Source organism: Rutidosis leptorrhynchoides, chromosome 3 (assembly GCF_046630445.1).
Source record: "Rutidosis leptorrhynchoides isolate AG116_Rl617_1_P2 chromosome 3, CSIRO_AGI_Rlap_v1, whole genome shotgun sequence".
NCBI classification, from domain to species: Eukaryota; Viridiplantae; Streptophyta; class Magnoliopsida; order Asterales; family Asteraceae; genus Rutidosis; species Rutidosis leptorrhynchoides.
Window position 1 is genome coordinate 91,740,865 of NC_092335.1, and position 72,089 is coordinate 91,812,953.

Here is a 72,089-nt window from a genome sequence, read left to right on the forward strand (position 1 = left end):
TATCCTTAGTCTTAACACAATTACAAGTTCTATTTACAATGAAAGCTACAAACTTTACTTCAATCAAACAAGTATGAACATAATCTAAATCAAATAAAGTGATGGAACCCTAAGCTAGAGAGCTTGGATCCTTTTCACACAAGTTATAAGATTACAAAGCTAGAAAGCTTGAACCTTTACAAGATTAATGAGACCATAAGCTATAAAGCTAAGATCTTTAACAAAATAATGAAAGTAATGAGACCATAAGCTAAAAAGCTAAGATCTTTAACATAATAATGAGACTCTAAGCTAAAAATCTTGGATCTTTAGTGTTCTTGAAGATCTTGAAGCATAAAGCTTGGATCTTTAAGATACATGAAGATTACAAACACAAGTTTGAATCTTTATAACAAAATAACAAGATTAAAGCTAAAAGATTTAGATCTACAAAGTAGGTGAAGATTCAAAGCTAGAAAGCTTGAATCTTCCATGTTCTTGAAGGATTCAAATCCATGTTTGAATCTACAAGATGTACTCAAGATCAAAAGCTAAAAAGCTAGACCCATGATGATGATGATGATGATGATGATTTCGTGAGAGAGAGAGGAAGAAGAAGAAGAAGAAAAATCAAATGCTTACACTTTTTAGAGAGAGAAAGAACTAGAGAAAGAATTAGAGAGTAAGTGTCTGTAAATTACAAATGAAAGCAAGTGTAAAATGGATTGAATAAGGCTTGTATTTATAGGTGGTGAGGTGAGGGAGGGGGTGGGTTGGCCGTGGGTTTAGTGGGGGACAAGGGGGATAACTTTTTGCTTTTTGGTTAATGGTTGTCTAAAATTGGTGCTTATGTTAGGATCTCATGCAACATTAAGGATAATACTTGACAAAAATGCTAGTATGTTCCCTCTAATAAATGGGCATTTATCTTACATATTAATGGGTCACTAGTTACTTATAATTGGGCTAATTAAATAGTCCACTAACTAGTGTAGGGTGGGCTAAGGTCCAACAAGGTAGAAAGTCCAACAAGACTAACTAGTGTGCTCTAGTAAATTACTAAGCGTAATTAAGCATCCAAAAACCCAAGTAATTGTTATTATAAAATAACAATTAGTATTTCGTAGTCATAATATTCCAATTACGATATAAGTTAAACGTGTACGCAGTACGCAGTTCGTTAAAAACGTCAAGTGACACTAACGGTCATAAAGGCTTTCGGGGTTCAACTTAAGTATCCTACGTACTTAATGATACGTTTTAACATATAAACGAAACTAATCAACATGTAGGGAGTCCCCAGAGTATAATATAGCTCAGTACGCACAAATACGCAATTTCGTGAAAACACAAAGCACAAAAGCAAGTCGAAAAAGTCGGGTCGTTACAAGAGAAGACAGCTAAAGACAAACTGGTTGCTAATAGAGAGAAGGTATTTACATAAAAATACTGACATTCTTTTTTGGTGTTGTTGCTTATAACAGTTTGTGGTAGATAAGTTCAATGTAGGATAAAAACATGGAAAAGAATGTACATGATGAGGTAGCAAAACTTATCTTTTCCCGCAATGAAATCCCATCGCTCATATTCTTGCAAGTTCTACGCAGTGTACATTATAAGATATATAAGTAAATTAGTGTTGTAAGTTATTTCCTTAACTCATATATTCAGTAAACTTATAGCTTAATCCTTTAGTTATTATTGTTGTAGGTATAAACAGATCGGAGATCGGGTAGTAAAAGATAGCGGGTCAAGAAAGGATATAACAAGGAATGGACGTGGATCTTATTTGTTATAGGTGATGCTAATACTCTTTGAATCACAATTGTTATTTGATATTAATGAATGTTTACGCCCTTTTGAGCCAAAAGTTAGTTATGTCTTTTTTTGTTGAAACGTATATATGGATTTGAAAATAAATTCTTTTATGTTATGCAGGGATCCATCGTAGTTAAAAATTGTAGAAGATTACCATAATTCAAGTACTAACGTTGTTGATATTATTACGTTGTTGATATTATCATGTAACTTGAGGATATTGCAATGGGCTTCTTGACTACAATCTGGATAGAGATTTTTTTACTTGCTGTAACTTTCTCTTTTTTATTTTTTTCGTAACCAGGCTAAAGAAATCAAAGCAAATCTTATGAACCTCATCCTTTTAAGTGAGTACATTCTTGCTTTTTTGGTCTATTTTTCAATACGGTTGTGGGGATTAATACGGTTGAAATATGTTATATTGATTTCTTATGGTTGTATTTATTTCTTATGGTTGTAGGGATTAATACGACTTTAGCTGCCGAAAGATACGGGACTATGTACATGCTACCTAGATGCCACAAGGTACAGGTCAAATTCGTGTGAGATTGGGTTGACCCGAAAGTAGTTCTTTCCGGATTTTCTGTTAGATATGATGGGCATAAGTCATATTTTGTTCCATTATAATATATTTTTATAGTTACTCATAAAATTTTATGCGTTAAAAATATACGTACACTGAATCTACCCGTTTGTAAGTAAATGGGTCAAAATAACCTCTTTGACACCTGATCTTCATTTTATAATAACTGGGTTCTTTGTTTTAACAAACTTCATGTGATAAACTGATAAAACTGGAGAAAGAAAAGGGTATCATTATGCGTTTAGTATTAGGTCACGGGTAAGCATCATCAATATATCTACGTAATCGTTATGTACTAAAATGTGAGGCTTTATACTTTAAAGTCGTTGATGATGTTGACCTTTGACTTTATATTAAAATTGTTTAGTATAAAATTATGGACAAAAGCTAACTTTGTATTTTAACTTTCTTATATTAACACACATAATTGTGAGATCAATATTCTTATACGTCCAGGATATCAAGTCAACATATTGGTCAGACACAATTGCCTTCTCTTGGTAAGTTATAATTAATTATGCTTTTACATTAGATGATATAACTTTGTATTTTAACTTTCTTATATTAACACACATAATTGTGAGATCAATATTCTTATACGTCCAGGATATCAAGTCAACATATTGGTCAGACACAATTGCCTTCTCTTGGTAAGTTATAATTAATTATGCTTTTACATTAGATGATATAACTTCAATACTACATAGTGATAATTAGCTTTTACATATAGTTTTTGGAACATAATCACACTTGATATTCTCATGTTTATAGCAATGTTGGAGTTTTTTTTACATTATTTTAGAAATAACTCTAACTCGAAGTTATTTGAAGTAGAGGTATTGTAACAATAAGGAGTTAGTTCATAAATTAATCAATCACGCATGTGTTTATACATATTTTTATGTTGGCCAAATATATAGTGCTAAGGGATTGTATTCAAATGAATATAATAATGGTAGCAATATGGGCGGGTCAGGTGACTGGTAACTTTTTTAAATATATATCAAGTGAATCTATCTAAATTGGCTTCACCGACTATTCAGGAGATGTAAATCAGCCTTATAGTTTGATTAATTTTTCCATTTGCAAATTAGTTCACAACATTCATTATTATTATTATTAATTAAAAAATTTTACATTTATCTCTTATCTAAACAAATGGAAAGATATACGGAGTAGTATTTATGTGTTGCACATAACTCCATCTAAAACTCAAACTCCATCACCTCCATACTAAAAGGAACACAAACAATTTACAAAGGAATTGATTAGAGTTGCGTCTACGGTTTTATTTGTTATGATTTACTCAACAACTATACAACATTAAATAATGATTTGGTAGTTACTGAAAACCACACAAATAATATAAAAATTCACATTAAGTAGTTTCTAATTTATACTTGCTTACTTCCATAAACTAGCCCCGCGAATTCGCGGGCATTAAACTAGTAACAATTATACAAAACACAATATGAATGATAACGTGCAAATAAAATATGTAATGATTATGGGTTTAACTTACCATCGAATGTAAATGTTTTGATCTCCACGAGGGATGCAGATACTGGGGTGCTTTTCTCAAATGCTTCTACCATATCAACAATTTCTCTGATAATAACGTCGTGTATTTGTAATTTGTTTGTATGTTGTAAATGAAACTGTTGGAGGTTTTATTGAAATTTCGTGTAGGGTAAAATAATCGATAGCCGGATAAATCACTGAATCGTGGTATCACTTTCTGAAAGTAATTATTCGACCCTTATTGCCTGGGTTACACGAATATCACTTTGGGATAAGACAGAGATTAGTTCTTGTTATTGGCAGTAAACAAGAACTCTTTTGCATAAGAGTATTAAGGTGTTTTTCGTATATATCATTCTCATAAATGATAGTCCTTATTTATAGGCACCCAAAAACAAGTATTATTCCACGATGGAGATGTTTCACTAACTAATTTCGTTTTCAAATCTTAAACAAATCCTTTACATAAAGTTGTTTGTTTTATTTCCAACAACCAAATCAAAGAAATCGTTTTCAAATCTAAACAAATCCTTTACATAAAGTTGTTTGTTTTATTTCCAACAACCAAATCAAGGAAATCGTTTTCAAATCTAAAACAAATCCTTTACATAAAGTTGTTTGTTTTATTTCCAACAACCAAATCTAGAAAATCGTTTTCAAATCTAAAACAAATCCTTTACATAAAGTTGTTTGTTTTATTTCCACGATGGAGATGTTTCACCTAGTGCAGGAATAATACTTCCGTAATCACTCAAATTTGTGATAATGGAAAACCACTTTCGGGTTCGGGCAATCTATCACTTAATGGGTGTACACTCCGTACCTCCTAACCCATTTACAAGTGTAGATTAAATCCCTCAATTACACTAAATTTCCAACAATCCTCCCCAATTTAGTGCAATTCGTTTCATGAGAATTAAACAAATTAAAACAAAAACTTATGCATAAATGAAAATATCTTGAAGATTGAATTTTCATCTTAGTACATTACACATTCCAAATATTCGAGAATCAGGGTGTTCTAAGAATTGAACCCTTCAACCTATTTGAATAACTGAAAATAATATACACATAAGTTTTCAAATACTCTAAAGCTATCCTGAAACTTTACAAGCCATGTGTCCATATCCTTTCATGAATGTATCCAAAGCTAAAAGTCCAAGCTTTGTTGAAGCGGCAAAACTTCACATTCACATAGGTAGTTCACTTCAGTCATGCACCTGCTCTTGCACTTTTTCAAATGAACTGTTAAGAAGCTAGACTTCAACCTCACCTTCAGCAGGTCCGAGTACATATCTTACCTTGGGATGATATAAAATTTATGTACTCCAAATTTCTAAATATAAGCCTTCCGCATTGAATTCAACTTCTAATTATCATTGGAAGGGAATTGGGTATCTTATAATTAGAAATTTATGTGGACTTTAAACCCATCCCTACAGCTGACTTGTCAACCAAGTCTCTTGCCAATCCCTTCGTCAAGTGATCAGCTAAATTCTGTTGTGACCTCACGAACACTATAGAAATCACCCCATTCATAATGAGTTCACGAATCATGCTATGTCTGACACCTAAGTGTCTAGATTTTCCATTGTACATCTGGCTATAAGCCTTTACCAATGTCGCAGCACTATCACAATGGATAGACATGGGTGCTATAGGTTTAGGCCATAATGGTATCTCATGGATCAAGTTTGTAAGCCATTCTGCTTCTTTACCAGCAGCAGCTAAAGCAACAAACTCAGATTCCATCGTTGAGTTGGTAATACATGTCTGCTTCTTAGAAGCCCATGAAATAGCACCTCCCCCAAGCAAGAACACCCAACCACTCATTGAAGAATGATCTTCAATATTGGTTATCCAACTCGCATCAGAATATCCTTCTATTACAAAAGGAAATCCACTGTAAGATAAACCATATGCCATAGTTTTCTTTAAATACTTCAGTACCCGCCTAATTGCTTGCCAGTGATGAGTACTAGGATTACTAGTATATCTACTCAGTTTTCCCACAGCAAAAGCAATATCCGGCCTTGTACAAGTCATGGCGTACATCAAACAGCCAATCACCTGAGAATACTCAAGTTGTGATACAGCTTCACCTTGATTAGGCATAAGCTTCTCACTTGGATCAACAGGGGTACTCACAGGAGTACATTCAAAGCAATTGAACTTTTTCAATACCTTCTCAATATAATGAGATTGACAAATCGAAATTCCTTTGCTTTCACGTTTGATCCTAATGTCAAGGATAACGTCAGTATCCCCCATATCTTTCATGGAGAATTTTGATGACAAAAATTCTTTTGTTAAATCAACCTGACTTTGGTCAATCCCAAAGATTAACATGTCATCAACATATAGACAAATTATAACTCCTTTACAAGAATCATCAAATTTACTATATACACATTTATCTGCTTGGTTTAATTTAAAACCACTAGATAAAACCACTTCATCAAACTTCTGATGCCATTGCTTAGGTGCTTGTTTCAAACCATATAAGGACTTCACAAGTTTGCACACCTTGCCTTCATTTCCTGGCATGACAAAGCCCTGAGGTTGGTTCATATAAACCTCCTCATCCAAATCACCATTCAAGAATGCTGTCTTCACATCCATCTGGTGAATAACCAGATTGTGAATTGTAGCCAAAGCAATCAGCAGTCTAATGGTAGTGTTACGTGCCACAGGAGCATAAGTATCAAAATAGTCAATTCCAGACTTTTGTCTAAAGCCTTGAATGACTAACCTTGCCTTGAACTTTTCAATAGTTCCATCCACCTCCATCTTCTTTTTGAAGATCCATTTGCAACCCAAAGGTTTGCAACCAGGAGGTAGATCAGCTAACACCCAAGTGTTATTGCCCATGATGGAATCCATCTCATCATTAATTGCCTCTTTCCAGAATGCAACATCCTGAGACCTCATTGCTTCATCATATGTTTTAGGATCATCATCAACATTGAAACAATACGAATATTGGGTAGAAACATCATCCCTGGAACCTTCAATTAAGTATAACTGAAAATCAGGTCCAAATGATTTAGGTTTCCCTTTTCTTTTGCTTTTTCGAATCTCAAGTGACTGATCAACAGCCTTTTCAAAGACTTCATCATTACAATCCTTATTTATTCCATTGTTACTTGGAATCATATCCTTTGGTCTAGGTATAGATGAAAATTGATTTTCATCAAAGATTGCATCCCTTGAATCAATCACAGAATTGATTGAGACAAACTCATTAGGCTCTATTACATAGAACCTATATGCCTTGGAATGTTCAACATATCCAACAAATATGCAATCTATACCTCTTTTACCTAAACTTTTCTTCTTGGGATCAGGCAGTCTTACGACCGCCCTACAACCCCATACCCGAAGATAATTCAAGTTAGGTTTCCTTTTATTCCAAAGTTCATAAGGTGTAATCATGTTTCTTTTGTTAGGAACTCTATTAAGCAAATAACAAGCTGTTAACATAGCTTCCCCCCAAAATCCTTCACTTAAACCCGAATAGGATAACATGGAATTAACCATTTCCTTGAGGACCCTATTCTTCCTTTCAGATATACCATTTTGTTGTGGAGTATAAGGAGCTGTGGTTTCATGGATAATACCAACGGATTGGAAATACGATTGGTAAATGTATTCACCTCCCCTATCTGTTCTAAGTCTTTTAATCAAAGCCTTTTGTTGTAATTCTACTTTAGTTTTAAATATTTTAAATTTATCTAATGCTTCATCCTTAGTATGTAACAAATAAACATAGCAAAACCTAGAAGCATCATCAATAAAAGTTACAAAATATTTCTTGTTCCCTAAAGTAGGAGTAGCATGCAAATCACATAAATCACTATGTATTAATTCTAAAATCTCAGTATCACGATGTATATTTTGAAAAGGTTTCTTAGTGATCTTTGTCAACATACACGTTTTACATTTTTCATTGTTCATATCAAAGGCCGGTATTAATCCATCTTTAGACATATCTTGCATTCTTTTAAAGTGTACATGTCCTAGTCTAGCATGCCAAAGAATAGAATTATTTATGCTAGTAGTAGACATACAAGCAATATCAACACTTACATGTTCAATGTTTAGTCTAAACATTCCATTACTCAAATAACCAAATCCAACAAATAAACCATTTTTAGATAGAACAAACTTGTCAGATTCAATAACTTGCTTGTAACCACAATTATTCAACATACTACTTGAAACCAAATTTTTTCTAATTTGTGGTACATGCAAAACATTAAACAAAGAAACAATCTTTCCAGAACTAAAACTTAAATCCACACGACCACGTCCATGAATAGAGGCTGTTGACTCATTTCCCATATGAAGAATTGATCCATCAGTCACCGACTCGTAAGTCTTGAACCAACATCTATCCTTACATACATGAATAGTAGCTCCAGAGTCAACCCACCACGCAACATCATCATCCTGCACAAAACAAATCTCAGATATATACGAAACATAATAATTCTCAATTGAATTATTAAATATATTCTGACCTTTTGGGGCTTGGTTGTTCGAACCATTGCCCGAACCATTTGTGCTAGATCCCTTAGCATTGTTAGTGCCAAAAATAACCTTGCAATCCCTCTTCAAGTGTTCAGATTTACCACACTTCCAACAAGTCAATTTAGACTTCTTATTAGGATCAACTTTGTTATTACCTTGATGTTTACGTTTTCCCTTTTTGTCATTATTATTAGTGAACTTTTTATGTTCCACCATATTGACAACAGACGTACCAGCAACTTCGTTGCTCTTTGGCTTGTCATTATCCTGCAACCTGAGGGATTCCTCAATACGCAGATGACTACCCAACTCAACAAGAGTTAACTCCTCCTTCTTATGTTTCAAAGAATGTTTAAATTCTTTCCAAGATGGAGGTAGTTTATCAATTATGCTTGAGACTTGAATAGACTCATCCATGTTCATCTTATGTTGTGTGAATTGACCAAGTATACGAATGAGCTCATTGTATTGTTCCAAGACCGGTCTAGAATCGACCATCTTGTAATTATTAAAATTACTCACAAGGAACTTTTTACTAGAAGCATCCTCAGACATATAATTGGTTTCTAAACAGTCCCATAGTTCTTTAGCAGATTCAACATTTAGGTAAATATCAAAAAGGGAATCAGCCATACCATTGAGGATTAAACCTCTAGCGATGTAGTCATCGTTCTCCCACTTGCACCTTTTCCGAATTTGTTCAACAGTAGCATCATCACCATGATCTTCAGGAATTGGTGTGCTGAGTACGTACACCACACTCATACTGCTCAGAAAGAAGTGCATCTTCTTTTGCCATCTCCTAAAATCAATTCCCTCAAACTTATCAAGTTTGGAGAAATTCGTCGTCATGTGTTTCATCGTAGCCGCCATCGATTATAACAAATAATTACTTTCGATTGTTGGAGGTTTTATTGAAATTTCGTGTAGGGTAAAATAATCGATAGCCGGATAAATCACTGAATCGTGGTATCACTTTCCGAAAGTAATTATTCGACCCTTATTGCCTGGGTTACACGAATATCACTTTGGGATAAGACAGAGATTAGTTCTTGTTATTGGCAGTAAACAAGAACTCTTTTGCATAAGAGTATTAAGGTGTTTTTCGTATATATCATTCTCATAAATGATAGTCCTTATTTATAGGCACCCAAAAACAAGTATTATTCCACGATGGAGATGTTTCACTAACTAATTTCGTTTTCAAATCTAAAACAAATCCTTTACATAAAGTTGTTTGTTTTATTTCCAACAACCAAATCAAGGAAATCGTTTTCAAATCTAAACAAATCCTTTACATAAAGTTGTTTGTTTTATTTCCAACAACCAAATCAAGGAAATCGTTTTCAAATCTAAAACAAATCCTTTACATAAAGTTGTTTGTTTTATTTCCAACAACCAAATCTAGGAAATCGTTTTCAAATCTAAAACAAATCCTTTACATAAAGTTGTTTGTTTTATTTCCACGATGGAGATGTCTCACCTAGTGCAGGAATAATACTTCCGTAATCACTCAAATTTGTGATAATGGAAAACCACTTTCGGGTCCGGGCAATCTATCACTTAATGGGTGTACACTCCGTACCTCCTAACCCATTTACAAGTGTAGATTAAATCCCTCAATTACACTAAATTTCCAACAGAAACCACATTGGAGAAGAATCTCAAATTGAAGATCAAGATGAAATTTGAGATGGAGATATGAGAGTGAAGAGATGGAGTGTTGCAGTATCAAAAATACTCTTTGATATCAGTTGACGTGCAAAAAGTTTTGGGTTTCGAAGCATACTCTGTTCAATTTAATAAATAGCTGAACTTTTGGATTGCTGCATAACAAAAGCTAATTTTTTAAAAAATTTCTTAATTTTTATTTAATATAATTAAATTTTTTTAACGACATCATCAAGATGTCTTAAAAAAATTTCTTTATTGTTTTGAATTTTTTTTAAGCTTAGTAATTGCTACTTAATGATATCATGTGATTAGTCTTTTATAAGAATGTATTAGATTAGATTAGATTATACTGTAGATAAATACTGTAATGTTCATGAACTTGAACAAAAAATAAATCTGTTTTACATCAATAAATCATCAAAAACAAGTTCATCTAAAAGATCATCAGTAATCATCTCTTCAAGTTCTATACCTACAAATTCTGCATCAGCTTGCAGATTCATCCAACCATCCCCTTTCAATAAATCCCGGCTCACTACATCATCTAACGACGCTTGTACTTCTTGTTTCGAGATCAAGTACTTTGTTACAATATCCCACACCTTTTCTAAAACACGATTTCCAACAGGCATTGGTCGGACCTTTGAACGATAAGTCAACGGATGAGGACAATATGTGAAAGTATTATTATGAAGCTCCAATAACGCCTCGTTAACTAAATCGAACAAAAGAAGATGATGATCGTTTATGATCTTTTCAACAACGTCCTCATCTTTCATCGAATCCAAGTCATCAAGATTTTTAGTTTGTAGGAAACTAGTTTCGACTTCTTCGAATAATACAGGGTCGATTGGTTGGAACGTTGAATACCATTCCCCTAGGAGATCGTTCTTAATAAAACCAGAACGCTCCAACACTTCTTTTACGAATTGGAATTCGGCGTTGTCCTTAAGTGACTCGATTTTCAAGTGCATAAATCCAGTTTCCATCATTTGAGAATCAATTGAAATCATGTCTAGACCTTTTTGATTGTAAGGTCTTTTGTCATGTGTTGATAGCTTATCCATGTTAAACGATATATGCTGCCGATTTTCGCTAGAAAAATCTGCAAGAATGAATGTAAGAATTAAGATAATAGATCCTGATTTTAGAATTAAGATAATAGTACCATTAATATTACTACTTCCGTCCCAAAAAAAAGTGTCACGTAAAAAGATTTTTGTAAGATTCAAGATAAGTATGGTAAATGTCAGTTTCGCCCTTATATTTTATTTGAAGTAAGTTTGACTGAATTTATTTAAAATACGAGTAATTGAGAGTAAGAAATCTAGGTAAATTTAAGAGTTTAGTGATATTTAATAGTTAATTTTTGCAAATGAACAGTTGTTTTAGGACAGATATTATAAATAGTAACGAGTATGTAACAACCACAATGAATAAATATTAATGAAACAAGAAATTGGTCATACCTTTTAATGGAGAGTTGGATAAGTTGACTACAGAAGATGATTCAACTACTGAATCTTGAACAAAACATTCATCCTTAGAATCACTTGTTAATGGCACATGGTCTTTTTCTTGATGATCCAGATTAATGTTGTTGTCATCTATGTTTTTGTTCATTCCCTGCTCGTTATTAACACCAGAATCATTGATTACCCTTGGCTTATCTTTTTCTTGATGATCGAAAGTCGTTTGGTCAGCTACAACCTTTTTGTGAGCATCATGGTGTTTGTCAATCGATGTGTTTTTGGACACTTTTCGATCCATTTCTTCGTTCTGTTTTTTTCGTTCATCAGAAGCCTGTTTAAACATTCCAAGAATATCACTAAAGTCCTTTTCTTTCTCAGTTTCAATCACAACACGAGGCTCATTATCGATTTTTTCTTGACTATTTGACTTTTCTTGACCCACTCCTACATCTTCATCTACAACCTCATCTTTGGTTACTGAATCGGTTTCTTTTTTGTGGTCAATTTCTTCTTGATCATTGCTAAATTTTTTACCCTTATCGACGGCCTCATCTTTTTTAACCCGATTAGTTTCTTTTTGGCGGTCAAACTCTTCATCAATAACAGAATTAACTGCACTACCACCTTCAGTCACAGAAGTTGGGAAATTTCTTCTCTCTGCATATACAAAATGATCCGAAAACTTTTCTTCATCGAATATCGCATTCGATAAACCTACATTCATGTCCATATTCGGTTTAACCGGGAACTCATTATTATCCTTAAAATCACAAGGACAAATATTCGGTAACGACCGAATCCTTTTATGTGTCATTCTACTACTCGAACCATGACAATTTTCCCCTGCTACAAACAGCTTTGGTTTATGATCATTCGCATGTAACTTTTCATCTCTAGTCGACGTTTGGCTTAATAACTTACGATACTTGCTCATTGCTTCACTAGTGGACGACGTTTTTTTTAAACTATGTGTTTTTTCAGTACACCCCGATTGATCAACTCTGCTACTACTAGCAGTAGTTCTGCTTTTAAGCCTTTCGGGGCTAATCTTTTTCGGATCTTTAGAAGATCTACGTCCGTAAGGTATTTTGTGAAAAACCGCGTCCATTAGAATCCTACGCTTTTCCTTTCGGTTGTCTTTGACTGCAAAACCAAATCTTTGTTTAAGACTTTTGGAATTATTCGTCGTTTGTTTTTTGTCCTTTTGTGAAGATGTAGACGAGCTTCTAAAAGACGATGGCTTTGTTAGCATTGGTTTTAAAATACCAGGATCCAACTGGTTCAGTGGTAGAATGAATTTCTCCTTGGTTGTATGCAAATCTTTACAATCTTTTATCTTTTTCTTAAACTCTTCTAGCTCGAAATCTTTCGTTTTTGATGATCCAACGATCGGGAACGAATAAGACTTTGTTAATCCGATTTTGGAATGTAAGTTATGTGTATCATGACCATCTGATACTTGGGAAGTTGCAGGTAGTTCATCTTCCTCTTCTTCGTTATCTTGTTCATCGAAATTGTTTTCGTTTGTAAGTCCTTTTTGTTTCAAGTAACTTACAGTTAACATGGCTGCACATATATCACATTTTCTTTTTTTCTTAATAGTTGATGGGCTTTCACAGTTAATTTTTTTCCCACTTTCGATTGCGCCTTTTATTTTATTTCTTGAGTTTGTTCTCCGTAATGATGAACGTGTCGGGGAAGATGCGCGTCGCCAACGATTTACCCCACGTCGTTTGGCCATTTCATTCGCGATTAAAGATCTTATTCGAAACTTTTTTGAGGCTTTGGATGATATTGCATTAGATTCGGTACTTGTTTGTTCAATCTGGTAAACAAATATAACATACTCCATTAGTTTTGAGTTGGTTACATGAAAGTAAACAGAAATTAACATGTTACTTGAACTTACTTTGGATTTGTTGCTATTAGGATCAGACTGAATCTCTTGTGATTTACGTTTGTCCGATTTGGGTTCGCTACTCCCCTCATCTGCAAAAATTTTGAAAAGTCGGTTCCTTATTCGTACCCATGGTTTCATAAACCTTTGGAAATCTGCATGTATTACGTTTTATACGAATCATATTCTTTCAATCTGATATGTTTTGAACATGTTAAGGCATATCAAATAGTACAAGCCTCACTTAATTTTGGTCATAGTTATACATATTTTGATATTATAATATTGAATGAATCAATTTTCTGTTTCTGCTATCATATTTGGAAATTGATTTTGAACCGGTTTAGATTATTATAAGATTAAAACAAAATGAAAATGAACTTACCAATAATTTGTTTTCCAGAACCTTGCTTTTTGTTGGGCAGAACTTTTCTAACATTTTTCCATCGCTGGCGTTGATTGAGAGCATGGAATACTCTATTCATGGATCGTGGATCTTTACCATTTTGTAATGAATTAGATTGCTCCTGACGTCGGGTGTTCTTTTTCATTTTAAGCTGTTCAACTCCTAATCCATGTTACGTTCAACAATCAAAAATATATTCACATCGCTCATATGAATGATTAAGTAGGAATAAACCATTTCATTACTTAAGAAAAATTGATAATGCATGTATAACGGTACTTAAAGAAAATGATATAACATAAATCTAATACTAATACTAAAATACACAAATTTGATAAGACAATTTGCTAGAAAACTGAATCGTTAATTAATGTAAGGTTTGATGAAACTTCTGAAAGGAACATTGAAAATATTGGTGGATGTAAAACAATGAAATATATGAAGAACAAGAGCATTAGCAAAACAAATGTACCTTGGGAAGAGATGCGAAATGCGTGTACAAAATGCAGGCAGAATTCAAGCACAGGAAGATAAATATTTGTTGTTGAAATATGAAATTTGTTTGTTCATGTTTTTTTTTTTCTGTCCCGTTTACCCGCCTAATCAGTTGCAAATGTCTCATAATAGCCATCCACTTGTTAAATTCTGGTAATATCACTAGCTAGTTACACAAGTTTGTAATTTTATTTTAATCATTCTGTCTAAAACAGAGAACACCCTGTATCCTACGTGGAATGTTTCTTCTTGACAAATAATCCAAAAATTACATATCACCCTCTGGATAATTCTACTTGTCACGTAGATATCCAAAGTTCGAAACCAATTTTTCATTCCTAATTGGAGCATTGGCCTACATTTTAATAAATGCAAAATATATGTTGTCTAACTGGATTAACCCTATTAAATCAAAGATAATTGTTAATCTTCGATACTAAGAATCGTGCAATGGAGTTTTAACATTTTCTTGGGTGTTCAATGTAGTGGTCATGGTTCCTCCTCCAACCCTCAGAAAAGGGATGAGAGTGTTTTATTATCCTTCCAATCTGTCCAAATATGGGCGGAAGGTATTGTTAACAAAATATTAATATACTATCCTTTCTAATCATCTTCTCTCCTCTTTTCCGCTTAAAATAAAAACTCGAGAATCACTATTAATTTTTAATCCGTCTATTTCCTTTCCTTTTCATTAAAAAAAATCTCGAGAATGTAGCAATTCTTAAGCTAGTTTTGGTACTGTGTGTAAAATCAGAGTTGGGGATAATGGATTCGCCCAAAACAGTTTTCTTCAAGTTTTTGTTATTTTCCACTAGTAGTAAATGTGACATTTTTTTCAAGTTTTTTGTTATTTTTTCACTACAGTTTTCCTTGTTGATCATCTTGAAATACACATTAAAAAAAAAAAAAAAAAAACTACTCAAAAACAGAATCTAAATATTCGCCCTCTCCGAAAAAAACCTAATCCGCTTGACAGTAAATTGTACTTGTCCAATCGCGGTTTGCTGTGTAACATTTATATTGCATCGAGTTGCATCACAATATTACAAGCACCACACAATATATTAAGTCTGCTTTTAATAAGAAAATGACTTTACATACATCATTTATAGAGTTTAAATTGTAGTATCGTTATAATGACCATCAAATCCTGAAAAAGAACACCTTAACAAAAGAATATACCAAACACCATAGTATATACAAGAAGATAGATGACAGAGTTATACCAACACTCAAAGACATAACATCTAGTAGATCCATTGACTGTAAATAGCCTTATTTCTCACAAATACATCTATAATCAACCTGTAGTGTTTAATCAAAAAGAAACAAAAGAAAAGGATCCCAGTATACCTCTAAGATCCTTACATCGTTTACGTTAGTCGTTTGTTCCAGGTTTATCGGTCTAAGCATCATTCCATCAAAGGGCCACACTGCAAAAACACCAGTAAACCCACAGTTGGTGTCAAGTAGACGCAAAACAACAAACTTTCAACAAAGCTTGAATTCCATTATAAATCAATAAAAGCATGAAAGGATAAATATTCAATTGCAAACCAATAATTAACATCTAATATAAATATAAAGCTGCAAGTGCATCCCTAGAAAATCAGACATTTCATACTAAATTGCAGTCTAACAATCATATCAGTATCAAGCGTGTTATATTAAACTTCCAAAGTGCAAATTCAATCAAAAATCAAAATTTAACAACTCATCATCATAACAAATTGTTACAACTTATACCTTGTAAATAAACACCTATTAGTGTTGAGACCATTGTATGCTTTTAATATCAATCCCTTCCTTAACCATTTCATAAAGCGGACTCATTTCCCTTAACTTCTCAACCTGATTAACCGTTAACTCAACCGCTTTATCAATCTCTGCTTCAGTAGTAAACCTCCCAATCCCAAACCTAATCGACGTATGCGCCATATCTTCATCCACACCTAACGCCCTCAACACGTACGAAGGCTCCAAACTAATACTCGTACACGCACTCCCACTCGATACCGCAACTTCCTTCAATCCCATTAACAAACTCTCCCCTTCCACATACGCAAACGACAAATTCAAATTCCCCGCGTAACGCCTTTCTTCACTCCCATTAACCACCACACCATCAATCCTACTCCGAATTCCATTCAACAACCTGTCTTTCAATTTCGTAATCCTAATTTCATCATACTTCATTTCCTTCATTGCAACCTCACACGCGGCCCCCATTCCGACCACCAGCGGAGTCGGAACCGTTCCGCTTCGAATTCCTCTCTCCTGACCACCACCGTTCATCTGCGGTTCTACTCGAATTCGGGGCCTACGTCTCATATACAACGCGCCTACGCCTTTCGGTCCGTACACTTTATGTCCACTCAACGACATTAAGCTAACATTCCACTTATCAACATCAATCTCAATTTTACCTAACGCTTGTGCAGCATCAGTATGAAACGGAATGTTAAACTCCTTACAAATTTCACCAATTTCCTCCATCGGTTGAATCACGCCGATTTCGTTATTAACCGCCATAACCGAAATCAATCCGGTGTCCGTACGAATCGCCGATCGGAGCTCGTTCAAATCAACTAAACCGTCTGATTTCACTGGTAAGTAGGTAACATCATACCCTCGTTGCTGCAAATAACGACATGAATCCAATACACATTTATGTTCAGTTTGAGTAGTGATGACGTGTTTCTTTTTCTCTTTATAAAAATTCATTACACCTTTCACGGAGATGTTGTTGCATTCAGTTGCGCCGGAGGTGAAGACGATTTCTTTAGGAGACGCGTTGATTAGACGCGCGACTTGAGCGCGTGAGAGTTCCACAGCTTCGTCGGACTCCCAACCGTAAAGATGTGTGCGTGAGTGAGGGTTACCGTACTGTGAAAGGAAGTAAGGGAGCATGGCGTCGAGTACTCTAGGGTCGACAGGTGATGTTGCTTGCATATCTAGGTATAGCGGTCTGCCGGAGATTTTTACTCCTTTAATTGAGATTCCGTCAGATGGATCGTAGGGTTCTGCCACCGCCGCGGCGGCGGTGGATAAAGGGCGGATGGAGGTTAGGACTTTGGGGGATAACGAGCGGCGTACGGCAACTGCGACAATTTTGGAGGCCATGTTATGGTTCTGCGAATGAAAATGAGGAAATCGTGGAAGAAGCTAGGGTTACATACCTCAATGGCGGTCACCGACTCACCATACTGCACGTGGCACTTTCAGAACCGTTCATCTTTGAAGTTTGGAGATTAATAAATAAAAAATAGTGTCATTGGTCCCTAAATTTACATATAATTGGGTGGATGACCTTAAAGTTTAAAATTGATGTGGATGATCTCCAAATTTCAATTCGTTTCAATTTAGACTCCGGATTCAAATGGTGTTAGTTTGTTGTCGTTTATTTCACTCATGTGAGGGTATTTCTGTCCATGTACAATCCCCATTGGGTAATGTTTCATTTCCACTCATCTTATGAGAATCACACTACGAACAATTTTTAGTCCACTTATAACTGAAGCATCAATCAATATTACTTCATTTGATCTCAACTGTGCCTTCCCTTCCAACCTTCTTATGAGAACCACCACCACCACTAAACAGTAAACACCCCACATTTAACCGAAGCATCAAGATTACATGAATCAATCTCAACTGTGCCAAATTGCAAAACAACATAATCAACATTCATGGCGCCACCACAATCCAGAACATGCCTAGCCGCTGTTTGAACATTCTGACTTACCCCACAAGCTTCAGTCACTAATAGTGTAACCGTGAATTATATAAACCCTCAGCGAAATATATTATTTGGAGAAAATAACTACTCCGTAATAGTGTAAGCGTGGGTTATATAAACCCTCAGCGAAATATACTACGAGTATATATTTTCCTTAACAAAACACGTGACAAACTAACTTCCAAGAGTGGATCAAATATAAAAGCGTGTATGATCAGAGTTGCATTGTTTTGTTAGGATCCAAATTCAGTTAAGGTTGTAAAAGTTACTTATTCAATCTTGACACCAATTTTCAATCTCATAATTGGTATCGCTATCTTAAAAAATCAAGCTTCTTTTGAGGCTTGCTAAGCCTATAAAATATTTATAAGTAAGCTTTCAATGATTTGAAATCATTCAAATATGAAAAAAATGTCGAACCAATGCTGTACACAAATTCTTATTTTCCAGAAAAGAAATACTGAGGTGTTAAGCATAAAGTAACAATTTCCTTTGCAAAGATATGCAAATACAAGTAACAACCTCAATGAGAATGCAGTCTAGATAAGTACAATAGTAAACCAAGTAAAATAGATTCAAGATCGTTATTATCAAATGCCCTCCTCAAGGTTTATCAGGGCATCAATGGTGTTCCTTAACTTCAAAGAGGCCATCAGGTCCTGAAAAAGGAACACTAAGCGTTAACAACCTCAATATCTCAAACAGTTGGATAATGAGTAACATATCCCAATTAATTTCTTGAATAATCAAGATCCAATATCTATTATCTACCCACCACCTACAAACTTAGATACAAAAGCGTGATTAAACAAATTTCACAAAATATTGTAAAAGCAAATGGTTCTAATCTTTGAAGCAATTACTCTATCACGTGAAGTGTACGTTGATCAGTACTATAAACAGCACGTCATACTTGAATAGCATTCAACTCTACTATAAATATATAATCAAACATGAAAGTATATGTGGAGAATGTAACAAAATGATAAAGACTCCAAAATTGATGCTAGAACATTAGATGTTCGATCAAAGATTCTATCCCCTTGAGTTACAGCACGGCAGCTTGCAAAAGATGGATTATTTTGCAACAAAGGAAAAAAAAAAGACTGTTAACAAACATAATCTTTGGTAAATTAGGTATGTATGCCTCAAGTCCAGAATTGTAGTCTACCTCAGTACTCTACCTGGCAAACGGGACGAGATGGTCGGGTTAGGTCAAGGATCAAATGGGTTTGGGTCAAAACGGGTCATAGGTCGAAATGGGTCAGAATATAAATTGGTCGAACGGGTTGGGTCGAGACCCGAGTCGGTTGGGTCAGGCTAGTAAAATTTTGAGTTTGACCGACTTTGACCAACAACTCCGATGTTGACCCATTAACCGGCGTTGACCAATCAATTAAACAGATATTGGAAAATCGGATTGGACTGTTCTTGAAAGGGAGTAATCGAGGATTGATCGGGGTTTTCTGCAACAGTGGGTTCAACTTAGAAAGGATAGGCGCATCCCTACATATCCACAAAACGGAAGCAAAGTTTTCTCCAGCATATAGATTGTTCTATCAAAGTTCTATGTTAATAAGAACCATGTATGCACCAAATGGAAATATTGACTACCCAACTTAATATAACACGCAAGAAAAGGTAATGGCGTAATATTATATATTAGATTAGATGCTAAAAGGTGAACCTCCTATCGAACAATCCTTAAACTACATCTTCATAACGAAGAACCATGGCATGTCAAGTGTTGTGACTGATGTTGTCAAATTCAGATGCCACTTAAATAAATATATGTGCCACTGAACTGATTATACATCCCATCAACGATTAAATAAGTTACTTTTAGTGTTTTAGTTTTCATTATACATAAAACAGGTTCTATACATGCAAATATAACATTTGCTAGTTTCATGAAGCTCAAAAAATACAAGCAACATCAACTTACATGCACAACCAATACATAGTAACCAGAAACATGAAACCAATCAAGCGATAAACACCAATACGATTACCACCTAACCTCTAAAACACAAAATGGTCACTAAAACTTCGACTAGGTTAATAAGTCCTATGGTGATGATAACATGAGATTCAAAGACGTCAACTTGACTTAGAAAAAACATTACTAAATAATTAAACAACGGATTTTAATAGTATAGTGAAGCAAAACATCCATTAGGTGGGATAAGGGTAACAAAAAGCATACCCCATGGAAACTCCTTGTTGCGAATATGCATGTATGGATAAGCCTGCACAAGCATACATACACAACATAAGATATCAACAAAGCCTGTAGTGAATTTTCAACGATATAACTTGATTACAAACGACTGAAATGTTACAATAACCAAATATTATTTTTAAGCTTACAGGAGGTTCCTCAAAATGAGGATGACCCTTGGATAGGTTAACAATTGCAAGAATCGAGCAAGCAACAATTCCTACATAAGTTATTTTCTCCCATTTGGCTGCTTCACCTGTTGTATAAACACATAATCCATCATGTTTAAATAATAATTTCGATATAGAAAGACTGAATTCAACTACTCCTAAATTCAATCCCTAAAATGCATGAAAATGTGATGAACGAAACCCTAGATCCGACAAAGCTAAAATTCCTTCAGATTGATTGAGTATTATACGATGGGTCAGCACATATAGGTCTTACAGTAAGTAAATCTTCTTAAGGATGGAATAAGATTAAAAAAAAAAAAAAAAGTAATAGAAGCGCAGGAAATGTAAATTGTAATGGTTATTGTAATTGTTGTTGCAATAGAAGAGAAAAAGGGATGATCGTACGAGCTTCTTCTTCAACCGATGCACCGGAGGAAAATGATCGCTTAGAAGCCACCGGATTCACGCGCTGGCCACCGCGTAGAGCCGTTCGAAGAGTAGATCTCACAATCGCCGACGCCATTTTTCACTGAAATGATTTTTTTCCGATGAAAGGAAGATTAATGATGGAGTTTTTTTTTTTTTTTTTTAAATAGTAGGCCGAACCTCTAGGGCCTAGGCCCAATAACAGATTACTGGATTAACACAGTAATCTCATGAGGCCTTTGAAAAAGTAAAAGAACTTTTTTTTGGTATTCTATCCCATTTTGTCGCAATTATATGAGGAAGTTGATTGATAATTTTGATGTTTGAAATCGTCTATGTTCTTGCTCTTATGTAATCCAGTGAGTTAAAACCGTGTTCGAAGCCGAACAAGCTGGTCTGACCAGTTTGACCTGGTTGAGAGACATTTCTTTCTTTGAAGTGAATCATATACTTTTTTTCATTTTAGTTAGATTGCTAAGGTAAAGTCTAAGATACGTATATATCAAGAGCCATAGCGTTAAAGTGAACTAAACTGTGAAAGTGTTTTGTGAAGGCTTCGTGAGGGGAGCCACGATTATTTGGTGGACAACAAGGTGGACCTCATTGCTATTATTTCTTGTACACTACAGTATTTGCACACTTGTATATTTTGTGAGGTACATGTAATATATAACAATTCTCATATTTCCATACTTGAATTGACTAATTTGCCTATAGGATTGTTATTCATACGTAATATATAATTAAATTCGACGTTGATCAAATATTTATTTTTAGTCGACACTTTTTGTTAACTAAAGTTTACACTAATTATATAAAATAACTTTAGTTAATATTAATATTAATCCGTATTATATTTAAAACTATATATAACATAATTATTAATTAAATGATAAGTTATTTTAATCATTATATATATTTTTAGCTTATAAAAAAATAAAAATAAAAAGAAATAAGATTTTTTTTATAAATTAAATAATGAGCCCGTGAATTTTGACTAAATATTTTCAAAAACAAAAACTTATTAAAAATATTTTTAACATGTTTTTATTATTTTGTCAAAATTGTCACCTTTATTTTATTTTATTTTTCCTTTTCACCAACCATTTTTTACCTATAAATACATGGCTACTCATTCATTTTTTCTTGCCAAACACAAAAACTTAAGTTATTCTCTCAAAACCTTGAAGAAAATTTGAGGTACTTTCTATTTTTATTAATTTTTTTTAATATTGTCATTTATATTTATATTTATTGTATATTCTTTATAAAATTCGAAATTAATTATGTTTATATGTTATAATTAGTATTATAAGTGTTATGATGCATAAAAATAATTTTGATAATTTATGGAATATTATTTATAATTAAATACGAATTATGTAGTGTTTAAACGTAAAAACAATGTAAAATTCGTAATAAATACTTTTAACCAAAAATAAAATATATATAATTTTTTTCTGAGTTTTTAAAACTTATATAGATCTGAAAAAATTATAAAAATAATTACTTGGGTCAAATTGATATTTATTATATAATTAAACTCTATTATTATGTAATTCGAAGGTAAATTAAGAATAAATATAAAATAATAAAAAAAAATTAAATATTTTTCTACAGGTTATTAGACTGATAGAAACTTATAAAAATTATAAAAATAATTATTTGGGTTTATTTAGTAATTATGTAGAATTAAAATTGTTTTGTGAATACATTAAGGGTAAAAACAAAAATAAATACAAAAATATAATAAAAACGTTTTCTTAAATTTTTCTACTAATCTATATGATTAACTAAGACTATAAAAATTATGTATGTAATTTTTAGATATTTAATTTATTATTTAGACATTTTTTGAATAATGTTCGATTAATAAAACACTATTATTTTTGAAGTAATTTAGGTATTTATTTAAAGGTAATTATATTTAATATATATAAGACATACTAAGGTATAATAACTAAATATTAAATAAAACTTAGGTTATATTATCACATATATAATTATTAAGTACATTAATAATTCGTTGTGTGTATACACCTAAAGTGAAGGTTAATCAAAGATAATGTATAATTCATGTGAACTTCATCGCTACTCACGGTCGTAAGTGAATGATGTCTAGGTTGCCATTTATGGGTAAGCTTGTGGATCTCGAATGCCATGACTTAGATTCTGGTCAAGAATCCTGGGCCCCCGGTTACATCTGGTCATTCCTGACTTATTTGATAGTAACGAAGTTTGAGTAGAGTTGTACAACATCTTGCTAAAGATTAACCCGAACTTTCTAAAATTGGAAAATTACTATAAGTGAAAACTTTCCATAAATAGTAACCTTCCGAAAATGGAAATTCTTTAGTGAACCACTACTATCAATATAGTACTATATACTATTGTCTGTTAGGCAATGTCTGATCATACGTTCTATCTCTAGGTTGAGATCTCGGTCACGTCCTTCCGTTCAATTCTTTCGTGGAATACTCTTTTGTGCTACTAAGGTGAACTTCAAAGCCCCACTTTTTACTGTTTCATAACTGTTTTATAACTTTTGGGGTGAGACACATGCTTGCTTTATAACTGTTTTACGCTTAGACACAAGTACTAAATTGTTAACTATGCTGTCATGCTTTGATTCATGCTAAATCCCTACCGTAATATCGTTAATTGCTACGTTTAAATGCAAACTTAATTATTGTGAGTAGGCCTATTGAGAGTAACGTCTCTAACCATTCGACCGTTGGTCTTTGGTTACATAATAATGATTCCACGACACTGACAGTACAAGGTGTCATAGGGTAAACTTGTTTAGTAGCGATATTACAAAATGCAGCAACACTTTTAGATTGATATTTCTATATCAATCAACTTTAAACTAAATCTTGTGGTCTAAAATTTTGGATATTATTTATAAACCTGTGAATTTCACTTAACCTTTTTGGTTGACACTTTAAGCATGTTTTGTCTCAGGTGATGATTGAGCTAGCTGTTTGCAACTTTGTGATGATAGGTTTGATGCTTGCATAGAGTCCACATCGCATATTATATTTTAGTTCATAAACATTTATTTTACGTTTTAATAATAATGTAAACATGTATTACTGCTTTCGCTGTTTTATTAACAAAGGTTTTATTTAAAAAGTCTCATATAGAGTCGTTCTCGTTTATACAACTGTGTTATGATATGATTGGTCACAATTACCCCTGGTCCATTTTGGGGGGTGTGACAGATTGGTATCAGAGCAGTGCTATTCTAGAGAACCATGATTGCATTTTAAGTGTGCCTTATACAATTAGGTACCTTAGCAATGTAGGACTACAACTTTCCTTGACTATAGTGCCTTTAATTGTTGCCTTTAATTGTTAAATGCTATACTATACTTTAGAAACTTTACTTATCTTAGAATGCCAAGTCAATCTAAGAACTCTGTTCACTTTTCTAAGTACTATCCAATTACGCCACCGCGTTTAAATGCGACACTACGATTTCTGAAATTCTTGACATTCATAAGTCATCTATCATGGTTTGTGTATTACATATGTATTACATGAAATATTATCCTTGAATTTTGAAACTCCTATATTTGTTACTATTCATACTCAAACGTATATAGCTCCCTGTTATATCACGTACCTATATGCCTTTATGCATCGATTTGCGAACCAGAAAATGTTATTGAGTTATCGAGAATCTCAAAGACATTATAATGTCATCACTATTCATATTCATTACTTTCTTTGCTTTCTTGTTGTTTTGATCATTGAATTTTCCTGACGGATGACGTCTACGAAACTATAGAATAGAAAGCGTTTGGATTACTGATTTAAAGGATCCTATAGCTCAAGCCCCTGGACCTGAATAGGACATTACGAATTGAAAATCTTTAATCAAAAGATTATCAGATTACATACTTATCATCTAGACACGTCATACTACCATTATTAGAGTATAGACACATCATATCTTATTATATCTTATCGTATCTATCCCAATAATCTTTGTCTAACACTTTTCCTAAATTTCCTCCGTAAATTACAGAAATCTTTTTGCTACATATACATATTCAATGAGATGAATATATCATCCAGTATTCAACACTAATCTCATATCAAACCCTAAATCAAATCACATAATATGGATTTCTCAACCGATTCCTCGAGCTCCAATGGCAGCGTAACCGGAACAAACGAACCAATCAGCCATAATCTATTTTGGATGAATTGGGGATGGGTTAGTAGTAAATTTAATCAATGGAGACAAGAAGAAGGTAATCCCTTCCACCAACCGAATTCACCTCTTGGTGAAGAACCTGAAGCACTTACCGGCGAACCCGTTCGGAACACTATTTTCACCCTCATTTCCAGGATATCCAGTCACGAATATATAATATCTAAAATTCTAGATCTTATTCATCCACTTGTCCGAACCGCCAATCATCCCGGAATAATAGAAGAAGTCAACGAGCTTCGAGCTAGAGTGGTGGCTCTGGAGAATATGATGCGAAACCTACGAACACCAGCGGCAGCACCAGCAGCATAACCAGTACCATCAGCATCACCACCAACAGCATCAGCATCACCAACAACAACATCTGCATTTCACGCCTCAACATCACACTCAGTACCTCGAATATCAACATCATACGCCCCATAGATACCAAGGAATATTAGTAATAATGAGTTAAGATGTATTGACTCATTCTTCCTGAAAATTATATATGTATACTTTATATATATATATATATGGGGTTTGGAACAATAATAAATCTTTTCGTATTAAGCTATTACGTGTGAATCTTAACTAGTATGTACTACTTGGTTAATTCATATCACTAATATGCTATGATGTACATCCCTCGTTAATGACTTAACAATCGTTAATCACTGTTTCATCACAATAAACTCCATTTCATAATAAACCAAGTGTATTATTCAAATACATGTTTGGTTTTACACTTTCATTTTCGATGTACTCAAAACTCTTTAGAAAACATCATTCATGCCTTGTGAATTTCACAAGAATTCCACGAGCATCAACATCATATACCGAAGTATATCAATAACAATGAACGATGGAGTATTGATTCATAACTTCATTAAAGAAAGATTCTGCGATGATTATGTAATCTCTCAAGTTTTGAAGATTATTTATTCTCGCTTCAACCGCAAATCAAATGAGTTTAATAGTATATTAACTCATTAAATCTATATTATACGTGAAGAATACATATATAAACGTATATCTTCATAAAGATTGTAATTAAAAAATCCTTTTGTACAAACTGTTAATTGTGAAAATATTTTAACGGGTAGGTAAAACCCGAGAAATATTTATATCTCACATTAATATCTTACATTGTACATTCTTCAAATTCTGATTCAATAATTAGTAACTATACTACTTACATCCACATATGTATCCGTTCACTAAAGAACAACCATTTTCATACAAATTTAATTACCTATTCTGATTTGGACATATCGGAATCCAAGTAAAGCTTTAGCAAGTGTAATCTTCCTAAAGATCACTACATTCATGAATTATATTCATTCGTATTCTATGATGAATTATCACATCAAACCACCGAAATTATCGTTCATTACTTTTGAAATCAACAACGCCTATTCATCAACCATTAGATCCGTTGACGATTACAATCAGCGTTTAATCATCTAAAAACGAAATTTCTTGAAACCATCTTGGATTGATAACCGATGAATCAAATATTGCTGCATTAAATGCAGAGGAAACAGCGAAATTGTAGATGGTCTCAATGGCCAAAAGTTTTATAATAAAGAATGGTACGTTGGAAAAGCTCAAAAGAAAATTTGGAACTGAAAAACGGATTGAGCTAATCATAGAGGAGACCAAGGATAAATACAAGGACCAAACTCTATATTCAAAGAATCCACGTAATTTTGGATCCGATGAAATCTTTAGAGAATATCTTGCTCCGAAGTTATGTTAAAAGCTTGCGGAAAATTTTTCTTCATCAACCTTCAAACTTAGAAATTCCAAAATGTCGTTATAAATATCCTCTATATTTCTGAAGATATTTTCATAACGATTCTTGTCCACAATTAAGTATCTCTTTGCGATATCTTTATAAAGGAAACTATTTTAGTTTCTATATTCAGTAAAATTCAAGTTTAAATTATAAATGTTTTGAAGAAATGTTGGAAATTGAAGCATGAGTTAGTATAATAAAATGACGTCAGGTCAACGTGATTATATTACAGTAAGTCATGCTAAATTTTTAATGGAAGATGATGATTCATAGACTTTATAATCATCATTTGCCATGTTACCGACTCTTACATTCTACTTAATCTCTAAACATATCAAGAACATATATTCTTGATAGTTCTATCCTCAGTAATTCTGGTAATTTACCAAATCAAATCGTGATATTACGCTTAGAACATTAGGTTCATTCAAAACTTCATACCTACAAATTCTGGACCATTACTCGCTTAACTTAGAGTGAGAGCAGAATAAAAAGGTAAAGAGCTCCGACATATAAGGGAAAATACAAAGCCCGATAACAACACAGAAATTACAAATCGTGTATATCAATGCGTATAGCAACATAAAGACACCGGAGAATTAAAAACACTATAACCCCAAGAGCATAGTAGAAGTAAACAGATTCCTCTGGTGGTAAAAGAAAAAGAAGAATGACTGCATATATGGTCAATATAATAACAAGTATCAATACATGACTGAGCATATTAACAAATCTCTTGAAAGTATGAATTTAGGAAGAAAGTATAGAAGTGGTGAAGATAATGAAACGGAAGAAGCTAATTTATAGCAAAATTTCCAAACACGTCAATCAAGGCAATTCATCGCATTTAATCAAAGAAATCTCAAAATTCCGTGAATACCGGAGAATCAAATCTTATAGATTACGAAGATTTCCTTTAATCCCTTGAATTCCGGAAATCAATCGTGACTACGTCAAAAGTTAAGGCGAACATTTAATTTTCTCATTCACTCTTTTACGATAACTTCGTTTATACGCTTCCCATAATCGAATCGTTTTATCCATATTATTCAATAGTGATAAAACTTTATTCTTTAACTTATATTCATCATTACAATATTCTTGTTGTAAACAATGATGATCTCTATCAAACTTCATGACTATAATTTTCATGAACTACTCTCTGCTTTGTCTACCCTAATATTGTGGCATAACCACTCAAGGTTTTAAATGAGCTCGATATTATTCATAACACATTTTATATATCCAATTTACTGAAATGACTTGTATAACATCATCATTTTGAATGATCTCCGCATTAATAATAAAATGCACTTCGTAGATGAACTTGTAGAAATTATGGTTTGTATAATTTTAATTCTTGAAACAAAACAATATTCTATCCGTTGGAATTCACGCAAGGCCCCGAGCATACCTGGGAACGTGAAAACCAAATAAAACGTAGATATCCTCGTCTATGTACGAACAACGCCGATTGATGGCAACAACTAAATTTCGGGACGAAATTTCTTTTAACGGGTAGGTACTATAACAACCCTCATATTTCCATACTTGAATTGACTAATTTGCCTATAGGGTTGTTATCCATACGTAATATATAATTAAATTCGACGTTGATCAAATATTTATTTTTAGTCGACACTTTTTGTTAACTAAAGTTTACACTAATTATATAAAATAACTTTAGTTAATATTAATATTAATGCGTATTATATTTAAAACTATATGTAACATAATTATTAATTAAATGATAAGTTATTTTAATCATTATATATATTTTTAGCTTATAAAAAAAATAAAAATAAAAAGAAATAAGATTTTTTTTATAAATTAAATAATGAGCCCATGAATTTTGACTAAATATTTTCAAAAACAAAAACTTATTAAAAACATTTTTAACATGTTTTTATTATTTTGTCAAAATTGTCACCTTTATTTTATTATTTTTTTCCTTTTCACCAACCATTTTTTACCTATAAATACATGGCTTCTCATTCATTTTTTCTTGTCAAACACAAAAACTTAAGTTATTCTCTCAAAACCTTGAAGAAAATTTGAGGTACTTTCTATTTTTATTAATTTTTTTTTCAATATTGTCATTTATATTTATATTTATTGTACATTCTTTATAAAATTCAAAATTAATTATGTTTATATGTTATAATTTGTATTATAAGTGTTATGATGCATAAAAATAATTTTGATAATTTATGGAATATTATTTATAATTAAATACGAATTATGTAGTGTTTAAACGTAAAAACAATGTAAAATTCATAATAAATACTTTTAACCAAAAATAAAATATATATAATTTTTTTCTGAGTTTTTAAAACTTATATAGATCTGAAAAAATTATAAAAATAATTACTTGGGTCAAATTGGTATTTATTATATAATTAAACTCTATTATTATGTAATTCGAAGGTAAATTAAGAATAAATATAAAATAATAAAAAAAAAATTTTAATATTTTTCTATAGGTTATTAGACTGATAGAAACTTATAAAAATTATAAAAATAATTATTTGGGTTTATTTAGTAATTATGTAGAATTAAAATTGTTTTGTGAATACATTAAGGGTAAAAACAAAAATAAATACAAAAATATAATAAAAACGTTTTCTTAAATTTTTCTACTAATCTATATGATTAACTAAGACTATAAAAATTATGTATGTAATTTTTAGATATTTAATTTATTATTTAGACATTTTTTGAATAATGTTCGATTAATAAAACACTATTATTTTTGAAGTAATTTAGGTATTTATTTAAAGGTAATTATATTTAATATATATAAGACATACTAAGGTATAATAACTAAATATTAAATAAAACTTAGGTTATATTATCACATATATAATTATTAAGTACATTAATAATTCGTTGTGTGTATACACCTAAAGTGAAGATTAATCAAAGATAATGTATAATTCATGTGAACTTCATCGCTACTCACGGTCGTAAGTGAATGATGTCTAGGTTGCCATTTATGGGTAAGCTTGTGGATCTCGAATGCCATGACTTAGATTCTGGTCAAGAATCCTGGGCCCCCGGTTACATCTGGTCATTCCTGACTTATTTGATAGCTACAAAGTTTGAGTAGAGTTGTACAACATCTTGCTAAAGATTAACCCGAACTTTCTAAAATTGGAAAATTACTATAAGTGAAAACTTTCCATAAATAGTAACCTTCCGAAAATGGAAATTCTTTAGTGAACCACTACTATCAATATAGTACTATATACTATTGTCTGTTAGGCAATGTCTGATCATACGTTCTATCTCTAGGTTGAGATCTCGGTCACGTCCTTCCGTTCAATTCTTTCGTGGAATACTCTTTTGTGCTACTAAGGTGAACTTCATAGCCCCACTTTTTACTGTTTCATAACTGTTTTATAACTTTTGGGGTGAGACACATGCTTGCTTTATAACTGTTTTACGCTTAGACACAAGTACTAAATTGTTAACTATGCTGTCATGCTTTGATTCATGCTAAATCCCTACCGTAATATCGTTAATTGCTACGTTTAAATGCAAACTTAATTATTGTGAGTAGGCCTATTGAGAGTAACGTCTCTAACCATTCGACCGTTGGTCTTTGGTTACATAATAATGATTTCACGACACTGACAGTACAAGGTGTCATAGGGTAAACTTGTTTAGTAGCGATATTACAAAATGCAGCAACACTTTTAGATTGATATTTCTATATCAATCAACTTTAAACCAAATCTTGTGGTCTAAAACTTTGGATATTATTTATAAACCTGTGAATTTCACTCAACCTTTTTGGTTGACACTTTAAGCATGTTTTGTCTCAGGTGATGGTTGAGCTAGCTGTTTGCAACTTTGTGGTGATATGTTTGATGCTTGCATGGAGTCCACATCGCATATTATATTTTAGTTCATAAACATTTATTTTACGTTTTAATAATAATGTAAACATGTATTACTGCTTCCGCTGTTTTATTAACAAAGGTTTTATTTAAAAAGTCTCATATATAGTCGTTCTCGTTTATACAACTGTGTTATGATATGATTGGTCACAATTACCCCTGATCCATTTTGGGGGGTGTGACATAATATTTCAGTACTAATTATATTAAAATAATTATAATTATAATAAATGGTATTTTAGTAATAGTTTACTTTAAAAAAAATTATAAATTCGAAAAATATATGAATTCGAAGTTGTGTAGTTTAGTGATGGCCTATCCAATTTAAAAAAAAAAACTATTGATTTGAAAAATATACGGGGTCATGCATATAAATTTAGCGGTGTCGTATACAATTTACGGGGTATTTTCTACTAAACTTTTTAAGCTAGCGGTGTCCCGTTATCCCACTGGTCTCCACTTAGATTCGCCACTGTTAATTGATGAGTTGTTGAAAATAAGTGATACTAATGTGGTGTAGATGTGAAGGAGATAATTTCAGTAAAAGCGATGAAGGATAGAGATTGATATAGTGTACCGAAAACTATTCAAACCCACTAAACTAGTTGAATTGGCAGTCAACTCCGCGATCAAACTTGTTGAACCAGAACTGGGATACTAACCAATTCAACTTGACAACTAATTTTTAAAGAAATTGACCGCTGTGGTTTACTGTAACATTTGATTTGATGAATATGACTACATTTATTAAATAAGTTATCTCCCTTCTCTCTTCATCTTCATCGTCATCTTTTATTCTTGTTATTTACTTCATAACACGTTATCACCACTAGTGCAAAATAAAATACTACTATGTATAATTAATATATAAATCTTCTCAAAACTCAAATCATAAAATAAAATACAGAAAAAAGCTTGAAGTTAAAAATAATAGAGAAGTGAATTGGTTTAAGGTGAATATAAAGAACCTTTCATGTAGGCCTCAGACGATTTGCCTGCGCATCAATCTAAGTGCTTTTCGCTCATATACGTATGTACATATAACCTATACAGGCAAATCATCCTTGGCTTTCACAAAAAACACTTTATTTCCCCTCACACCATCCTTCTTGTTAATCTTGTTCATTCTTGTTAATGTGTTTTCTTCATCTATGCACACTAACTATATATATACCGCGCTAGCTATACATTGCTACATATATTTTCTTAGTATTATTTGAAGACGACCAAAAAGTATTCGAGACGTTTGACATTAAGTAGAATTGATTCTGGATGGCCAAATCACATGTTAACACATGTTCATATATATTACGAATCTTAATACAGATAATTAGTTCTCTCATTGTATTTCGGCTTCACAAGTTGCTCATAGCATCAAATTCTCCAACCATTGACTTGTTTAGATGCAATTAAGATTTTTAGAATCATAAGATAACAGTTCTAGAGAACACGAGAATAAATATGTTCTCATTGCTTCAATTTAGATGTTGATTTGATCAAGACAAACACACACATATATGTAAGTATATATGAACAATGAAATGGGTAAGTTTTTGTCAAGTTTCTGGTATGATTATTATTCGAATGAAGTATCTTTTTTTTATTTAAATCTTAGAGTTTGCCATATAAATATAACATCAGATACATCATGTTTGATTTGCATATCTTCAAATCATAACTGAATGGTCAAACATTGTTCCATTTAAAGTACAACATGAGCTTTTTAGCTTTTTAGCTTCTGTAAATAAAAATGTAACAAATGATCAGGAACCCACATGTTTTATTAATTTTTGGTTTATATTTCTGTCTGTTTCCGTCACAATCACTCCTTTTCAAGCCAACTAACACCACTCCAAGCCCAAAAGTTAACCCAGAGCTGGATTAAAAATGTTGTCAGAGAGTGTAATAAGTTCCTGTTAACAAGTAAAATGTTACAAAGGCCAAACACCAGTAAAATTGACTAAAGATGTTGTCTTTTGTTAATATCAGGAATCAAATTTGATTCTTTTTAACATAAAAAAAATAAACGTTATTTTCTTTTTATTTACTAAATATGCACTTCACCTAAGTTTGTAGTTTTAACACTTTTTAAATGAACTTTTAACCCCATATAGATGTAACATGTAAGTTAAAAGCGTCGAAAAATTCGGTGTCAAAATTTAAATATGAAAAAATATAGCGTCAAATAATTTAAGCGCTATTAAATTTTTGACACTTTAAAGTGTCATTGGGTTTCCCTTTTTGACGTTTTTAAATGTAAAAAAAACTTTGTGACACTCATAGGTGTCAAAAACTGTTTTTGTTCGGTGTCAAAATTTAAATATGAAAAAATATAGCGTCAAATAATTTAAGCGCTATTAAATTTTTGACACTTTAAAGTGTCATTGGGTTTCCCTTTTTGACGTTTTTAAATGTAAAAAAAACTTTGTGACACTCATAGGTGTCAAAAACTGTTTTTGTATGCTACCTTTCAATGTCATTATGATATATGTTCCGAAGTTATCACACCTACCGTATTTAGTTGGTTGCTTCAAGTTTTATGCAGAACAAAATCAAATGTGGAGACAAACCAGAGACTAAATCCTACTATGTACAAATTACATTTGAAACGTTCGAAAACCCGACTACAAAACTAACAAATACTTGAAAGACCAAGTAACCCAACATTCTTAACTTCACATACTCAAAAGATCACGCAGTTGACTTTGTACCGTGCTGTTTTTCACAACAGTGATCGGTGATTCCACAATACTTGGCGGTGGTGACGGTGATCTCAAAACAGTTGAATCTGTAGTGACATTAGTGGTACCAATCGAAATCCTGGGAACCTCGGTTAAGATCTGGACAACTTCTCTCATTGTCGGTCGTTCAACTGCTTGCTCTTCAACGCAAAGTATTGCTACATAAAACACGTGCATCACCTCATGTATTGGAGCATTTGCGAGTCTAGGATCCACAATTTTCGAAACATGTTCTATATTACCACCTGTCATCTTTCTCACCCACTGCACAATATCTACACCATCTCCAAATTCCCCAACTGGTTTCCGGCCGGTTACTAGTTCCAGCAGAACCACACCAAAACTATACACATCACTCTTTTCGTCAACCTTTAGTGTGTACGCATACTCTGCAACCAAAAAGATACATGAAAGATCAGTCTAAAAACAAACCCATGTCAAAAGATCCAACTTTGGTTTAAAAGAGACAAAAAGATACAAACTTTAGTTTAGAAGAAACAAAAAAGATCCAAACTTTAAGTTTAAAAGAAACATAAAGATCAAAACTCTAGTTTAAAAGAAACAAAAAGATCCAAACTTTAGTTTAAAAGAAACAAACCAACATCAAGAAAATATAAACTTGACACAAGTATTAGAAGCTTTGGACTACAAGATTATAAATACCTGGTGCAATATATCCGTAAGAACCAGCAATGGCGGACATACATTCTGAAGCGCCTGAATCCTGCAAGAACTTGGCAAGACCAAAATCTGCCACATGGGCTTCATAATTAGAATCCAAAAGTATATTATTCGATTTTACATCTCGATGAAGGATCAAAGGTGAGCAATCATGATGAAGATAACAAAGCCCTTTTGCAGACTCAACCGCAATCTTAAATCTTGTGTCCCAAGACAAATTACCACCTCTTTTTCCATGAAGCATTTCACCTAAACTCCCATTAGGCATATATTCGTAAACCAGTAGATTCGTCTCGTGGTTTGAACAAAAACCCAACAATCTTACGATATACCTGTGTCTAATCCTCCCTAGGGTTTGAATCTCGGCATTGAACCCATGATCATGGGCCGAACCCCGGCTCATAACGGCTAACCTCTTAACAGCCACAAGCTTGTTGTTTGGCATCACACCTTTGTAAACGACCCCAGCCCCACCTTTACCAATAATGTTGTCTTCTTTTAAACTTTCAAGAATATTGTCACATGTAAAATCTAATCTTTGAAAAGCCGTGAGCTTCCATGATCGAGCTTCACTAGCTCGTTTTAAAGATCGAGCTTTAATGATTGCTGCAACTGCAAACACAATGGAACATAAAAGCAACCCGAGAACAAGTAAAAGCTTAGCGGAAGACGAGAGTGACCCTTTTGAATGTGGATGACGAGTGCTATTACTATTAGCAATCATATCTTTACATGGTCCTAAATATGGCCCACAAAGGTTTGGGTTACCCATAAATGAAGTGTAATTGAAGTAACTAAACTGGCCGGTCCCTGGAACCAAGCCAGAAAGATCATTATACGAAAAGTCAACTGATGTCAAGCTCTGCATTGATGCTACAGACGTTGGAATGTTACCTGATAAATGATTACGCGACACATTCAAGTAATTCAAAATGTGCATATTGGTGAGTTCAGTAGGAATCTCACCGGAAAGCTCGTTTTTACTAAGGTCAACATAAGTCAACAGCTTACACTGACTGATCTCCGGTGCAATCTCACCTGAAAAACTGTTTCTACTAAAATCAATCTTTGATAATTGCTGCAATTTGCCTATCTCAGCAGGAATTCGACCCGTAAACTGATTACCATCAATCAAAAGCTTTTGTATACCGGTAAAGTTATTAATACTAGCAGGCAGTGAACCAGTTAGATGATTATTCGACAAACTCAGTTGACCAAAACTAACCGAAACTAAATCAGTAACCGGAAAGTCACCAGTAAGCAGATTATCTTGAAGCTCAACCTGTGATAACTTAGGTAAACTAAACAACCCTTTCGGAATCGAACCATTAAAATAATTCTCCCCCATTCGAATTCGACTCAACGACTTACATTCCCCAAGCTCCACCGGAATTGGCCCAAACAAAAAGTTGCCCAATGTGATTAAAGTTTCAAGCTTGTTCCCATTACACAAAGTAACAGGAAGTGGTCCAGTTAACTTATTTGAAGACAAATCAACAATCTGCAACCTCCCATTTTTTCCAAGATTTTCAGGGATGATTCCGGTGAAATTATTATCCCACAATTGTAAAACTTCTAATTCCGGTAACTCAGCTATGAACTCCGGTATAGACCCATGAAGTTTATTTCGAAATAGATTAAGTAAAGTGAGATTTTTGAGGTCCCGGAATGATTCCGGTATCTCTCCGGTGAATAAATTATTAGAAAGATCCATAGATTTTAAAGATTTTAAATTTCCAAGCTCTTCTATTAAATACCCAGATAACCCATTAACTTGTAAAAATATTGTATCTAGGTTTTGGAGTTTACCCAGTTGTGCCGGAATTTCGCCGGTGAGTCCACAGTTTGCAGCATCGAAGCGAATAAGGTTTGTTAAGTTCCCAATCTCCGGCGGTATACCACCGGTGTAAACATTGTAGTAACCCAGGTAAAGATATTTCAAATTTGTTATGTTTCCGATCTCCGGCGGGATAACTCCGGTGAGTTCGTTGCCGGAAACGGCTAAGTATTCGAGGTTGGAAAAAAGACCGTACTCTGCTGGAATGTTACCTGAAAAATAGTTACCACCTAGGTGGAGATGCCGGAGGTTAGTCATCTCCGTTACGCCGGAGGGTAGGTTTCCGGTGAGGTTGTTGTTGTAAAGATCAAGTATTTCGAGAAATTTAAGGTTAGAAATTTGTGGAGGGAAAGTTGAATTGAAGATGTTATTGGAAAGGTTGAGGACACGGAGACCGGAGATGAACGAAAGTTCCGGCGGAATCGGTCCGATGATGTTGTTGACGGAGATGGTGAAGTTGACGAGGTTGTTAAGGTTTCCGATGGCGGGAGAGAGTGTTCCGGTGAGGTTAAGTCCACTGAGGTCTAATGAGATCACGTGACGTTTAGTGTCGCACGTGACACCATACCAAGTGCAGTGGCTAGTGGATATGTTCCATGATGAGAGTGAGGATTGTGGGTCGGAGGTTATGGCGGTTTTTATGGATAGTAGGGTTTGGTATTCCGGTAACCGTGGTGAGCTGTCGGCGTCGGCGTCGGAGTGATGTAATTGATGAAAGTGAAGTAACAGCAAGAGAAGAATGCGAAAACCCATAATTGGATTTTTCTGCAATTTTGAAGTAGGGAAGAAGGATTATAGGCTGATGTAGTAAATAAAAAAGTGTAGATTATGTTCCGTATTGGTTACGGAGTAAATATTTAATTGATGAATGCTATGATTTTTAACATAATAATTATTGATTTAGTAATTAAAATAATTATTGATTTAGTAATAACAATTAATTAATTAATAAGATTTAATTTTAATTTAAAATTATTTAAATTAATGACATCACTCACCGTGCTTAGATTTTTTTCTTTTTGAATTTTTCTTAACAAATGAATTAACATAATAATGACATCATTATTTTAGTAATATAATAGAAACTATAGATTTAGATTTTAACTAGAAAAATAAGGCCCCGCGCGATGCGTCAGACCCTTTCAGGTTGAAAATTCATATTTAACGTAACGTTATGTATTTATAGAGTTTAAAATGCGTTGCTACAGGTATGTTTAGAAACACGTGGTTAGTACCTAGTATACCTAATATATTGTGCGTTTTTATGGCAAAAAATCGCGTAAAAAAGGAACTGAACCATCGATATGATGTGGTTAAATTAAGTTGTTTATTGTACGTGTATATATATCAGTATATGTATGAGAGATAGACCGAAAGATTTAGCATTTTTTAAGAAGCGTCCTTTTCGCGTATAGTTGGTTGTGGTGTGTTCGTAAAATTATTTCGAGTTGAACAGTTTTGTCGAAAAAATTTAGCTCGTGGCGAGCTGGAAGATATGGTCCGTTAAAAATTTGGGTGGGGTTTGTTTAAGGTTTTTTACTAAAATATTAGATTTACATTTCACTCCCCTCGGAGGCCGGAATTGCTTCTTTTCTTGTGATGTTGTTTGATAAGTTGAATTGGCCAAATACGACCAATTCATGGACGCCATTTAGTATATAGGTAAATGTTATCTGGAATAAATAAAAATAAGTATCAAAATTAAATAATAAAAATCAGTATTAAAATAAAAAAATCTATCTTTTACAAATAAACTTAAAATTTTAAGGATTTACTAAACGTGACATTGTAAAGTTTAAATATATTTTTTTAATATGACTTTTTATATTTATATTTGATATCAATATTTATATTTAATATTTATTCATGATTATTTTTTAAGTTATAAATAAGGAATTTGTAACTTTGAGTTATAAATAATATATTTAATTATATGTATATACTTGAAATTAGCTTCAACTCTTTAAGGACTACATTTAGTAGATTCTAAAATTTTTAGTATATAATAAACTAAAAGACGGCAAAAAAAATCTGTGTTTAACATTCTCATATTTAATATTACATAATAATAATATTTAAAAAAAGAAAACATTTAAAAGCTACCTTTTTTTTTTCAAAAAACTTTAACTTTATAAGCAAGGAAAGTTCATCAAACGATGAAAGAACCTGTGAAACGATACAGAGAAAAGTCCCCATCCGCTTTGCAATTAGAAAGCGTAACTTAGACTAAATTAAACCTGACAGCTATCTAAATCTAATGACCCGTCCTAATCCATCTGGACGAATACATTACATTTGGTTACATCGCGAGGTACTTGACCTCTATATGATACATTTTACAAACATTGCATTCGTTTTTAAAAGACAAACTTTCAATACATCGAAAGTTGATGGCATGCATACCATTTCATAATATATCCAACTATAATCGACTTAATAATAATCTTGATGAACTCGACGACTCGAATGCAACGTATTTTGAAATATATCATGAATGACTCCAAGTAATATCTCTAATATGAGCAAATGCATAGCGGAAGATTTCTTTCATACCTGAGAATAAACATACTTTCAAGTGTCAACCAAAAGGTTGCTGAGTTCATTAATTTATCATAACATTCATTTTCCATCATTTAAATAGACCACAAGATTTTCATTTCCAATTCTCATAAATATACGTCCCTTGCATAGAGACAAAAATCATTCATATGGGCTGAACACCTGGTAACCGACCTTAACAAGATGCATATAGAATATCCCCATCATTTCGGGACTCCCTTCGGACATGATAAATTCGAAGTACTAAAGCATCCGGTACTTTTGATGGGGCTTGTTGGGCCCAATAGAACTATCTTTAGGATTCGCGTCAATTAGGGTGTCTGTTCCCTAATTCTTAGATTACCAGACTAAAAAGGGGCATATTCAGTTTAATAATCCAGCCATAGAATGTAGTTTTAAGTACTTATGTCTATTTCGTCAAACATTTATAAAGCAGCGCATGTATTCTCAGTCCCAAAAATATATATTGCAAAAGCATTTAAAAAGGGAGCAAATGAAACTCACAATACTGTATTTTGTAGTAAAAATACATATGACGACATTGAACAATGCAAGGTTGGCCTCGGATTCACGAACCTATATCATTTGTATATATATTAACACACATAATCGTAATCGAATAAATATATTTATTATTTTTAATAATATACTTGTTAAATTATTTGTTATATAGATATAGATATATTTAATTTATATATTTTATTTAACTAGTGTTTATCTTTCATTATAACATATTAATAATAATATTTTATATTAAGGTTTATATGTGATAAAATATATATGTACCTATTAATTGATATATTTTATATATAGTTTAGTTACTATCTTGTTAATAATAAAAATCATAGTGATATGTGATATTAATACTCTTATAATGTATTTTTATATAAAAATATCTATTGGTAGTAATACTAATAATAATAACTATGAATATAACAATTTTACTACTAATGATAATAATAATGATAATAATGATAAAAATAATACTTAAAAATAATAACGATTAAGTTTTATGATTTTTACTTATAGCATCCAGATTTCTCTTATACATAACATAAACGTTTTCATGAGCGCAACAATTTTAAATCTATCCTTATCAATATCATATGTAATTACATTATATCCTTTTATCACATCCTAATTAATCATAAACCTATCTCTTCTTATATTATTCATAATCTTTAATTATAATACATAATCATAACCATATTTACTTTCATCTTAATAGTTCTAAATCTATATTTTCTTTTACATCATATTAGTTATTAATCATAATAATAATAATAATAATAATAATAATAATAATAATAATAATAATAATAATAATAATAATAATAATAATAATAATAATTGATAATACTTATTAGTGATAATAATAATAAAGGTCATACTTTTCATAACACTTACTAATATTAACAATAATAATAATAATACTTAATACTTAATAATAACAATAATATTAATAATCACAATAATATAAATGTTAATAGAAATAATTTTTAGTAAGGAAACTACCTTTAAAAACTTGTTCTAAAAAGAATGCCCCGAACCAGAGACCTCTCGCTAATACGCAAACACCTACGACCACCCATCTGTTTCTGTTTTTCGATTGTATTTCCTACCCATTATTATTTAACCCGTTTGAATTTAGATACCATTTTTCATCTTCCTGATCAAGTCTACCAGGGATCATTGAATCACAACCACTAAATATTCAATCGGTTTTAGGACTTTAGTAAGAAACAGAAATCGACCAAAATAGAGTTCTTGATTTAATTAAAATGGGTAATAAAAAAAATACTTGGGTCTGCTGCAGACCCGTTTTTTTCTGTTATCCTATTTCCACTTCATCTTCACAACAATTTCGACCAGAGATATATGAATCATCAAAATGGAATTTTAACTACTTCAACATAATACTAATTAATAAAAAATCAATTGTTTATATTAATTGCAACAAAAAAAAAAGGCAACAGCATCCTGCTGCAGCTCACGGTTTTAAATAAAAAAAAATTTTAGTTTTTGAATTTTAGTACGTAATAGCTTATGATTACAACATAAAATAGTTTGTAAATTGTATATAGAAACTACTGAAATCATCAATTTACCTTGAAACACAAACACGAATTCGAATTTCGCAATGAACGACTCGTTTGACTTTTTGAAACAAAACTTTGACTCGAAAATTAGAAGTCGATATAACGAATTAGGTTTTGATATTTTGCAGTAAGTTTGAGTAAATGGTTTCTAACAAGATTGCACTATTACATTTTGTAAATTCGTTTGAATTAGAAAAATGGTCGAAAAGGTGAAGTACAGAGGTTTTTGTTTCCAGTTTGTTAATTTTCTGTGTTTTCCTTCATTCTATCTTCCCAAGTACTATATGAATGAATTTTTCTTGGTTTGATAATGTCAATGACATAGATGTGTAACAAATTACCGACATATACAAAACCCAGGAGCAGGAGATGGTACGAAAAATGAAGTAAAATAAATAAAGCAGATCTCCTAAATATTATACTGTCCAATCTGTGATTTAATCCGTTTTTAACAGCATTAGAGATAGAAATAATCTTTAATTAAAGTTGATAGAAACCTCAAACAGAATTTTGACTCTTTCCTTGATATATATTTATTTATTTATTTATTTTGTTTTCCTTTATAAAAGTTAATATTATTAATAATAATTCTATTAATAATAACAATACAAATAATAAGGGTAATAATAATAAATCACAATAATAATAACTTTAGTGAATTTGATGATAATTATAATAATGATAATAATTATATTAATATTGATATTAATATTTATATATCAAATTTCATATTTGTATTTTTAACAGAATATTAATAATATAACAAATCAATTGTTTCAAATTAAATTAATAATACTGATATTAATAATATTTATGAGAGTAATAATATTAATATAACAATTATGTTTTAACTTGAGTCATATATTAATTATGTAATATTTAATAATCATATACTAATTTTTATTGAATGTTTATTATTTATAAATTTTATATATTTTACAATATACATATAATAATAATTATCTATAGAAATCATATATGTTTATATATGATTTATTTTAAAATACACATAATTATTTTATATCTTATTTTTACATATTTCATTTTAATGTTTAAGTTATATTTTATAATTTCAAATTACTATATATACTTACATTTATTTATATATATATACATACAATTTTTATTTACAATTCAATTGTTCGTGAATTGTCGGAAATAGTCAAAGGGTAAATGAATACATGAATACAGTTCAAAGTTTTTGAGATTTCAACATTACAGACTTTGCTTATCGTATCGAAATCAGTTAAAGATTAAGTTTAAATTTGGTCGGAAATTTTCGGGTCGTCACAGTACCTACCCGTTAAAGAAATTTCATCCCGAAATTTGAGTGAGGTGGTCATGGTTAACAACAAAAATGTTTTCAGGACGAATATGAGTTGATAAATAGAGTTTTATCATCATTGAGTAATGTGGATAGAACAATTTGATTATTCGAAGAGCACAAATGAAGCTATCACAAAAGAGTGAGATGAATAAATAAAGTTTTGTCTTAACTTTTGATGTTATCTTGGTTGAATTCCGAAATTCAAGGGATTAAAAGAAAATCTTTGAAATCTAAAAGATTTGATTCTTCGGCGAATAAGGAAATTAAGATCTCTATAATTAAATACGATGATCTGCCCTGATTACTCTGTCTGATATTTCCATTATAAATTAAGCTCTTCCGTTCCATTATTCTCACCATTCCTATACTTTCTTTCTTAGTTCATACATCCAAAAGATTGTGAAAATGCTTAATCCAATTCTAATCCTTGATGTTTTCTTAATTATCGTTTTTGTCATCCTTCTTTTCAATCTTCCACCAGAAAAATCTGTTTACTTCTACTATTACCTTGGGGTGATACTATTCTTAATTATACCATGTCTTTATATTGCTATTCGTATTAATATCCACGTTTTGTATTTTCGGCGTTGTTGTTGGGCTTTATATTTTCCTTTGTATTTCGAAGTCCCATATTCTGTCTTCTATAATCATTATCATTCACAGTTAATGCTCTCTTCTATTTGCTGCGATTTATACCCCCTTTCTATTTCGGAGCTTCATGCTTTTGTTTTTTTTCCGCAAATAATGGTCCATAATTTGTAGGTATGGATTTTCGAATGATCTTAATGTTCTAAACAAGAAAGAACGTAACAGCATGATTTGATTTGTCAATTTACCAGAATATCCGAAAAAGATAGAACTATCAAGAAAATATTTTCTTGATATTTTCATAGATTAAATAGAATACAAGAGTCGTGTAACATGGCACATGATGACGTTATGATCTGTAAATCATCACGTTCCATTAGAAACTCAGCATGACTTACTGTAATATAATCACGTTGATCAAGTGTCATTATATTATACTAACTCATGCATCAGTTCCTCACACTACTTCAAAAACATTCTGTGATGACCTGAAAATTTCTGACCAAATTTAAACTTAATCTTTGTATGATTAACATTTCTGACACGATAAGCAAAGTCTGTAAAACTGAATCTCAAAATTTTTGAACTACTTTATATATTTAAATACCCTTCGGTTATTTTCGACGATTCGCGAACAATTATATGTAAATAGATACACATATACTATGACTTGAAAAGGTAACAATGTATTAATTGTTTGATACCGTACATTAAACTTATTGGTTTAAATATCTATTTGAATATATATGATAAGTTGAAATATTTATTATTAAAATTTATTTATAAATAACTTCCAATGTGTATTTAAAAACTGATTTATGTATATTAAAAAGATATATACATATATATAATTTCAAGTTATTTAGTAAACGATAGTATCATTCGTTTATTGATTCGATTGATATTTAGATAAGTTAACTAAAGCGTTTAAGATGAACCAGTAAAAGTACCCAAAATGCTACAGTATTTTCGAAAATCACTATTTGCTACAGTGAAATTGACTTTGCTACAGTGAAATTGACTTTGCTGCAGTGAAAGTAACTTTGCTACAGTAAAATACTATTTCAAAATGAAAATGTATGTATTATATATATATATATATATATATATATATATATATATATATATATATATATATATATATTAGAAGTAAATAACCAAAATACTCGAAAGTTTAAGATATACTTTAAGTGGTATGGTTTAGGGATAATTTAAGACTATATTTTAACAAATGTACGAGTCACGAAACGTAAAAAGCGAGTTTTCTAAGTGTACGAAAATACGTTCGAGAAACCGGAACCGGGACATAAGTCGAGTAACAACGTACGAATTATCGGAACGAAAATTACAAGTCAAATATGCACGTGAATTTAATATAATATATAATTAATTATATAAATTATATATATTATATATATAATTAAATATTATGTCGACAAACAAAGAAACAAAAATATGTTAGCTGGTATCCTGGGCCATGCGATCGCATGGCCATTACACACAGAAACCATGCGATCGCATGGTGTCTGAAATCTGGCCAACTCTATAAAAGCTCGAACGTTTCTGATTTTTGATGCATTCATTTCTCTTTCACACTCTTATATTTATATTTATATTTATATTTATTATTATTATTATTATTATTATTATTATTATTATTATTATTATTATTATTATTATTATTATTATTATTATTGTTATTAAGATTAATAATATTATTAATCTTATTATTATTAGTAGTATTATACATAAAATACTACGACGAGGTTATGAGCGTGTCACTTTCAAAATGAGTTTTCGAGCGGGATAAAGCTAAGCAAATTATGGGTTATTGCCAAGGAGGTTATGGGTAATGTTCGGGGGTATAATTATGAATCAAATCTGGTGTTTATCATCTCTGTTGCGTCTACGTACTTTTCTGAAATATTGAATCACAATATTGATACGTAAGCATTTATATTTTATCTTTTATAAATTAATAGTGTATACATGTATAGTGCTCGAGTATATATATATATTTATACATACTTGTATGCTAAATTTCGTAGTTAAACAGTTATAATGAATCACGAATTAAATACATATATTACTGGAAAAAGGTATATGATATGCATGTTTTTGGAAAGCTGGCTAAAAATCAATAACTTTTCATTTAGATATCGAATAGTTTCGATGAACGGATTAAAAGATATGATCAACTGAATTATGATTTACGTTAATTGAAATTGCTTTTGAATCTGCAATTAAGATTTAAACAACTTGTTTACGAGATTGATAAATTGGATTTTTGAATATTACCAACCGAGTAAATGACTCCTTATATAAGGTATGTCTCGTTTTGTTGAACTATTGTCAAAATTGACTTTTTGAAACGACTTTGGATAACTTTTGTATGTCGATCTCGAGCATTAGGATTGTGATACACTATGACCTGACCTAGCTTGATAGACATTTATTGACAACATATGTTCTCTAGGTTAAGATCTACGGTTATTTGGTAATCCGAGTTTCAGTCACATTTTGGTGAACGACTTTATATGCTGCTAAGGTGAGTTTCATTTGCTCCCTTTTTAATTACTTTAAATATTTTTGGGCTGAGAATACATGCAATCTATTTTAAATGCAATGGATACAAGTACATACTAAATTCTACACTGAGTTTGAACCGAAAATCCCTTAGCTTTGGTAACTAGTAACTGCCAGTTATAAGAACTAGTGTGCACGAGTAGTAGTATATGGATCCATAGGGCTTGACATCCCCGTCTGTTCCAGGTATAGAAACCCTAGCCTGAACTATAAAACAGACGTATGCTATTTGAGTTTAGTACACATTGGTTTGCGTGTATGTACATGTTGGTTGCTTGTATGTTAAAACAGGGGTACTTATTATAGACGTTAAAGCTTAGTTACCAGGGTGCTCAATCTTGTAGAATATTTTGATAAACGTTTCTGGATGAAACAACTGAAATCTTGTGATCCACCTTTATATACAGATTATACGAAACATTAAAACTATGAACTCACCAACCTTTGTGTTGACACTTGTTAGCATGTTTATTCTCAGGTTTCCTAGAAGTCTTCCGCTGTTTGATTAGATGTTAGACAAGTTATGTGCATGGAGTCTTACATGACATATTTTTCAAGGAAACGTTGCATTCACCAAATCATCACCATGTATCTTATTTTGACTGCATTGTCAACTGAAGTACTGTTGTAAACTATTATTTATGGTGATTGTCTATATGTAGAAATCATCAGATGTCGAAAACCTTTGATTTAAATATTCATTTATGGTGTGCCTTTTCAAAAGAATGCAATGTTTACAAAACGTATCATATAGAGGTCAAATACCTCGCAATGAAATCAATGAATGACGTGTTCGTCCATATGGATTTGGAGCGATCGTCACAGTTGGTATCTGAGCGTTGGTCCTAGCGAACCAGGTCTTGCATGAGTGTGTCTAACTGATAGTTGTTAAGATGCATTAGTAAGTCTGGACTTCGACCGTGTCTGCATGTTAAATGTTTTGCTTATCATTTCTTGTCGAATATTACATGCTTATCATTCTTAAGTCTAGACACGTTTTACTGCATTGATTGCATGAATAGTGTATAGACAAAATTCATATCTTAACGTATCTGTTACTATAAACTTTGACTGCCATCTTCCGAAAATTTCTCCGTAATTTACGGAATTTTGGTATTATATATACATATGTAAATTATGTATTGAAGAGTACCAATCTAAATTCTATAATCTATTTCATACCAAAAATCATCAATCTAATTATACAAGATGGATCCCGTATCCAATTCAAATTCCTTAAACTCCGACAGCTATTCCGATATGGATATTCACCTGAATTCCGAAGACAGTGTAACCGGAATGGATCAACCAATCAGCCATCACCTATTCTGGATGAATTGGGGATGGGTTCGTAGCCTACTTAATTATTGGAGACAAGAAGAAGGCGATCTCTTCCATCCACCACATTGCCCTCTTGGCGAAGAACCTGAAGCCCTTACCGGCGAACCTGTTCGAGACACCATTTTCTCTCTCATTTCCAGAGTATCTCGTCACGATAATATACTATCTCAAATTCTGGATCTTATTCATCCGCTCGTCCAAACCGCCAATCATCCCAGTGTAGTAGACGAAGTCAACGAGCTTCGCGCTCGGGTAGTGGCTTTGGAGAATATGGTGCAAAGGTTACAAGCACCAGCAGCATCACCGGCATCAACAGTAGCACCGACAACGACACCAACAGTACCATTACCACCACCAACAACATCCGCATCGCAAACCTCAACTTCACAATCTGTTCCACTAGCATCAACATCATACGCACCGTAGTTACCAAGAAATACCAACAATAACCGATGAAGTATTAACTCATTTTCCCTGAAGAAATTTTATGTATATTTAATATATATGAATTTTGAAATAAAAATAAATCTTTTCGTACCAAGTTATTACGTGTGAATCTTAACTGGTAGGTACTACTCGGTTAATTCATATTACTAATATGCTATGATGTACATCCTTCGTTAATGACTTAACCATCGTTAACTACAATCTCTGTTTCCAACTCAATGAATTCCATTTCATAATAAACTAAGTATATTATTCAATTATATGGTTGATTTTATACTTTCATCTTCGATGTATTCGAAATTTTCTAGAAAACATCATTCGTACCTTGCGAAGTTAGCAAGAGTTCCATGAGCACCAACATGATTCACTGAGAAAAATATCAATAAAACTGAGTATTGATTACATTAGTGAAATACTCCGTAAAGATTATTAAATCTTTAATGTTTTAGAGATTATTCATTTCTAATTCAAGTCAAAAATCAAATGAGCTTAATATGATATTAACTCATCAAATCTGTATTACATCTGAAGAAAATATACATACATATATTTTCATAAAGACGGTAATAAAAAAATTCTTTTGTACAAAATATTACTTGTGAAATCTTTAACGGGTAGGTAATTCCCGGGAAATATATAAGTTCACAATTAATATGTTATACTGTACATTCTTTAACTTTGATTCAAAAATTATTAACTATGCTCACAGCGATATACAATCGTTTCCATACAAATTCAATTACATATTCTGATATTGACGGATCAGAATCCAAGTCAAGATTTAACGGGTGACATCATTCTTAGATCTCTACATCTTTCAAAGCTATACTTTGACTTCAAAAATGTGAAAGATCCTTTAGCATTGTTATTACTGAAAATAACCTTGCAATTTCTTTTCAAAGTATCTAGTATTATCAACCGTTCAACCAGTCAACGATGACCTTTCAGACTTGTAACTTTGGCATATACGTTTTTGTTATCGGGGAATCTTTCATGTTCCACCACATTAGCAGTAAATTTACCAACAACTTCATTGATCTTTGACCTTCCGAAAAATCCTTATACTCATTGAAACCGTATCATGTACTCATCCACATCTTGTAACGGCAATTGCCATACCAACTATCAGCAATTAGCAAGCAGTATTTTGAAATCTTGCAGCACGTCTACGCCAACAGTTATATGTGTTCATATAACGTCTACCTCCTAGACTTACATACTTCGAATGTGAAGTTTCCGAAAAACACCCCAAACTACGAAACTAGTTCTCCGAATTTTGGAAAAATGTTGATGAAGCAGCAAAAACTGTAAACGACCTTAACAGTCAAAAGTTTGATGATAAAGAATAGTATGGTGGTAAAGCTGAGAAAAGAGAAGGTTTGGAACTGAAAAACAGATTGAGTAAAGTATGAAAGAGGCTGTGAATAAATCACAAAGACTGAACCTGCCTTCAAAGAATCCAAATGATTCAGTGACTGTTGAAACCATTGGTAAGAACCTTACTTCTTATTCTAAACCTTCACAGACAGATTTTCCGCATCATCCTCTGATATTAGAAATTCTAAGATATCATCGTATCTTTCATTATAAATATCCTCGATATTTCTGGAGATATCTTCATACCTATTCTTATCGGAAATCATTCATCTCTTCACACTATCTGTGTTACATCATAAAAGAAACTATTTTAGTTTCTAAAATCTGAAAAATTCAAAAAAAAAAAAAAATGGATGTTTTGAAGTAATATTGGGAACTGAAGCATGAGTTAGTATAATATAATGTGTCACAACCCCAAAATGGACCAGGCGTAATTGTGACCAATCATATCATAACACAGTTGTATAAGCGAGAACGACTCTAAATGAGACGTTTTATTTATTAAATAAACAGCGGAAACATTATTCAAAGTTTTACATCATAAGAGTACAGTAAATGGAAAATGTCTTAAACAAAATGATAAATATGAATGATGGACTCCATGCAAGCAGCAAAGCATACATCAATCATCTAGTAGCAAGTAGCAGCTAGCTCAATCATCACCTGAGACAAAACACGCTTAAAGTGTCAACCAAAAAGGTTGAGTGAAATTCATAGGTTTATAAATAATATCCAAAGTTTTAGACCACAAGATTTAGTTTAAAGTTGATTGATATAGAAATATCAATCTAAAAGTGTTGCTGCATTTTGTAATATCGCTACTAAACAAGTTTACCCTATGACACCTTGTACTGTCAGTGTCGTGGAATCATTATTATGTAACCAAAGACCAACGGTCGAATGGTTAGAGACGTTACTCTCAATAGGCCTACTCACAATAATTAAGTTTGCATTTAAACGTAGCAATTAACGATATTACGGTAGGGATTTAGCATGAATGAAAGCATGACAGCATAGTTAACAATTTAGTACTTGTGTCTAAGCGTAAAACAGTTATAAAGCAAGCATGTGTCTCACCCCAAAAGTTATAAAACAGTTATAAAACAGTAAAAAGTGGGGCTATGAAGTTCACCTAGCACACGAAAGAATTGAACGGAAGGACGTGACCGAGATCTCAACCTAGAGATAGAACGTATGATCAGACATTGCCTAACAGACAATAGTATATAGTACTATATTGATAGTAATGGTTCACTAAAGAATTTCCATTTTCAGAAGGTTACTATTTATGGAAAGTTTCCACTTATAGTAATTTTTCAATTTTAGAAAGTTCGGGTTAATCTTTAGCAAGACGTTGTATAACTTTACTCAAACTTCGTTGCTATCAAATAAGTCAGGAATGACCAGATGTAACCGGGGGCCCATGATTCTTGACCAGAATCTAAGTCATGGCATTCGAGATCCACAAGCTTACCCATAAATTGCAACCTAGACATCATTCACTTACGACCGTGAGTAGCGATGAAGTTCACATGAATTATACATTATCTTTGATTAACCTTCACTTTAGGTGTATACACACAACGAATTATTAATGTACTTAATAATTATATATGTGATAATATAACCTAAGTTTTATTTAATATTTAGTTATTATATCTTAGTATGTCTTATATATATTAAATATAATTACCTTTAAATAAATACCTAAATTACTTCAAAAATAATAGTGTTTTATTAATCGAACATTATTCAAAAATGTCTAAATAATAAATTAAATATCTAAAAATTACATACATAATTTTTATAGTCTTAGTTAATCATATAGATTAGTAGAAAAATTTAAAAAAACGTTTTTATTATATTTTTGTATTTATTTTTGTTTTTACCCTTAATGTATTCACAAAAAAATTTTAATTCTACATAATTACTAAATAAACCCAAATAATTATTTTTATAATTTTTACAAGTTTCTATCAGTCTAATAACCTGTAGAAAAATATTTAAAAAAATATTTTTATTATTATTTTATATTTATTCTTAATTTACATTCGAATTACATAATAATAGAGTTTAATTATATAATAAATACCAATTCAACCCAAGTAATTATTTTTATAATTTTTTCAGATCTATATAAGTTTTAAAAACTCATAAAAAAATTATATATATTTTATTTTTGGTTAAAAGTATTTATTACGAATTTTACATTATTTTTACGTTTAAACACTACATAATTCGTATTTAATTATTAATAATATTCCATAAATTATCAAAATTATTTTTATGCATCATAACACTTATAATACTAATTATAACATATAAACATAATTAATTTCGAATTTTACAAAGAATATACAATAAATATAAATATAAATGACAATATTGAAAAAAATTAATAAAAATAGAAAGTACCTCAAATTTTCTTCAAGGTTTTGAGAGAATAACTTAAGTTTTTGTGTTTGGCAAGAAAAAATGAATGAGAAGCCATGTATTTATAGGTAAAAAATGGTTGGTGAAAAGAAAAAAAATAATAAAATAATGGTGCCAATTTTGACAAAATAATAAAAACATGTTAAAAATGTTTTTAATAAGTTTTTTGTTTTTGAAAATATTTAGTCAAAATTCATGGGCTCATTATTTAATTTATTAAAAAAAATCTTATTTCTTTTTATTTTTATTTTTTTCTAAGCTAAAAATATATATAATGATTAAAATAACTTATCATTTAATTAATAATTATGTTACATATAGTTTTAAATATAATACGCATTAATATTAACTAAAGTTATTTTATATAATTAGTGTAGACTTTAGTTAACAGAACGTGTCAACTAAAAATAAATATTTGATCAACGTCGAATTTAATTGTATATTACGTATGGATAACAACCCTATAGTCAAATTAGTCAATTCAGGTATGGAAATATGAGGGTTGTTATAGTACCTACCCGTTAAAAGAAATTTCATCCCGAAATTTAGTTGTTGCCATTAATCGGTGTTGTTCGTACATAGACGAGGATATTTACGTTTTATTTGGTTTTCACGTTCCCAGGTATGCTCGGGGCCTTGCGTGAATTCCAACGGATAGAATATTGTTCTGTTTCAAGAATTAAAATCATACATACCATAATTTCTACAAGTTCTTCTACGAAGTGCATTTTATTATTAATGCGGAGATCATTCAAAATGATGATGTTATACAAGTCATTTCAGTAAATTGGATATATAAAATGTGTTATGAATAATATCGAGCTCATTTAAACCTTGAGCGTTTATGCCACAATGTTAGGGTAGACAAAACAGAGAGTAGGTTCATGAAAATTATAGTCATGAAGTTTGATAGAGATCATCATTGTTTACAACAAGAATATTGTAATGATGAATATAAGTTGAAGAATAAAGTTTTATCACTATTGAATAATATGGATAGAATGATTCGATTATAGAAAGAGTATAAACGAAGCTATCGTAAAAGAGTGAATGAGTAAATTAAATGTTCGCCTTAACTTTTGACGTAGTCACGATTGATTTCCGGAATTCAAGGGATTAAAGGAAATCTTCGTAATCTATAAGATTTGATTATCTGGTATTTACGGAATTTTGGGATTTCTTTGATTAAATGCGATGAATTGCCTCGATTGCTGTGTTTGGAAATTTTGCTATAAATTAGCTTTTTCCGTTTCATTATCTTCACCACTTCTATACTTTCTTCCTAGATTCATAATTCCAAAAGATTTGTTAATATGCTCAATCCCGTATTGATATTTGTTATTATATTGACCATATATGCAGTCATGCTTCTTTTTCTTTTACCACCAGAGGAATCTGTTTACTTCTACTATGCTCTTGGGGTTATAGTGTTTTTAATTCTCCCGTGTCTTTATGTTGCTATACGCATTGATATACACGATTTGTAATTTCCGTGTTGTTATCGGGATTTGTATTTTCCCTTATATGTCGGAGCTCTTTACCTTTTTATTCTGCTCTCGACTCTAAGTTAAGCGAGTAATGGTCCAGAATTTGTAGGTATGAAGTTTCGAATGAACCTAATGTTCTAAGCGTAATATCACGATTTGATTTGGTAAATTACCAGAATTACTGAGGATAGAATTATCAAGAATATATGTTCTTGATATGTTCAGAGATTAAGTAGAATGTAAGAGTCGTGTAACATGGTAAATAATGATTATAAAGTCTATGAATCATCATCTTCCATTAAAAATTTAGCATGACTTACTGTAATATAATCACGTTGGCCTGGCGTCATTATATTATACTAACTCATGCTTCAATTTCCAACATTTCTTCAAAACATTTATAATTTAAACTTGAATTTTACTGAATATAGAAACTAAAATAAGTTCCTTTATAAAGATATCGCAAAGAGATACTTAATTGTGGACAAGAATCATTATGAAAATATCTTCAGAAATATAGAGGATATTTATAACGACATTTTGGAATTTCTAAGTTCGAAGGTTGATGAAGAAAAATTTTCCGCTAGCTTTTAATATAACTTCGGAGCAAGATATTCTCTAAAGATTTCATCGGATCCAGAATTACCTGGATTCTTTGAATATAGGGTTTGGTCCTTGTATTTGTCCTTGGTCTCCTCCATGGTTAGCTCAATCCGTTTTTCAGTTCCAAATTTTCTTTTGAGCTTTTCCAACGTACCATTCTTTATTATCAAACTTTTGGCCATTGAGACCATCTACAATTTTGCTGTTTCCTCTGCATTTAATGCGGCCATATTTGATTCATCGGTTATCAATCCAAGATGGTTTCAAGAAATTTTATTTTTAGATGATTAAACACTGATTGTAATCGTCAACGGTTCTAATGGTTGATGAATAGGCGTTGTTGATTTCAAAAGTAATGAACGATAATTTCGGTGGTTTGATGTGATAATTCATCATAGAATACGAATGAATATAATTCATGAATGTAGTGATCTTTAGGAAGATTACACTTGCTAAAGCTTTACTTGGATTCCGATATGTCCAAATCAGAATAGGTAATTAAATTTGTATGAAAATGGTTGTTCTTTAGTGAACGGATACATATGTGGATGTAAGTAGTATAGTTACTAATTATTGAATCAGAATTTGAAGAATGTACAATGTAAGATATTGATGTGAGATATAAATATTTCTCGGGTTTTACCTACCCGTTAAAATATTTTCACAATTAACAGTTTGTACAAAAGGATTTTTAATTACAATCTTTATGAAGATATACGTTCATATATGTATTCTTCATGTATAATATAGATTTAATGAGTTAATATACTATTAAAATCATTTGATTTGCGGTTGAAGCGAGAATAAATAATCTTCAAAACTTGAGAGATTACATAATCATCGCAGAATCTTTCTTTAATGAAGTTATGAATCAATACTCCATCGTTCATTGTTATTGATATAACTCGGTATATGATGTTGATGCTCGTGGAATTCTTGTGAAATTCACAAGGCACGAATGATGTTTTCTAAAGAGTTTTGAGTACATCGAAAATGAAAGTGTAAAACCAAACATGTATTTGAATAATACACTTAGTTTATTATGAAATGGAGTTTATTGTGATGAAGCAGTGATTAACGAGGAATGTATATCATAGCATATTAGTAATATGAATTAACCAAGTAGTACATACTATTTAAGATTCACACGTAATAGCTTAATACGAAAAGATTTATTATAGTTCCAAACCATATATATATATATATATATATATATATATATATATATATATATATATATATATATATATATATATATATAAAGTATACATATATAATTTTCAGGAAGAATGAGTCAATACATCTCAACTCATTATTACTAATATTCCTTGGTATCTATGGGGCGTATGATGTTGATATCCGAGGTACAGATTATGGTGTTTGTTATTGGTGAAGCTGATGTTGTTGGTGGTGATGCTGTTGGTACTGGTAGTGATGCTGGTTATGCTGCTGGTGCTGCTGCTGGTGCTCGTAGGTTTCGCACCATATTCTCCAGAGCCACCACTCGAGCGCGAAGCTCATTGACTTCTTCTATTATTCCGGGGTGATTGGCGGTTCGGACAAGTGGATGAATAAGATCTAGAATTTTAGATATTATATATTCGTGACTGGATACCCTGGAAATGAGGGTGAAAATAGTGTTCTGAAGGGGTTCGCCGGTAAGTGCTTCAGGTTCTTCACCAAGAGGTGAATTCGGTTGGTGGAAGGGATCACCTTCTTCTTGTCTCCATTGATTAAGTTTACTACGAACCCATCCCCAATTCATCCAAAATAGATGATGACTAATTGGTTGGTTCATTCCGGTAACGCTGCCATTGGAGCTCGAGGAGTTCGAGGAATCATGTGAGAAATCCATATTATCTGATCGGAATAAGGGTTTTTGTTATGAGATGAGTGTTGAATATTGAATGATATATTTGTCTTCTTGATATACGTATATATAGCAAAAAGATTTCCGTAATTTACGGAGGAAATTTAGGAAAAGTGTTAGACAAAGTTTATTAAGATAGATATGATAAGATATAATAAGATATGATGTGTCTATAATCCAATAATAGCAGTATGACGTGTCGAGATCATAAAATGATAAGTATGTAATCTGATAATCTTTCGATTAAAGACTTTCAATTCGTAATGGCCTATTCAGGTCTAGGGGCTTGAGCTATAGGATCCTTTAAATCGGTAATCCAAACCCTTCCATTCTAGAGTTTCGTAGACGCCATCCGTCAAGAAAATTCAATAACAAGAAATAAAAGGTATAAAAGTAATGAATATGAGTAGTGATGACATTATAATGTCTTTGAGATTCTCGATAACTTAATGGCATTTTTCGGTTCGCAAACTGATGCATAAAGGCATAAAGCATATAGGTACGTGATATAACAGGGAGTTATATACGTTTGAGTATGAATAGTAACAAATATAGGAGTTTCAAAAATTCATGGATAATATTTCATGTAATACATATGTAATACACAAAACCATGATAAATGACATAGGAATGTCGAGAACGGTGCCGCATTTAAATGTGGTGTCGGAATTGAATAGTACTTAGGAGAATGAGCAGAGTTCTTAGATTGGCTCGGCATTCTAAGATAAGTAAAGTTTCTAAAGTATAGTGTAGCATTTAACAGTTAAAGGCAACAATTAAAGGCACTATAGTCAAAGGAAGTTGTAGTCCTACATTGCTAAGGTACCTAATTGTATAAGGCACACATAAGATGCAATCCTGGTTCTCTACAACAACCTGCTCTGATACCAATCTGTCACACCCTCAAAATGGACCAGGGGTAATTGTGACCAATCATATCATAACACAGTTGTATAAGCGAGAACGACTCTAAATGAGACGTTTTATTTATTAAATAAACAGCGGAAGCATTATTCAAAGTTTTACATCATAAGAGTACAGTAAATGGAAAATGTCTTAAACAAAATGATAAATATGAATGATGGACTCCATGCAAGCAGCAAAACATACATCAATCATCTAGTAGCAAGTAGCAGCTAGCTCAATCATCACCTGAGACAAAACACGCTTAAAGTGTCAACCAAAAAAGTTGAGTGAAATTCATAGGTTTATAAATAATATCCAAAGTTTTAGACCACAAGATTTAGTTTAAAGTTGATTAATATAGAAATATCAATCTAAAAGTGTTGCTGCATTTTGTAATATCGCTACTAAACAAGTTTACCCTATGACACCTTGTACTGTCAGTGTCGTGGAATCATTATTATGTAACCAAAGACCAACGGTCGAATGGTTAGAGACGTTACTCTCAATAGGCCTACTCACAATAATTAAGTTTGCATTTAAACGTAGCAATTAACGATATTACGGTAGGGATTTAGCATGAATGAAAGCATGACAACATAGTTAACAATTTAGTACTTGTGTCTAAGCGTAAAACAGTTATAAAGCAAGCATGTATCTCACCCCAAAAGTTATAAAACAGTAATGAAACAGTAAAAAGTGGGGCTATGAAGTTTACCTTAGTAGCACACGAAAGAATTGAACGGAAGGACGTGACCGAGATCTCAACCTAGAGATAGAACGTATGATCAGACATTGCCTAACAGACAATAGTATATAGTACTATATTGATAGTAATGGTTCACTAAAGAATTTCCATTTTCAGAAGGTTACTATTTATGGAAAGTTTCCACTTATAGTAATTTTCCAATTTTAGAAAGTTCGGGTTAATCTTTAGCAAGACGTTGTATAACTTTACTCAAACTTCGTTGCTATCAAATAAGTCAGGAATGACCAGATGTAACCGGGGGCCCATGATTCTTGACCAGAATCTAAGTCATGGCATTCGAGATCCACAAGCTTACCCATAAATGGCAACCTAGACATCATTCACTTACGACCGTGAGTAGCGATGAAGTTCACATGAATTATACCTTATCTTTGATTAACCTTCACTTTAGGTGTATACACACAACGAATTATTAATGTACTTAATAATTATATATGTGATAATATAACCTAAGTTTTATTTAATATTTAGTTATTATACCTTAGTATGTCTTATATATATTAAATATAATTACCTTTAAATAAATACCTAAATTACTTCAAAAATAATAGTGTTTTATTAATCGAACATTATTCAAAAATGTCTGAATAATAAATTAAATATCTAAAAATTACATACATAATTTTTATAGTCTTAGTTAATCATATAGATTAGTAGAAAATTTTAAAAAAATGTTTTTATTATATTTTTGTATTTATTTTTATTTTTACCCTTAATGTATTCACAAAACAATTTTAATTCTACATAATTACTAAATAAACCCAAATAATTATTTTTATAATTTTTATAAGTTTCTATCAGTCTAATAACCTGTAGAAAAATATTTAAAAAAATATTTTTTTATTATTTTATATTTATTCTTAATTTACCTTCGAATTACATAATAATAGAGTTTAATTATATAATAAATACCAATTCGACCCAAGTAATTATTTTTATAATTTTTTCAGATCTGTATAAGTTTTAAAAACTCAAAAAAAAATTATATATATTTTATTTTTGGTTAAAAGTATTTATTACGAATTTTACATTATTTTTACGTTTAAACACTACATAATTCGTATTTAATTATTAATAATATTCCATAAATTATCAAAATTATTTTTATGCATCATAACACTTATAATACTAATTATAACATATAAACATAATTAATTTCGAATTTTACAAAGAATATACAATAAATATAAATATAAATGACAATATTGAAAAAAATTAATAAAAATAGAAAGTACCTCAAATTTTCTTCAAGGTTTTGAGAGAATAACTTAATTTTTTGTGTTTGGCAAGAAAAAATGAATGAGGAGCCATGTATTTATAGGTAAAAAATGGTTGGTGAAAAGAAAAAAAAAATAATAAAATAAAGGTGCCAATTTTGACAAAATAATAAAAACATGTTAAAAATGTTTTTAATAAGTTTTTGTTTTTGAAAATATTTATTCAAAATTCATGGGCTCATTATTTAATTTATTAAAAAAAAATCTTATTTCTTTTTATTTTTATTTTTTTATAAGCTAAAAATATATATAATGATTAAAATAACTTATCATTTAATTAATAATTATGTTACATATAGTTTTAAATATAATACGCATTAATATTAACTAAAGTTACTTTATATAATTAGTGTAAACTTTAGTTAACAGAACGTGTCAACTAAAAATAAATATTTGATCAACGTCGAATTTAATTATATATTACGTATGGATAACAACCCTATAGTCAAATTAGTCAATTCAGGTATGGAAATATGAGGGTTGTTATATAATGACACTTGATCAACGTGATTATATTACAGTAAATCATGCTGAGTTTCTAATGGAACGTGATAAAGGTTCACATATTTCACCTTCATCATGAACCATGTTACATAACTCTTTCATTCTATTTAATCTCTAAGTATATCAAGAAAATACTTTTCTTGATGATTCGGTCTTTTCCAGATATTCTGGTAATTTGACAAATCAAGATCGTGTCATTACAATTTCTTTCTTAGAACATTAACTATGTTCATTCCGAAATGTATAGCTACGAATTCTGGACCATTATTCGCTTGACTTGAAGTCGGGAAGGAAAAACGAAAGCATGGAGCTCCTAAATATAAGGGAAAATATAAAGCTTGACAATAACACATATATTACAAATCGTTTATATCAATGCGTATAGCAATATAAAGACACGGAAGAATGAAAAACACTATAACCCCAAGGTAATGGTAGAAGAAAGTAATTTCCTCTGGTGGTAGATGAAAAAGAAGAATGACAGATATGAAAGTTAGGAGTATATCAAGAATCAGAACTGGATGAAGCATTTCACAATCTTTTGAAAGTATGAAATGAGGAAGAAGATGTAGGAGTAGTGAAAATAATGAAACGGAAGAGGTCAATTTATAGCAAAATATCGGACGCAGCAATAGAGGCAGATTACGCATTTAATCAAAGAAAATCCTAATTTCAGCAAATTCCAAAAAATCAAATCTTATTTAAATTATGAAGATTTTCTATTCCTTAAAATCCGGAAATCAATCGTTACTACATCAAGAGATAAGACGCATCTCTATTCTCCATTTCACTTGATTACAATAACTTCTCCCATACGCTTCGAGTAATTGGATTATTTTATCCATATTATTCAAACATAGATAAAACTCTATTATCAACTCATATTCGTCATTAAAACATTTTTATTGTTAGCCATGACGACCTCACTCAAATTTTGGGACGAAATTTCTTTAACGGGTAGGTACTGTGATGATCCGGAAATTTCTGACCAAATTTAAACTTAATCTTTGTATGATTAACATTTCTGACACGATAAGCAAAGTCTGTAAAACTGAATCTCAAAATTTTTGAACTACTTTTATATATTTAAATACCCTTCGGTTGTTTTCGACGATTCGCGAACAATTATATGTAAATAGATACATATATACTATGACTTGAAAAGGTAACAATGTATTAATTGTTTGATACCATACATTAAACTTATTGGTTTAAATATCTATTTGAATATATATGATAAGTTGAAATATTTATTATTAAAATTTATTTATAAATAACTTCCAATGTGTATTTAAAAACTGATTTATGTATATTAAAAAGATATATACATATATATAATTTCAAGTTATTTAGTAAACGATAGTAACATTCGTTTATTGATTCGATTGATATTTAGATAAGTTAACTAAAGCGTTTAAGATGAACCAGTAAAACACTAATTACTACAGTACCAAAAATACTACAGTATTTTTGAAAATCACTATTTGCTACAGTGAAATTGACTTTGTTACAGTGAGATTGACTTTGCTACAGTGAAAGTAACTTTGCTACAGTAAAACACTATTTCAAAATGAAAATGTATGTATTATATATATATATATATATATATATATATATATATATATATATATATATTAGAAGTAAATAACCAAAATACTCGAAAGTTTAAGATATACTTTGAGTGGTATGGTTTAGAGATAATTTAAGACTATATTTTAACAAAGGTACGAGTCATGAAACGTAAAAAGCGAGTTTTCTAAGTGTACGAAAATACGTTTGAGAAACCGGAACCGGGACATAAGTCGAGTAACAACGTACGACTTATCGGAACGAAAATTACAAGTCAAATATGCACGTGAATTTAATATAATATATAATTAATTATATAAATTATATAAATTATATATATAATTAAATATTATGTCGACAAACAAAGAAACAAAAATATGTTAGCTGGTATCCTGGGCCATGCGATCGCATGGCCATTACACACAGAAACCATGCGATCGCATGGTGTCTGAAATCTGGCCAACTCTATAAAAGCTCGAACGTTTCTGATTTTTGATGCATTCATTTCTCTTTCACACTCTTATATTTATATTTATATTTATATTTATTATTATTATTATTATTATTATTATTATTATTATTATTATTATTATTATTATTATTATTATTATTATTAAGATTAATAATTTTATTAATCTTATTATTATTAGTAGTATTATACATAAAATACTACGACGAGGTTATGAGCGTGTCACTTTCAAAATGAGTTTTCGAGCGGGATAAAGCTAAGCAAATTATGGGTTATTGCCAAGGAGGTTATGGGTAATGTTCGGGGGTATAATTATGAATCAAATCTGGTGTTTATCATCTCTGTTGCATCTACGTACTTTTCTGAAATATTGAATCACAATATTGATACGTAAGCATTTATATTTTATCTTTGAATATTACCAACCGAGTAAATGACTCCTTATATAAGGTATGTCTCGTTTTGTTGAACTATTGTCAAAATTGACTTTTTGAAACGACTTTGGATAACTTTTGTATGTCGATCTCGAGCATTAGGATTGTGATACACTATGACCTGACCTAGCTTGATAGACATTTATTGACAACATATGTTCTCTAGGTTAAGATCTACGGTTATTTGGTAATCCGAGTTTCAGACACATTTTGGTGAACGACTTTATATGCTGCTAAGGTGAGTTTCATTTGCTCCCTTTTTAAATACTTTAAATATTTTTGGGCTGAGAATACATGCAATTTATTTTAAATGCAATGGATACAAGTACATACTAAATTCTACACTGAGTTTGAACCAAAAATCCCTTAGCTTTGGTAACTAGTAACTGCCAGTTATAAGAACTGGTGGGCGCGAGTAGTAGTATATGGATCCATAGGGCTTGACATCCCCGTCTGTTCCAGGTATAGAAACCCTAGCCTGAACTATAAAACAGACGTATGCTATTTAAGTTTAGTACACGTTGGTTTGCGTGTATTGTACATGTTGGTTGCTTGTATGTTAAAACAGGGGTACTTATTATAGACGTTAAAGCTTAGTTACCAGGGTGCTCAATCTTGTAGAATATTTTGATAAACGTTTTTGGATGAAACAACTGAAATCTTGTGATCCACCTTTATATACAGATTATACGAAACATTAAAACTATGAACTCACCAACCTTTGTGTTGACACTTGTTAGCATGTTTATTCTCGGGTTTCCTAGAAGTCTTCCACTGTTTGCTTAGATGTTAGACAAGCTATGTGCATGGAGTCTTACATGACATATTTTTCAAGGAAATGTTGCATTCACCAAATCATCACCATGTATCTTATTTTGACTGCAATGTCAAAGGAAGTACTGTTGTAAACTATTATTTATGGTGATTGTCTATATGTAGAAATCATCAGATGTCGAAAACCTTTGATTTAAATATTCATTTATGGCGTGCCTTTTCAAAAGAATGCAATGTTTACAAAATGTATCATATAGAGGTCAAATACCTCGCAATGAAATCAATGAATGACGTTTTCGTCCATATGGATTTGGAGCGATCGTCACACATTCATAATTTAAACTCGAAGCTTTCAGAATTTAGAAACTAAAATAGTTTCTTTTATGATGTAACACAGATAACGCGAAGAGATAAATAATATCGGACAAGAATATTTATGAAGATATCTTCAGATATATTGAAGATATTTATGATGATATTTTGGAATTTCTAAGATCGAAGGTTGATGAAGAAAGATTTTTCACAAGATTTAACATGACTTCGGAGCAAGATATTTGCTGAAGATTTCATTGGATCCAGAATTACTTGGATTCTTTGAATATAGGGTATGGTCCTTATATTTGTCCTTGGTCTCCTTCGTGGTTAGCTCAATCCGTTTTCCAGTTCCAACTTTTTTGAGCTTTTCCAACATACTATTCTTTATCATCAAACTTCCGACGATTAAGGTCATTTACGGTTGCCTACAGTTTCTGCTGCTTCATTCAGCTTTTTCAAAGTTCAATGTATTGATTCGTAGGCTGGGTGCTTTTCAAAATTTCAGAATTGAAGATCGTAATTCTAGGAGATAATTGTTATATGTATACATATAACTATTGATGTAGAAATGCTACGAGATTCGAAATACTGATTGCTGATTCTCGGTAATTGGTATGACAATTCTCGTTACAAGGTGCAGATGAGTATATGATACGATTTTAATGAATATAATGATCTTTCGAAAGGTCAAAGATCAATGAAGTTGCAGATAAGTTCACTGCTAATGTGATGAGGTGTAAATGGTTCCCCGGTAGTGACGACGAAAGGCAAACTTTTATATCAAGGTTATAATCGAGTTTATTCGAACGTAAGGTCGATGTTTATTTGCTGGAGCTGTGATAAAATTGGCTAATTTTGGAAAGGAATTGCAAAGTTATTTTTGGTAATAACAATGCCAAAGGTGTTAGCACAGATACGTGTTAAACGTTTACTCAGGTTCTGAGAGTTTTTCAGGTGCATAACTATATGCATAAATCTTTCCTTCCGTAGATGAAGTGAGGTTGGTTCATCCTCTCGATTGAGGTGTTTTCAAGAATCATGAAAAGGTTTGAACGGAGATTATAATTGTCAAGATACAATGAGATTTAAGATGAAATCAAGTGGAAAACTTGAAGAAATGTTTAGTTTCATAGGTTATAATCAATATTTTAATTCATTTTAATTGTCCAATGTCATTAGTCCACAGTTTGTAGTCCATAATTAGTAGTACAACAATTCATATATAGTTTAATATATAATATTTGAATTAATTAATACGTGTCGTGACCCGTGTACATGTCTCAGACTCGATCACAACTCAAAGTATATACATTATTATAGAATCAACCTCAACCCTGTATAGCTAACTCGATCATTACTGCATATAGAGTGTCTATGGTTATTCCAAATAATATATATAGATGCATCGATATGATATGTCAAAATATTGTATACGTGTCCCGATATTTAAAATACGTAAATAACAGTATTTAAATGACGATAAATAAAGTGCGTAAAATAAATAACAGAAATTAAATGACGATAAATAAAATTACGAGAATATAAATTGCGATAATTAAATTGCGATAAATAAAATGTAATAAGGAATTAACAGTTAGCTAGGAACAGTTAGCTAGGATTTCGTTAGCGTGATTTCTTAACAAATTTTTTCATAGTTAATTTGTTGGTTTCTAACAAATTTTATTTTGTCAAATGTTTTCTTCATTATGCCACTCGTTGGATTCTGATAGGTCAAAATCCAAATATGAAATTGAAGGAAAATAGTTATTCTGCGGTAAATGGATACGTATATCTGTGGATGTAAGTAGGATAGTAAATGACTGTTGAATCAGATTCGAAGAATGTACAGTATAACATGTTAATATGAAAGTTAAATATTTCCTCGGGTATTACCTACCCGTTAAAATATTTTCACCATTAACAGTTTGTACAAAAGAATTTTTAATTACAATCTTTATGAAAACATATATACATATATATTTTCTTCAGATGTAATCATGGATTTAATGAGTTAATATGATATTAATCTCATTTGATTTACCATTAAAACTAGAATACATAATCTCTAAAACATTAAAGATTACATAATCGCCATGTCGAACGAAGATAAATGAGGTAGAACAATATGTAGAACGATGATTATACTCGAGGTATAGTATGCGATGTTGAGACATGGACTGTTGATAGTGCTCCAAATAAACATATATTTAAGCGCAATATCCTTCCAATATGAAAAGTTTTCAGTTGCAATTGTTCTATTTTCAAGTAATATTCGTTTAAATAAATAAGTGCGAAGACAAAAGGCGAAAACGAAGATTTGAAGACGCAAACGTCCAAAAAGCTCAAATGTACAAGATACAATCCAAGTGGTTCAAATTATTGATGAGAAACGTCTAAAAATGACAAGAGTACAAGTTGCGGAACGCAAAGTACAAGATATTAAATTATACGAAAGGACGTTCGAAAATCCAGAACCGGGACCTGAGCCAACTATCAATGCCCGACTCAACGGACCAAAAATTACAAGTCTACTATGCACAAGAATATAATATAATATTTAAATAATTATATAAATTATTTATATATTATATATTATATTAAATAACGTCGACAAAGAAGAAAACAAAGCAATGTGGCTGGATCCAGCTGGCCATGCGATCGCATGGCCTGGAAGAGCAAATTCCATGCGATCGCATGGCTTCAGAAATCAGGCCACATCTATAAAAGGCAACGAGTTTGGCGAGTTTAAACACACCAATTTTTATCATACTCCCTCTGTAATATAATAAATATAATATATATATATATATATATATATATATATATATATATATATATATATATATATATATATATATATATATATATATATATATAGGTTAGTTTTATATTAGATTAGTTTGGGTTATGTAAAGGTTATTTTACGGGTTTTGAAGTCGAAGCTCTGTCCATGTAACACTATGCGATAAATAATCAATGTAAGCTATGTTCTCCTTTTTAAATTAATGTCTCGTACTTAAGTTATTATTATGCTTATTTGAGCCGAAGTAATCGTGATGTTAGGCTAAATATTAAGATGGGGTAATTGGGCTTTGTAGCATAATTGGGGTTTGGACAAAAGAACGACACTTGTGGAAATTAGACTATGGGCTATTAATGGGCTTTATATTAAATTAACGATACCTCGTTAATTTAATATAAAGGTTACAATTTGACGTATCTATATATAACCAATACGCTTAATCGGATACGATGGGCGGGATATTTATAAATACAAATTATTGTTCATTTGACCGGACACGGGGATGGATTAATAGTCAATGGACTCATTAAAACAGGGGTGGATTACATTCAAGGGTAATTGGTGTAATTGTTAACAAAGTATTAAAACCTTGGTTTACACAGTCGATAACCTGGTGTATTCATTAAACAAAGTATTAAGACCTTGTTACAGTTCGAATCCCCAATTAGTTGGAATATTTGACTTCGGGTATAAGGTTAAATTTGCCAAGCATTTTATAATTATGACCGATGAACTATTATGGACAAAAACCAGATAGGTTTCAAATACATCCAGGACAAAGGACAATTAACCCAGGGTAATAAATAATCAAAACGTCAAACATCTTGGTTACGGAAGTTTAAATAAGCATAATTATTATATTGTTATTTATTTTACGCACTTTAATTATTGTCATTTATATTTACGCTTAAGTTTTAAAATCGACAAACCGGTCATTAAACGGTAAACCCCCTTTTATATATTATTACCATATATAATATATTTTGTACAAATATAATTGTTTAAAAATATAGTGTAAAATAAGTCGTCTCCCTGTGGAACGAACCGGACTTACTAAAAACTATACTACTCTACGATTAGGTACACTGCCTATAGTGTTGTAGCAAGGTTTTAGTATATCCCATCTGTAAATAAATAATTAAAACTTGTGTAATTCGTAACGTATTTAATAGTATTTCGCAATAAAAATATAACTATTTCGTATACACCGCTGCACACATCAAGTTTTTGGCGCCACTGCCGGGGAACTCGGCGAAACGCTATATTTTTAATATATATTTGTGTAAATATATTTATATATAATTTAAAAAAAAAAAAAAACCTGAAACCCGGGCCCATGCGGTCGCATGAGCTGAGTGCCTTAAAACCATGCGGCCGCATGGCCTGATCTGACACGCCAAAAACCCTTATTCAGCATTTATTACGGGGTATTATTTATTATTATTACTATTATTTAGGGTTATTTATTTTAATATTTAGTTTTAGTTTTAATTTAATTTGTAATTTAAGTTTTAATTAGTTTTATAATTATAAAAAAATTAATACTTTTATAAAATATATAATATAAAAATAATATTTTTATAAAATTTGTATTTTTATCATTTTAATTACAATTTGTATTTTTATCATTTATTCGTAATATTTGTATTTCTATCGTTCATAATTAGTTTTAAAACTAGTATTTTGCCGTAGCTTATTTTATATTTCTAGATTTTTAGGCTTTGCCGTAAAATCCCTTAAGTGTTTTTTCTTTAGATTAAGATTTAGGTGCTTTAGAATTTTGCGACGCTGTTTATAAATTTTAGTACCTTTTAAGTTACGACGCGCTACTTTCTTATTTTTATTTTTCGACGTTTTTCGACGCGTAATCTTTTTCTTTCTTATTTCTCGACACGCTAGTTTTTAGGACATAGATTTTCTATTTCTTCTCTAAAATTCCAAACGAAAAATTATTTTAAGCGGTTAAATTGATAGACATCCAAATTTTCTGGTTCGTAGTAATAGTTGGATTTGTTAGTGGCAAGTTGTGGGCTTCCGATTTAAAGGGTCTTGGCTACCTGCTGCATCTTTTGGCTATTCGAAACGTGGGCAAAATCAGAAAAGTCTATTAATTTGATGACTTATATAATTTTTAGTTTTATAACTAATAGGATAATTATAAATACCCCACATTGTAGCTAAAATTTGATAATAAGCTCATTATGGAAAATTTCGAGAATATGTTGGAAACTCTTCCTGACATGCGAAATCAATTAAATCAATACTCTCAAACGGGTGTTGATGACAATTCGTTCGGTCAAACTTGGATCACGAATGACGAAACAATAACTGGTTGTGAAATCTGTAGAGATTATCACTCAACATGGGAATGTTATTATTACGTTCCTATGGAAAATTCTGCACCCATGGAACCTGAATGGAATGACTATGAAGAATACAATTCAAATTGGAATTATTCCCAAGAATATATCCAAACTCAACAACCAGAGGACGAGAAAAATTATGTGTCTGAAAATTTATTAGATTATATGAAAATCAAACTCGAAGAATTTGACGCTCGAAATGAACAAATGAGAGAGTTTGCAAATTGGCAATCTGAAACTCTATCAGACTACACACCTATTGATCTGAGGAGTCGTGTGCAAGAAAATCTCATATCATCAAATTTTGATGAATTCGAGAGCTCCGGAATCACCAATTATCCCGATGATACTTTTTATTCAGTTTTACCAATTTTACAACATATCGACACATTAGCCTCTACCAGTGTTGTAAATCTCCCGAGATCTCCCCCGAGATCTCGTTTTTAGAAGGCAACCGAGACGAGATTTTCATCTCCCGAGATTTCTCGGTCAACGGGGTTAAACTTAGTTAAAGCCACGATTTCTCGTATTTTCTTGCTAGTTTGTAAGATTTTCTTGTAAATTTCGTAATTTCTAAGATTTTCTCACTCATTTCTCAGATATTTTTCTAAAATCTAGTAAAAAAATATATAAATATACATATATTTATGTTTTCATGTATATTTTTATTAAAAGAACTACAAAGTCAACGTAAGTCAACGTCCGAGATCTCCCCGAGATTATTCCGAGATGCCGAGATCCCCCTAAAAAAGTCCAAACGAGATCTCCCCGAGATCCGAGTTCTCCAACCTTGGCCTCTACCGACGAAATCATCAATCAATCAATGAATGAAGAAGAAGTAAGGGTGACAAATTAGTACTCTTGGGAAAACGATAACATTGAAAATTTTACCCCCGAGACCAAAGTGGTGGGACCGATAAGGACCGTTAAAGAAAAAGAATTTGCTCCGATCCCAAAATTAACCATCCCACAACCTTCCAACCCAATATTTTCAATAGACGAGTCATCTATCGAAGATGAACTACGAGCTGTAATAGATAATGACACCTCGGATTTCACCCAATTGGGTAATAGAGGTGAAACCTTTGATCCCGAGAATGAACGGAAGAAAATGTTAGGGATTGTCCACCCTATAGAAATATGTATGTCGGTGTATATCGATCCATTTGACAAAGAACCAGAAGAGAGACATATCCATTTATTAAAAGCTACAATTAAAAAAGAATTAAGTAGTGACGATCGGGTAGGTCTAAACTTTAAACCTATTGATATATTATACACCAGCCGAGATGTAAATAACTATCTCACTATTTTAATTCGTGGAACTTATTCTACCGACTTCACATGTCGTCAGCTAAGTATGGGGGAGTCTAACCCTACTTAATGTTAAATTAGGGGTTCGGGTTAGTGCATAACTAGTTAATAAAAATGCATGATAAGTTAGGGTAAAATACGTATTTTTAAAGATTAGCAAACAGTTCAGAAAGGCAACCATTTTTGAAGAAAAACATGTGTGATAAAATAACAAAAGTTATGAACGATGAGGCGCGCCATCTATCATTCGACGAGCTTAGTAATTACAAACTGGGTATTTTTAATCACTTTTCTATACTAATCACCCTCATGAATTTATAAGTATAGTCTGATTTTATGCAAATGAGGACATTGCATGATCTCAAGTGTGGGGAAGGGTTATAAATTCTCTCGGGTTTGCACTTGATTTATTTGCCAAATTTTGTGAAATTTTTTGCCAAATTTTGTGAAAATTTGAAAATTTTCAACTAAATGAATTCAAAATTATGTTTATACATATTTATGAATGATGAAAACTAGGTGTTAATACCGAAATTATCGTTACCTCAGAAAGGACATAAATTGAGAAACACCCTAAAAACGCTTGAATTTATTTAAAATGGAATAAAGGAAAATAAAAAGGCAAAGAAAGAAACTAAGTGTGGGGAGAATGTACCAAGTTATTCAATTAAAAACTATCTATCACATGTTTCTGTAAAGTTATTGCAGGTGCTTTTATTTTGAACAATACTAATCAGTTTTACCCGATTTACCGTAATATATTGAAAGAAAGATGGATCTACACGATGAATCAATTTCATCATTAAAAGGAAGTAAAGTCTTCCGAAAAAGACACGCGCTTCTTGATTTAGGTCAGGAAGTTGTCGTCCAGACCAGCTGTAGGTTGACGAAAAATCTAGAAAAGTCATCTCTAAAATCAGCAGGAAATCCACGGACTTCAGCATCAAACAGGGTCGCCAAGTGGTCAGACTTATCCTAAACATGAGAGGATTTGTCTCGTAAAATGGGGAGGGCGCCGTGCAAATTAGCTTGATAAGACTAATGAATCAGATTCCCAGAAAGGATAATCTCCTTAAAGATTAAAAATCAGCTTTTAAGACTGATATTAGTCAATCATTGAGATTGACTTTAAAGATTGAGAATTACAAACTCATGGAATTCGATGAAATCTAAACTCGAGCTTGAACAAGAAAATATTTTGATCAAATTAAAACCGATTTGTTTTCTGAAAACCTATTTTCAATGCGTTCATTACCATTGAATGTAAAATCCTAAGAATTCATCAGAATTAATTAAGTCACCTGAACCAAATCGCGTGTCAACCGTAAGAACGGTGGTTGCATAGCATGGTCGAAGACAGGTCCTTGTGCCAGACCAAAAAAATCATAGGATGATCTTTACTATTGCTCCTACAAAGGATAGTAATAGCATCCGACACGTTTTAGACCATGAACAAATGCATGACATTGCCTTAACAGTTTATTGTTCATCGCTTTCCTTTACAACCGGACGGTAGTTTGCCGAAAGGTAATATACGGGACAAGTAAACTGGTCGTGTTGCTTTCCTAATACAAGGTTAGCAAGTGGGTGACACAAACCGTAAAGTTTTGAGCTAAAATTTTAAAATCCTAAACCCACAAAACCCACAAAAATATTTTGCAACACACGTGAAGGGTTATTCCGGAAAACTTATCTAGGGTAAAAGATAGAATGAGTTTTAAAAAGATCAAATATTTTCATAAAGATCCAATTTCCTTAAGGATCTAAATTTTCATTGTCACGTGAGACTTTAAACCGCCTTTCAAATGTGCACTTTTCTTTGGAAACCGAAAGTAAATCGGCTATTTGATTGCAAGTGTCGTTGACCTAAACCCGAGGCAACTGTGGATGGCACACCCACCTTTAACCATGGTTATATTGTTACTATCATTGTTCATACCACCATATCAGAATCACTAATGTACAAAGTGTGAAGAATAAAGAAGTGATTCTAGTATGTTTATTTCAAGTTCTATATTGCTTGAGGACAAGCAACGCTCAAGTGTGGGGATATTTGATAGTGCTCCAAATGAACATATATTTAGGCTCAATATCCTTACAATATGAAAAGTTTTCAGTTGCAATTGTTCTATTTTCAAGTAATATTCGTTTAAATAAATAAGTGCGAAGACAAAAGGCAAAAACGAAGATTTGAAGACGCAAACGTCCAAAAAGCTCAAATGTACAAGATACAATCCAAGTGGTTCAAATTATTGATGAGAAACGTCTAAAAATGACAAGAGTACAAGTTGCGGAACGCAAAGTACAAGATATTAAATTATACGAAAGGACGTTCGAAAATTCGGAACTGGGGCCTGAGCCAACTATCAACGAGTGACGCAACGGAGCGAAAATTATGAGTCAACTATGCACAAGAATATAATATAATATTTAAATAATTATATAAATTATTTATATATTATATATTTAAAAATAATGTCGACAATCTAGAAAACAAAATGATATGAGCTGGATTCCTGGGCCATGCGATCGCATGGCTAGCATGACCAATTTCCATGCGATCGCATGGAGGCCTGTAGCTGGCCACATTGCTATAAAAAGGCAGTTTTTTCGAACGAATTATACACCAATTTTTATCATACTCCCTCTGTAATATAATATATATATATATATATATATATATATATATATATATATATATATATATATATATATATATATATATATATATATATATATATATATATAGTATAGGTTAGTTTTATATTAGATTAGTTTGGGTTATGTAAAGGTTATTTTATAGGTTTTGAAGTCGAAGCTCTGTCCATGTAACACTATGCGATAAATAATCAATGTAAGCTATGTTCTCCTTTTTAAATTAATGTCTCGTACTTAAGTTATTATTATGCTTATTTGAGCCGAAGTAATCGTGATGTTAGGCTAAATATTAAGATGGGGTAATTGGGCTTTGTAGCATAATTGGGGTTTGGACAAAAGAACGACACTTGTGGAAATTAGACTATGGGCTATTAATGGGCTTTATATTAAATTAACGATACCTCGTTAATTTAATATAAAGGTTACAATTTGACGTATCTATATATAACCAATACGCTTAATCGGATACGATGGGCGGGATATTTATAAATACAAATTATTGTTCATTTGACCGAACACAAGGATGGATTAATAGTCAATGGACTCATTAAAATAGGGGTGGATTACATTCAAGGGTAATTGGTGTAATTGTTAACAAAGTATTAAAACTTTGGTTTACACACAGTCGATAACCTGGTGTATTCATTAAACAAAGTATTAAGACCTTGTTACAGTTTGAATCCCCAATTAGTTGGAATATTTGACTTCGGGTATAAGGTTAAATTTGCCGAGCATTTTATAATTATGACCGATGAACTATTATGGACAAAAACCAGATAGGTTTCAAATACATCCAGGACAAAGGACAATTAACCCAGGGTAATAAATAATCAAAACGTCAAACATCATGGTTACAGAAGTTTAAATAAGCATAATTATTATATTGTTATTTATTTTACGCACTTTAATTATTGTCATTTATATTTACGCTTAAGTTTTAAAATCAATAAACCGGCCATTAAACAGTAAACCCCCTTTTATATATTATTACTATATATAATATATTTTGTACAAATATAATTGTTTAAAAATATAGAGTAAAATAAGTCGTCTCCCTATGGAACGAACCGGACTTACTAAAAACTATACTACTTTACGATTAGGTACACTGCCTATAGTG

At 31.5% G+C, this 72,089-nt stretch overlaps 3 protein-coding genes across 3 annotated transcripts; all 3 read right to left on the bottom strand.

Annotated features, from left to right (window-relative positions):
- Nucleotides 1–15,529: 15,529 nt before the first annotated feature.
- Nucleotides 15,530–17,584, bottom strand: LOC139896472 (cysteine desulfurase, mitochondrial-like). Its single transcript, XM_071879114.1, has 2 exons — nt 16,125–17,584; nt 15,530–15,811 (listed from the first exon to the last, which is right to left on the bottom strand). Exon 1 carries the CDS (start codon nt 17,499–17,501, stop codon nt 16,143–16,145), a length of 1,359 nt encoding a protein of 452 aa, XP_071735215.1. The 5' UTR covers nt 17,502–17,584; the 3' UTR covers nt 15,530–15,811; nt 16,125–16,142.
- A 904-nt stretch (nt 17,585–18,488) lies between these two features.
- Nucleotides 18,489–21,073, bottom strand: LOC139896473 (cytochrome c oxidase subunit 6a, mitochondrial-like). The gene is made up of 4 exons (XM_071879115.1): nt 20,917–21,073; nt 20,488–20,594; nt 20,324–20,366; nt 18,489–18,776 (listed from the first exon to the last, which is right to left on the bottom strand). The coding sequence occupies exons 1-4, from the start codon at nt 21,032–21,034 to the stop codon at nt 18,739–18,741; spliced, it is 306 nt and encodes a 101-aa protein (XP_071735216.1). The 5' UTR covers nt 21,035–21,073; the 3' UTR covers nt 18,489–18,738.
- Nucleotides 21,074–33,405: 12,332 nt separating this feature from the next.
- Nucleotides 33,406–36,853, bottom strand: LOC139896474 (uncharacterized). Its single transcript, XM_071879116.1, has 2 exons — nt 34,246–36,853; nt 33,406–33,971 (listed from the first exon to the last, which is right to left on the bottom strand). The coding sequence occupies exons 1-2, from the start codon at nt 36,851–36,853 to the stop codon at nt 33,517–33,519; spliced, it is 3,063 nt and encodes a 1,020-aa protein (XP_071735217.1). The 3' UTR covers nt 33,406–33,516.
- Between the last annotated feature and the right edge of the window lie 35,236 nt (nt 36,854–72,089).

Bases quoted from the DNA above. Each gene is read 5' to 3' on its own strand.
- LOC139896473 (XM_071879115.1), bottom strand. From the start codon at position 21,034: ATGGCGTCGGCGATTGTGAGATCTACTCTTCGAACGGCTCTACGCGGT. The intron at 20,595-20,916 runs GTACGATCATCC...TTTATACAACAG, and splicing joins ATCGGTTGAAGAAGAAGCTC to GTGAAGCAGCCAAATGGGAG. The intron at 20,367-20,487 runs GTAAGCTTAAAA...ATGCTTGTGCAG, and splicing joins CTCATTTTGAGGAACCTCCT to GCTTATCCATACATGCATAT.
- LOC139896472 (XM_071879114.1), bottom strand. From the start codon at position 17,501: ATGGCCTCCAAAATTGTCGCAGTTGCCGTACGCCGCTCGTTATCCCCC.
- LOC139896474 (XM_071879116.1), bottom strand. From the start codon at position 36,853: ATGGGTTTTCGCATTCTTCTCTTGCTGTTACTTCACTTTCATCAATTA. The intron at 33,972-34,245 runs GTATTTATAATC...TTTTGGTTGCAG, and splicing joins TTACGGATATATTGCACCAG to AGTATGCGTACACACTAAAG.